Genomic DNA, 70441 nt, shown 5'->3' on the forward strand with positions numbered 1-70441 from the left:
CGAGCGGGGATAAGAGAGGCTCAGGGGAGGCTCTGGCAGGTTGGGAGGCGCCTGGCATCTGCACCTGGGGGGTGTCCGCCTCCTTCCCCACTTCCCTTCTGTCAGCTCTGGGGTCAGTAACTCCCTGGGGCTGCCCTGACCCACTCGCCTCCAGCAGGCCAGCAGCCAGCCACAGCGGGCTATTTGAAGCTTCCCATCCGGCCGCCCCTGGGCAGCCAGAGAGCAGGAGAAACCCCTGCACCCACCAAAGGGGCTCACTCGCCTCACTGGGGGTCCTGGCCCCCACCCGCCCCCAGGAACCGTGCCCAGTAGGTCGCCATGCTGCTTCGGCCCCGAGGCAGCAGCAGCGAGCACCCGGCAGCGGCGCTGCGCTGCGGCATTTTGCAGGCCGAGCACCCGCCGACACCACGCACATGGGGCGGAAACGGCGTTTTCTTACAGGGAGGCAGCACCGAGAGCTCACGCAGCACAAATTAGCATCGCTGTTACCAGCGCACGGCAGCGTGGATCACGGCGAGGCGCGCCATTGCGCATGCGCTCCTTCCCAGCTGCAGTACCGAATTCCGTTCGCCGGGCGGCAGCACAGAGCTCGGCAAAGCACGCTACTGCGCGTGCGCGGCGGCCGAGCTGCAGTACCACGTTTTGGTGGCCGGGAGGCAGCAGGGAGCACGCTAATGCCCGCTAGTGCGCATGCGCAGCACCCGAGCTGCACTACCAAATTTTGGTCGCCGGGCGGCAACAACGCGAATATTAAAGTCCGCTACTGCGCATGCGCAGCTTCTGAGCTGCAGCACCGCATTTTGGTCCCCGGGGTCAGCAGCGAGCGCGGGAAAGCGCGCCAGCGCGCATGCCTAATGCACGGGCTGCAGTACCGAAGTTTGGTCGCCTGGGGGCAGCAGCGAGTGCAGGGAAGTGCAGCATGGCGCATGCGCGGATTCCGAGCTGTAGTATTACATTTTAGTCGCCTGGAGGCAGCAGCGAGCACTGTGATGCATGCCACTACGCATGCGCCACTCCCGACTTGCAGTACTGCATATTGCTCGCCGGGCGGCAGCAGCAAGTGCGGCGACGAGCGGCACTGCGCATGCGCCCCTCCCAATCTGCATTACTGCAATTTGGTCGCCGGCAGCAGTAGCGAGGGCGGCACGGAGAGACAACGCGCATGTGCAACTCCCGAGCTGCAGTACCGCATTGTGGTCGCGGGGCGGCAGCAACGCCAGCCACTGCGCATGCGTGAGTCCCGAGCATCAGTACTAATTTTCGGTCGCCGGGCGGCAGCAGCGAGTAGGGCAAAGCCCGCCTACGCGCATGCGCCGCACCCGCCCTGCAGTACCGAATTGTGGTCGCCAAGCGGCAGCAGAGAGGGCAGAAAAGCGCGTCACTGCACTCGCGCCGTTTTCCAGCTGCAGTACCGAATTTCGGACGCCTGGCGGCAGCACCGAGCTCGGCAAACTCCGCCACCGCGCATGCATGGCTCCCGAGCTGCAGTACCGCATTTTGATCGCTGGGAGGCAGCACCGAGTCCGGCGTGGCGTGCAGCCGCGCAAGCGCCGATTCCGAACTGCAGTACCGAATTTTGGTCGGCAGATGGCAGCAGCGGGACTGGGGGCACGCGAGCTGCAAGACGCCACGCCGGGAGGTGCCGAATCGCGCATGCGCTTTCGAGGCAAGTCCCTAATGCTTTTCAGGCAGCAGCTGGAAGCCCACAGAAAACCACACGAAACCGGCAAAAAAACTACACCTCGTGCTGCGTCGCGGAGGCCGCGGCGGTAGCAAGGACTACGCCGCGTCGCCCGCGAGCAATGAGGCTGGCGGGCAGCCCAGTCCTTAAAAACTACACCTCCCAGCATGCACTACCAAATACAGCATGGCCGCCCGGAAGCCGACTGCCAGAAGACTACGCTTCCCGGCATTCCGCGGGGAACGAACGCCGCCGACCGCAAGCCCCCGTGCCTCAGGACTACAGCTCCCGGCATGCCGCGAGAGGCAGCCTGTCCTGCTGTCTCACCCTGCGGGGACACCGCCTCACCCCCGAGAAGTCCCGCCAAGACGCGAGCGTCAACCCGCCCTCCGCGGCGCGGCTCCGAGTAGCCCCCGCCGCCGGCTCCGACACGGCGCGGCACGCCCTCCGCTGCGTGTCTACGACGCGGACCCTGCACCGGCCTCCCTCGGGGCTTTCCCCGGAACACGCTTGTCGATCGGGCAGCACCACTCACCTTCTTCCTCGCTGCAGCTGCAGCGCGGTGACACCGGGCGACCACTCCACTCTGCCCTTGGCTCACCCCGGCCCCTTCACGGCCATCCGGGGCAGGGCAGCGGCAGCCCCTCCCCCGGCAGCCAACCCTGTGCAGGGAGGGGCCGTCCCCACAGGCCTCACCGCCCGCACCTGGGGCTCCTCCAGCCCCGGCCCACAGCTGGAGCGCGGCTGGAACAGGGAGGCAGCGCCCGACCCCCGCCCCGGGGTATCACCTCCTGACCCGGGGCTCCGGCACAGCCCTTCACCCGGGGCAAAGGGAGGGCAAACGCAGCCAGGAGGGCCAAAGAGACGGCGGTGAGCATTGATTCAGTGACACACGTAAAAAGTCCCGGGAGCGGGTCTGCCCCTGGGACACCTCAGCAGTCCTTTACAGGGCCACACTCCTCAGTCCACCAGGGAACAGACAGTCAGTCCTCTTTCAGAGGCAATGAAAGGCAAAGGAGGGCTCCTGGGGCAAACCAAAAACCACTGATCATGGCCATTAGCTTACTCTTTGCCCACCCAGCCCCTCACCTACAGCTCTCCTTCCCCCACAGGCACCACCAACCTCCTGCATGCCCCAGCTCAAAGGCAATAGCCTCGTCAGGAGGGCACGGAGGGCTCTGTGCAGGGCTTTCCACTGTACCTGCATCACAGGACACCAAGAACAGCAGCACCCCACTGCCAGCGCCAGGCGTGTCCCCAGAGATGGCAGCTGGCCCCAAGCCTGCAGTGTCCAGAGGGAGTGGCACGGGGAGGCACACGAGGGATGGGCACATGGACAGCACCCCAGATACTTGGCTGCCTTGAGGACATTGTGCTGCCAGCTGCCACTCGGTCGCAGACACTTTCTTAGGACAATAAAAGATGTCCATTTTCCCCCAGTCCTTGTCTGTGGCTGGTCCATCTCAGGAGAAAGAGAGGTGCTGGCAAGGCCCCATGCCAGCAGGCAGAGCTGGAGAGACACTTCTCCAGGCTGAGCAGAGCCCTTGCCCTTGGCTTCTGACCCTGCCTCCTGCACTCCAGCTCCTGACCAGCTGGAGCTTCCACTGGCCTCACTCCATGGTGCTCTCTCTACCTGCACCCAGAGCCCTGGCACAGACTCCCCTGAGACCAGCAGCACCAAGGAAGCCCTTCCCCATGGTGCTGCCCACACCCTTGCGAGCACAGTACAGGCTGCAGGACTGCCCTTGCTGCCTAGACACACTGCCCACCCCTGCCCGCCTTGGCCTCCAGGGCCTTCCCCACAGCCACTGCTGTGCTCCAGCCACCCGGCCCCCAGCCCCACCTCCTGTGGGGCACCAGCCCATTCCAGGGCTGGTGCTTAGCACTTGCCTTTGCTGAACTTCCTGGGGTCCCTAGCAGACCACTCCTCTGCCCTGGCCAAGTCCCTCCCAAGAGCTGCCCGGCCTCCAGTCACTGCTACTGCCACCCCCAGTCCAGGGCCCTCCCCTGTCCTGGCTGTCAGCATGATCCCTCACACGCTCTACCTCCCATGGAAAGTCACTTCTTCAAGAAAAGCAGCCTGTGAAGGACCTCCCCAGTAAGCAGCCGACAGCTAGGCTCAAGAGGCCAAGCGCCACCACCCTCAGAGTCCAACCAACCAGCCAATGCACCCCCCACCCCTGGTGCTGGTCACAGAGCCTCCCCTCTCTGTTCAGTCCCACAGCCAGGGGCAATCCCAGAGGGCCTCAAGCCTGTCTGGCACCATTGGCCCCAGGCAGAGCCCAGCTGCTGGCTCTTCCCAGTCCCCTGCTCCTCGAGTATGTCCCTGGGAATGATGTCCTGGAGCATCTGTGCCACCACCTTCCCGGGGAAGGACCAGCCTGGAGGTTCTCCCACCACTCCTCCTTGCCTTTCTGGAAGATGGCTCTGGCCATTTTTCAGATCACCAGGAGTGTCCCCAGGTCAGCAGGCCCTTCCAGAGAGCAGTGTGTGGCCTTGGACTGGCATGGCATGGCTGCCCCCAGCCCTCACATGCTCCCCAGCCAGTCACACAGCCATTGGGTAAATGGTTTAATTAATACACTGAAAGGACCGCTGCCAGCCCGAGCTGGAGTTCACCCGCTGCTCTGCTTGGCTGCCAGTCTCTTGTCTCTCTCTTCGGCAATGGTCAGGCGGATGCCCTTTCCACGGGGCAGGGAGATCCACGGCTTGTTGCCCTGAAGCAAGGGAGAAGAAGCCACCTCATATCACAAAACGCCAGCAGGGGCTGAGCTCTCCCTCTCAGGGGGGAAAAGCACCAGAAGCCAGCCCCTGCCCATGGTGGGCCATGTACACACAGCTGTGGCACTGGCCCAGCACAAGCCCCGCAGGAAGGTGCCAAAGATGCACAAGCCTACAAGTGCCTTTTTTGGTCACATCCATAAAAAATGCATTTTAGCTAAAAGCAAAACACCATCTCTTTCCAACCTGGACAAAAGAGTCCATCAGGGACAGTGAGACAGCAGATGCACTGGAGGCGGAGGGGCACTCTCAGTCAGAGCAGCTGCCCAGGTCACATCAAGATCCGAGTACTGCACAGCTCACAGCTCTCAGAAGATTTAAAATAAACACAGGGCTGCGTCTTGAAAACACACCCTTTCCTAAATTTACGAATGCTTCCCTTTCCCAGACCACTCAGAACCACAGGGAGCAGAGCCAGAACTGATGCCAGCGTTTCACTGTGGAGCTTCACTGTGCGGGAAGGCAGCTGCCTACAGAAGACACCAATGCCCCTTTGCTTCAGCCAGCAGCCCCCAACAACAGGAGAGAACCCACCCGCCTTGTGTCCGCGCAGGCTTACTTTGCCAATAACGAAGATGTTGGAGAGCCTAGTGGCAAAGCTATTGCCATTGGCATCCTTCACATGAACCACATCAAACGATCCAGGGTGTCTCTCTCGGTTGGTGATCACCCCAATACGGCCCAAGTTGGCACCACCGGTCACCATGCACAGGTTACCTGGGGTGAAGGAAGACGGGCGTGACAAGAGCTGGAACCAGATGCCACGTTGAAGCTCTTCCGCTTGGGCTCTTGAGCACCACTGGAGAAGGGCAGGGACAGAGCTGCACTGGCCCCCAGAGCAGCCACCAGAGTACCCGGTGACACCTACATCCCACAGGAACCCTGGCACACCTCGAGAAGCCAAAGAGCTCTCTGGCCCCAAGCATTCCCATAACAAGCATTCCCCACCACCTTCTCAGTTGTGTTAGCACTAAGGAGGCGTTCCTGTACCACTTGTTCTGACACTGCTCATGGCTCCGCAACCAAGATCTTCTCCCACAGCAAAAAGCCAGGAATCTCCCTATGGCTGCCCAGAGCTTTCCACTCGCAGCCCTGCGAGAGCTGGACTCAAGCAACTTCTCCACAAGCTTGCTGCTTCTACCTAGTACCTGCTTGCTCTTGGAATCGCTCCAAGTCCCTATGCCAAATGCCTCCCACTGCCAGCACATGGGAGGAATCCCTGCTCCAGCTCCAAGTGCAGAAGTCCCAGTCCCAAGGCTGCCACCACTGCCTCTCTAGAGCAAAGATGTCCAGCATCTGTATTTAACTTCCATACCGCTCTCCACGGTGGGGAACAGTACAGTGTTTTACATCGGATGCAAGACCTACCTGTGTCAAACTTTATGAAATCTGTGATCTTGCCTGTCTCCAGGTCAATCTGGACCGTATCATTCACCTTGATGAGGGGGTCCGGATACCGGATGGTGCGGGCATCATGGGTCACCAGATGAGGGATTCCTTTGGTACCCACAAATATCTTCCTCACCTTGCACAGCTTGTACTGCAAACAAAACCCAACACTCAGCTGAGGCAGCAAGCAGCACCATGGACCAGGGGATTCTTGTCCCCCAGAGGGCTGCCAGCCACAGCACGCCTCAGACCCCAAACAAAACACCAACACTCCAGAGTTCACAACAGGAGCCCAGGCAGCAACTTGCCCAGCTCACTGCTCCAGCAATGCCTCTTGTCGGTCTGCCACACAGCTATGCTACAGCCCCACCGGAAAACACCTGTGCTTCAGGAACAGCAGCCAACCCTGGGCTTCAGCCTCCCCAACAAACATGGCTGCATTTTCCCAGGAAAGCCTACACCACAGCAGTCCCCCCATTTTTCCCGGAAGGCCCTGGTCACACAGCAGAGCCCGTCTTTCTTCAGGACCCAAGAGAGATCTGTATGCCTCTTGAGGGCACCCTGGTTTCCCTCCTTTCACCCCTGACTCCTTCACAGACACTTTGGGACTCACAGGTCAACACAGAGTGGCAGCCAGATGTAAAAGCATATCACGGGAGGGGCAGAGAGGCCCCCAACACACCTGCCCTTAGGGAGGACATGCAAAGGAGACTCGCAGCTCAGGAACACCAACATGCTTAGGTTAAGGAAACATGTGTGGGAGTCGCTCCCTGACACCCAGGGCCAGAAGGCAGTTTTGTAAACACTTCCAGAACAGACCTGGGAAGGAGTTCAAGGATTTTGCACCACAGGCAGTCCCATGTTCCTGGTCACTCTTAGCTTGCAGAGCCCTACACTCAGGCTCACCACACTACAGCAGAGCCACCCCCACCCCAAAGCTCCCTATGAAGGTAACCCAGCCCATGCCAACAGTGGTCATTTCAAGCACCAGACAATGCACCTGCAGTCATGTGGGAGTTGCCCTCATGTCACAGAGAGATTTCCCCCCACCAAAGGCTTCATAGCCCAACCCTGAAGGCCCTGATCTTCTCAAAGGTAGCATGGACTCAGGTCTCGGGAAAAAGCCAACAGCTCCTGCTCAGGAGATGCCAAAGAGGAAACACTGCCCAACTAAACCCAGCTGGGCCCATGCTTCCACCAAGCGGAAGCCCCTCACCTTGGCCTCTTCAGGTGTGATGCGGTGAACAGCAAACCGGCCCTTGGTATCATACACCAAGCGGAAATGCTCGCCTGTCTTCTCGATGCTGATGACATCTGATTTCAGAGAGGGAAATAAAATAATAGCTGTTATCAGCCATGTTACCGAACACCGTTAACTCAGCACGTCTGAAAAGATCTAGGGACTACTGAACAACGCTTCAGGCATGAATGATGAGGCTGGTATCTCCTCTTGACCAGAGGCTCATCTTTTACTGTGATACAGTGCAAATTAGTAAAAACTGCCAAAGGCTGAAGTCTGAACAGCAATGTACGCCTATGCAAGCAGGCAGTTATAGGCTACAGATATCTGGCTTTGGTATTCATTGCAGTGCACAACTCCAAATTAGATAACTACTTATCTTTTCTTCAGCTCCACCAGGAAAGCACCTTTTGCTCCAAACCATGCCAGCCTCGCAAAACATCCCCCACCGCAGTGCAGCAGAGCTGCCAGAGGTGCCCCAGCCCTCCTAGCTCACCCATGAAGCCTGCAGGGTAGGTGATGTCTGTGCGGACTTTGCCATCTATCTTGATGAACCTCTGCATGCAGATCTTCTTGACCTCGTCTCCTGTCAGGGCATACTTCAGCCTGTTCCGCAGAAAGATGATGAGCGGAAGGCACTCCCTCAGCTTGTGAGGGCCTGTCGATGGACGGGGTGCCTGCAAACAGACGCTTTCTGCTGGGTGCTCAAGCAAAACAGCAGCATTGGCTGTCCCCAGGGAAAGAACACTACCACGCCGACAGCTCCCACAGCAGCACCCAAGGACAGCTGTGTGGAGCCTAACTGCTAAGCAGGCAGCAAGAGGCTGCAGATATCTTTCCTTGGCATTCACAGCGCTTTTGCCCCCAAAGTCTTACCAGCCTCAGAAAACATTGGCCCCAACACAGTACAACCATCTCCTGACCCACCCCACTGAAGGAAAAACACAACAACAAGCAGGTTAAAAGACAGTAGCCAACTACCCCACTGCCATATCCCTTGCAAACAGGGGAAACACGAAAGCTGCTCGCAAAGCCCCTAACAGCAAGCATCCCCTTCTCGCCTACACTGCCCAACAGACCCAGCTCACCACCACCCCCCGAGCAGCGTGCCTGAGCATGCCCGGCCGGGCGCGGGCACCCCCCTGGTGAGACTGCGGAGACTGCGAAGTCATCTGGGCCTGCAGACAGCGGGAAAAGCTGCTGCCGCGGGCAGCCCGGGCCCGTCCCCATCCCCCGTCCCGCACTCACGAAGACGCCCGTCAGCTTGTCCAGCATCCAGTGCTTGGGCGCAGCCACACGCTTCAGGTGCTTCTTGGGGCCGCGGGCCTACAGGACGGGACGTGTTATGGGCCGCCGCCAGGCCCGGCCTCCCTAGCCGTCCTTCCCCGGACCCCCCAGACTCCCACCCGCCCCCACCCTGGCGGCGGGCTCCCTCCCACGCCCCTCGACGCGGCGGGAGCGGCAGCAGCCCGCCGCGGCTGCTGGATGGCAGCGGATAGCAGCGGGGAGCGGCCGTGCCGCAACCTCACCATGGCTGCGCTCCACCTGGAAAAGGCCTCTGCTTCCGGTCCGCCGCTGATATCCGCGGGCGCGGCGGCTCCGCTGCCGGGCGCCCCCTGCCGGCCCGGACGTCCAGCACCGCCCCGTGCAAGGGCGGACGGGGTGTGTGTGCGCCCCCCATGCGGCACAAGCTCGGCCCTCCCCGCGGTGCCCTGCTGACGTGCTGCCCACAGGAGATGAGGGCCAGGGTCTGGGCAGCCCCCACCAGCGAGGTGGGGTGCACCCTCCCCTCCCCGCTGCAAGCGGCCTCTACGGGGACACCTCCGTCCCGTTAGCGGGCGGCTGTGTCCGTGGGGCACGGGGTGGGGGGTCGTGGGAAGGGTGACCGGATCCCTCCCGGCCCTCGCCGGTACCGTGGGACAGACCCTCACGTTGTGCCCCTGCGGTGTGGGAGAGCGTGTGACGGTAGCGGGGGTGGCACACGCCATTCCCCCTTCGGGGCGGGGGAGCTTGGAGACTCCGAGTACCCCGGCTGCCCCGGGAGTCGAGCCGGGGGGGCACCGGGTGCCGGGCCAGCGCCCCCCCCCGGTCCACTGCCCCTCCAGGGTGGAGCTGGGACTCCACACAACCGCTCGAACCCGACTCTGGGCCTGAGGACCAAATCCCGAAGGCAGCTCGGGGGCCAGCGGTCCCCGACTAGGCTCCCTGGGGAGGCTGGCGGGTCCCCCCGGGGTACGGGCGTCCCCGGGGCACGCCTAGCCCCTCGCGCCCCGCCAGGCAGCCGAATGGAGCCGCCCCGCAGCGGGCGAGCCCCGGTGGGTCCCCGCAGCATCGCTTCTGCAGAGGGGCGCGACAGAGGTCCCATCCTCGGGGGTGACACGATGGGGACCCCGCGCAGGTGGCACCCCTGGCGCCACCGTAAAGCCGGGAGGATGCACGGGTGCTGCGGGGGGCAGACCCTCCTCCCACGCCGGGCCGCTTCCCACGGCGTTTCCCGCGGAGATGGACCACCTTGTCGTCGTCATCCCCAGCCCCAGCGCTGAGCTGGACAGGGACAGGGGCAAAGCCGGGGAGACAAACGTGCTTCCAGATTTTATTAGACAGCAGCTTGAGACCTCCGCCTGCCCTTCCCAGCGAGGGCGGCTCCGCGTTGTGGGCGGGCAGCGCGGCCCCACCCCGGCTCCAGCCCCGAGGGTGGCCCCTTCCCACTCTCGGCCGGACTCCGAGCATTCCCTGAGCCCCCACCCCACCCGCAGCGCCAGCCCTCGCCCCCCGTGGGCCGGCTGGGGTGCACTCCGCGCCCAGCGGCACCGGATCGCGGGTCCCTGGAGGGGCGACGCGGGAGCCCCCCGCCGCCCGCCCCAGCCGCCCTCCAGCCTCAGCAGCCGGCTGGCAGGTCCGCGGGGAAGTCGAACTCGTGGTGGCCGAGCCAGAGCTCCGGCAGCTCGTCCGCCCTGTCGAGGCCAAGCTCCAGCACCAGCGCCCTGAGCACCTCCTCGTCCACCGGGTCCGAGTCGATGATGCCGGGGCCGGCGGCCGGCGGGGGCCAGCTCCCCGCTCCCCGCGGCTGCGTCCCCAAGCCCCAGCCGGGCTGCGACCCGGGCTCCGCGGGGCGCAGGACTCCCCCCGCGGCGCGGTGCTGGCTGTTGAGCTTTTGGAGGTGCATGCTGGCCAGGAGGTGGGGACCCGCCTGCAGGGCCAAGGAGGCGGCGGGGCCCGGCGGAGCCCCCCGCGCGGCGGCTGGCAGCTCCCCGGCCCCGGACGGGTAGCGCAGGGTCGCCGCCACCTCGCGGTCCTTCGTGCCCCGGGGCGGGGGGCGTAACGAGCTCATCTCCTCCGGGGCCTGCGAGGACACGGCGGCACTCAGGGGGCGCGGGCTGCCCGCCCCACCCCGGGCGGATGGGGGCCGGCGGGGTTCCCAGCCGTGGGAGGGAGGGGGAAAGGCTGGAGCGGGGCGGGGAGCGTCGCCCCGGCTCCCCCCCGCGCTTACCTGGGCGGCCCCGCTCCCCGCTCGGCTCCGCTCCCCGCACAGTCCGGGCAGCCGCCGCCGCCGGATTTATAGCGGCCCCGGTGCGACCGGGCCGCGGGAAAGGCGAAGCGTTAGCGGGGCCGGCGGGCGGGCGGATGGGGCGGGCTGGGAGGGATGGGACAGGGCGGGACAGCCCCCGGGGGCGGTGCCGGCACCGCCTGCCCCTCCGGTCCCCGGCTGGACCCCCTTGCCGCCTCCTTCTAGGCTGGGTCCTTCCGTGTCCTCCCTGTTCAGGCTGGGACCCACCATGTCACCCCATCCAGCCTGGGCAACCCCAACCCCGCCATGTTCTCCCACCTGCCTCCCAACCTCTTGGGTGGGAACTCCCAGATCCCCCCCATCCAGGCTGGGATACACTTGTTACATCTATCCAGGGTGGGGTGCACGAAGGGGGTCCAGTTGGTGCCAGGGCTGGTGAGGGTGATGTGGGCCAGTGCCCTCGGCTGGCTGGAAGGGGATTTGGGTGTGAGTAGGTCTGTTGACGGGGCACTGGGTGTACCCCACGAGCCTTAGTTCCACTTTTTGCACTTTTCTTGCTTTGCACTAAGCCGAGCTCCAATTGACTCTCCGCATTCAGGGATGTGGATGAAGACAGTGGAGGGAATGCTTTACCCCATGCCTCAGTTTCCCCAGCTGTCTGTGGGTGGGCAACCTGCCTGGTTTAGGGCACCATATCCCTACAGTCCCATCCCCAGCTGCAGCTCTCCCTGCACCTCACCTAAACCCTGTTGAAAGCCACAATGTTTGACACTTGTGCGGGGGGTCCTTTTGTTTATTTGTTTTCCCAGGTGTGTTCCTGAAGCAGCTCCGGCATTTCACAAAGCCATCTGTGCCTGGTGCAGGGACGGAGCATGTGGGGCCCTGATGTGGGTCGCAGGGGGCTGGCAGCCAGCTTCTCTGCTCTCTCATATCCCACTTTTCTCCTGGCTGAATGTTCTCCAGGGCTGACATCTCCCCTGGGCACTCAGAGCCTTTGCCAGCCTCCTGCCAGTGGTCACTGCACAAGGCCAGTCTCCCCCACCCCATCGCAGCAGGCGCCAGGAGCACACGGGGGAAGCAGTGAGGGGGTCAGGAGTCACTCCACAGGGACATGGGAGCCACGTCCAGCTGAACTCCCTCCACACTGGATTTCCTGTTTTTTGGATCAACAGTGAAAAACAAGATCAAAACAAAGCCAGGCCAGGCTGGGAGTCCCTTCATCTTGCTATTTATTCCAGTGTAATCTAATTAAAGCAACAGGAAATATGCTTTCCCACAGCGACTGGATGTCTTTAAAAGAAACAGCACAAATAAAAGCTCCGCAGATCAGGTGAAGGAGGGGACAAGGGCAGCAGAGGCCAGGCTCCATGGCCCGAAGCACCAAGAGGGATCTGCACCAGGTATCGGTGTACCTGTCCCCTTGCTGAGACGCCTCACTGAGATGCCAAGTGGCAGCTCTCATGGGGCACTGAGGCATCTGGAGGTTCATCTGAGATCTCCCAGGACAGGAGCTGCCACCCTGCCCTGCATCTCCCTCAACACTCTGGAGAGCATCCCCAGTGTCTGGACCCTCCACACAGAATTTCAGGAGCCCACCCATCACTCTGGGGTGCATCTCTGTGCTGCCTAACCTGATGGGGCTGGAAGGGATGGTCACAAATGCAACTGCAGATCCTTGCTTTCCAGCACTGGCTGCACCTCTGCCGAATGCATGAAGTGCTGTTGAAAAGAGCACTGGCAAGGCAGGGTGGGCGCAGGAAGAAAGGAGAGGGCTGGAGGAATCTTTCAAATACTTTATTTAAAAAAAAAATTCCCAGATAAAAACATAATGGCCATGCCTTTTCTGTGGGTAAGAGGCACAGCCTGTGCCCTGGGCCCCAGCTGACCCTCGGCACTGCTCCCCAGGTGGGCAGCTCAGAGGCCTTGCTCCTGCCGGAAGGCAATGTGGTGCTGGGCTCCAGCTGTGGAGGGTTCACAGCTCTGAGCACCCCCTCTCTTAAAAAACATTTAAAACCAGTTGTGAGAATAAACTCTGTGGTGTTAAAAAAGGAAAGAGGAGCAAGGGAGGCTCTGGTGGCACTGGAAGGCTGTGGCTGGAGAGCCCACACTCCTGCCTGGGAAGAGTCACGGTGCTCGTGGTGCGCAGCAGCTTTTCTTCTTTAAAGAGAAAAAAAATCAACCAACCAACAGTAATTTCTTCCAAATTTCCCCCACAGCCACAAATTTCACCAGCTGCTCACATAAACACGCTGTCTTCCCCATGGGAAATGCTCTTGCAGAAACCTGAGCCTTCCTTCTCTGCTAAACAACATGTTTCAGATTCCCTGCAAATAAAAGGAGGCAGAAAAGGATATTTCCACTGGTATTTCAGCCCGACGGAGTGGCCCAGCCAGGGGCAGGGGTGCCACCCCTATGCCTGACGGACTGGGCAGAGACACAGGAATCCCAGCCTCAGCACAGACCTGTCCCCCCGGCCCTTCGCTCCCTTTGCAGAAGCTGCTTCCCTCCTATGAGCCAGGCTTGGGGAACTACCAATGGGAGACCCTGCCACCACTTCTGCTATGAGTCTCTCCTGCAGGCTGGTCACTGGTTTGGGATTCATGGGCCAGCACCGGCGGGGCACATGCTCACTCCCTGCTGCCTTGTCCCTCCTCCGAGCTGGATGCGCTGCCAGGAATGTGCAGCATAGATACCTCCCTTCCAGCTCTGGAGTGAGATGCTGTTCATCCCCTGTCTTGGCCAGGCCAGGGAGATGTTCCCCCCATAGGATTGGCCTGTGCTTGGGAATGGACACCCCAGGGCATCCACAGCCATTGTGGGTGGCTTCTAACACCAACACATCACAACATGCACAGAGAGTGCAAAGGGTAGCCAAGCCCTGTCTTGCTGCCCCCAGCCCCTCCTGGGTACAGGGACAAGACAGATGGGCAAGGGTATTGAACAAGGCTGGCAGGAGCTCACAGGGCTCACCCAGCTGCCCGCCCTGGACTCCAACAGCTTTCAGTCTCCTGCGTGGCTAGAGGACTGTCCCAGCTCCTGAGGAAATGCATGGAGATCAGGTGGGGAACCATCTTCCTTTGCCTTCAGGCAAGGCCCAGCCATGCATGAGGCTCTGAGAAGAGCAAGGTGGCTCTGGCTCTGCCCCAAGGGCTGACGGAGGGATGCCAGTGCTGCAGAAGCCGTCCCCAGGGATGCTACACACACTCCTGTGAAAGGCAGACCAGGGTCTCTCATTAGGCCTGAAATAAAAAAGGGTAGCCGAGGCTTTGCAGGACCTCGGGCAAAGCACTTGGCAGCCGACCCTCAATTCTGGAGTAGCTAAGTGTGCTAAAGAGCGCCTGCAGGCTGGGCTGGCAGTCCCTGTCCTCTCCCTGCTGCCTCCCCACCCACAATTTCCCTTTAAGACATAATGGTTTACATCCCAAGCAGATGATAAAGACTTTTCCTGCGTGCCAGGCGACTGGACGGTCTGCACTCACACTAACTGCTCCACATGGCAGCTGGGGCTGCAGTTGCTGGAGCAGGAAGGGATGGAAAACCCAGCAGCTGCCAGCATAGTCAAATAGGCAGCAAAGCAATGCTGGGAGTCATGAGTTAAGAGCAGGAGTCATGGCTCTGCTGCTGTCAGTCTGTCCAGCACCCTGCTCCATGCCCAGCAGGCCTGTTCTCCCAGCGCTGGCAGTGCCACATCCCCCTGTGCAGCTTCGGGTAGGGGCTGCAGTTCTGCATTGCTCCATCTGTCACCGTTTCACCGCTGAGGGGGATGGACCCTCCTTGCCCCACTCACTCCTGCTGCCTCTGTCACTGCCACTGCAAGCACAGTAGAAAACTCACTGCAAGGGAAAACCAGTCCTGGAAGGCACTGGGCTCTTGGACCAGCCTCCTCGTGGTGACTGGGGAGGGAGGATCAGGGTTTCTGTGCTCTACCCTCTGCCTTAGGCATGACTTCTCCTCTCAGCAGGTGGCATGACAGAGGGAATCCTGCTATCCAGCACCTGAGCTTCCTGCTCCACTTCAGCCACGTGACACTGGCTGGGAAGCCTTTGGGTGCTCACCTGCAGGGTCTGGATCTGCATGGGAGGCATCCTGGCCACTGCAGGGGAAAACGCAGCATAGCCTGGAACTAGTTGAGCACAGAGCAGAGGGCTGACCAAGCTTGGGGTCTCAGACCCCTTCCCGAGCAGACAAGCAGCCCACCTGGGGCACAGACCACACTCACGCCAGCTGGTCCCCAAGCACACATCCAGCACCTTTGAAAGGTACTATCAGGGAAGACAAAAATGTCTGGGATCCACCTGTCTCCCTTCCTCCCCTACAAAGCCATGGCTACTAAATCCATTTCGTTCCACAAGCACAGAAGCCTTCCTAGGCACAAAACACACATTGCCATCAGATCCAGCACTTGCAGTGGCTGTGGCATTGCACCTCCTTCAGGAATGCACTCAGGTTCCAAGGGAAGTGGCTGTGAGCTGAGCTGGAAGTGTCACTTGAGGGTGCAAAGGTGCCATTCAGGCAGAGCACTGCACACAGTGCCCTGCTCCCTCTCCCCTCCCTGCTCCCAGTGCTCGGGGGCCTTGGTCCTTCTCCTAGGTGTGATGCTGAAGAAGGGACACCGAGGAGGGCATGAATTTCCAAGCCTTCCTGCTCCTGAGATGGTCTGATGGGGTCTGACAGCAGAAGAGAGGGGTTCTAGTTAAGCTGCAATTGCCTTGGGAGCCCGTAAGTCAAGCATACGTAGAGACGTATAAACCGTAGGGTTTATAACTGCCTCAGGCCCCAGGTAGCACTTTGACAGGTGACAGTAAAGAGAAGGACTGGTCTTTTGCAATATGACAAAGCAGGAAACAAAAATCATCATGTGTAGGAGAGAAAAGGAGTGGGGGAGCTGTATGTAACAAAGCGCAGCAGCTGTGATCAGGCAGTGGACCAAATGTTCCCAAAGAAGCATTTCAACAGACCCACACTGAAGTTACCCATCTCCAAAGGACGGGCACAGACCAGTCCTGCAGGTTTGCACCTTCTTCCAGGCAGCGGTCCATCACATGGGCTTGGGGACCACTGCCTGAATATGATCCAGGTGAGGCTGGTAGTGTGCCATGTTACAAGCCCACTTCACCAAGCATGGAGTCTAACCACTTGCCTTGTATTAACCTGTGTAAGTCACTAGAAGACATGGCTGTTTTCTGAGTTGCTTCTACCGAGTTGGAGCACCTGCGCTCTCCTGGGAGCAAAGGATGGAAGCTTTGCTCCAGGGTAAAGGGCTGCCTCAGAGAAAAGACTTGTGCCAGGGCTGACTGTGTGCCATGTAACTGACAAGCTCCAACCAAACTTGCATGCAGGAGGAGGACATGAGCTCAGGGCATAAACATGCAGAACTTGGACTTTTGATGAAACAAATGGTGATTTAAACCAAAGAGGCACAGGAATGTAAAATACTCTATGTCAGGCTTGTAACAGGTGATGAGGGTACATGTGGGAAGTGGTATCTCACCAAGCTGTGGTAACCGGACCAACAGCAACAGGCAAGCATGTCTAGCAGTCAAACTCGGCCAGGGACTGGAGAGGCTGGGGAACTGATAAGTTAGCCATGGTGCAGGGGAAAGGCTAAATATGTGAGCTCTCCTCTCCTGAACTCGGTCACTGTGGTACAAAAGGGAACAAAAACCATGCATCAGAAACAGATGGAACATATTCCCCTGAAAGCATCTGCTTCTCATTTAGCCCTACACAGCCTCCAGGTCCTCCTGCATCCAAACGTTAACCCCCAGCTCCAGGCAGTCCACTAAGATATTTCTCTCTTATTGACAGGGTAACCCCAGCCATGGTACTGTCCCTGCATCCAGGCTGAGACCTGGGCTCACACCCCCAGCTTTTTCTGCCTAGCTGTAAGTAGCTGCCCTCCTCTGTAGGAAGCCTCTGTGTGGACACATGTGTCTGAGGCTGATGACACCCACAGCCACGTCCAGCATGCATTTCATCTCAGTCCAACCCTCCTGCCATGGGCAGGGACATCATTCAATAGATGAGGTTGCCCAAAGACTTGTCCAACCTGACTTTGAACACTTCCAGGGATGGGGCATCCACAGCTTCTCTGGGCAACCTGCTCCGGTGTCTCACCACCCTCATCGTAAATCATTTCTTCCTTATGTCCAACGTAAACCTACCCTTGTTCAGTTTAAAATCATTGCCCCTTGTCCTGTCACTACAGACCCTGGTAAAAAGCCTCTCTCCAACTTTCTTAGAAGCCCTCTTTATATATTGAAATGCCACAATAAGGTGTCCCCACAGAGCCTTCTCTTCTCCAGGCTGAACAACTCCCAACTCTCTCAGCCTTTCCTTCTAGCAGAAAGGTTCCAGCCCTTGGACCATTTCCATGGCCTCCTCTGGAACAGCTCCAATAGGTCCATAGTGCTGTTCTGTGCTGGGGGCCTCAGAGTTGGATGCAGTGTTTGGCGGGGGGGGTGTGTGTGTGCGTGTCTCACCAGTGTGGAGTAAAGGGGCAGAATCCCCTCCCTCGCCCTGCTGGCCACACTGCTTTGGATGCAGCCCAGAACACGGTTGTCTTTGTGTGCTGCAAGCGCACATTGCCAGCTCATGTCCAGCTTTTCATCCCCCTTCTCAGCAGGGCTGCTCTCGATCCCTTCATCCCCCAGCCTGTATTGATACTGGGGTTGCCCCAACCCAGGTGCAGACCCCAACCCTGCACTTGGCCTTGTTGAACCTCATGAAGCTCACATGGGCCCACTCCTTCAGCCTGTCAAGGTCCCCCTGGATGGCATCCCATCCCTCAAGTGTATCAACGACACCACTTAGCTTGGTGTCATCTGCAAACTTGCTGAGGGTGCACTCAATCCCACTGTTGTGTCATTATTAAAGATACTGAACAGTACTGGTCCCAGTGCAGACCTTTGAGGGACACCACTTGTTACTGATTTCCACTTGGATATTGAGCCATTGACTGTAACTCTCTGGGTGCACCCATCCAGCCGATTCCTTATGCAACACTCCATCCATCAAATTCATATCTCTCCAGTTTAGAGACAAGGATGTTGTGTGGGACCATGTCAAATGCCTTATGGAAATACAGGTAGATGACATCAGTTGCTCTTCCCTTATCCAGTCACTCCATTGTAGAAGACAACCAGATGAGTCAGGCATGATTTGCCTTTTGTGAAGCCATGCTGACTGTCTCTATCTCCCTGTCATCCATATGCCTTGACATAGCTTCCAGGAGGATCAGCTCTATGATCTTACTGGGCACAGAGGTGAGGCTGACTGGTTGGTAATTCTCAGGGTCCTCCTTTTATACCATTTGTAAAAATAGGCATGATGTTTCCCTTTTTCCAGTCACTGGGGACTTCACCTGACTGTCATGACTTTTCAAATATGATGATGATCGTATTTTTCAAGTATGACCTCTCATCACGACTGGCTGTTTATTTGCAGTGTCACCAATTCTTTACAAACCTGACCTTACTTTTAAAAAAAACTCCTCTTAACAAGGTAATAGAAGCATAACCCAAGCCACTACCAGGCATGTTGCGGCCATCCATCTGTCAGGAAGATTTCAACAAAAACGGACTTTAATTTAGGCTGTCTGTGATGTAAGGTTTAAAGAGTTTGGGCATATGGCTCCTATTAAACTGGTCCATTCCCAAGGACTCATCTTGTGCAGTGCCATGCATGTGCTACAGGCCAGACCAGGCTAGCCAGAACAGTCCATCTCATCCAAGACCCACTCACTGCCTGCTGCTTTCCTGTGAAGCTTCCAGATGTGGCCAAGGAGATGGTGGGGGCCTCCCAGCCTCGCCTGACATCCTTCCTATAAGCCCCTGCCTTCCTCAGCAGGCTTCACAAGCTGGTACTGGCAGAAGGGATGGACAGAAGTGCCATGGCAGCCTGAGGTCCCCTTCCTTCCCCCACACTGCCTCCAAGGAGTTGCAATTTCAAAGCACTGACTACAGGCCAAGAACTGAAATCCCAGAGCACCAAGCCATTCCTCATTTTCAGTGCTGCATGATGGGATATGACAGAGGAGATGATCATCTGCTCCTCAAGCTTCTGTAATGAACCAGACCCTCAGCAAATCCTTGTGCCCCACACAATGGATTTCCAGAACAGTAGCTGTCCCCAGGACCAGTGCTCTGCTGGGCTGGCAGCAATATCCTCTTGACTTTGCAGAAGCCCCTTTCTCACAAAATGCTTTCAGCCCTACCAAGACAGTGCACCCTGCAATCTTTCCTCAATGCCCAGTGCAGATGCGTGCCTGCTGCTTTGTACCCATGTGTGCTTGCCAGGCACTACTGTCATGCCAACCTGTTCCACCATCTCTTGTGGGTGAGATGCTGAATATCGGTCCCCTGTAATGATCCAGCTGACTTCAACTGATTTTTTAAATCCTTTGCTCTTTGCTTCCTTTATCCAAATCAGTGGATGTGAAAGTCTCAGTTGTACAAGGACTTGAGACATTTCCAGCTTGGCCAACTTGGAGTCTCAGTTCTTGGTGTAATGCTATTATAAGCTAGGTACTTTGGCACTTAAAAAATAATGGAATAGAAACTCCTATTTTTTTCCTAAAAAGAGCTGGGACATCCTTCTCACTTCAACTTTGGGAACTGTAGCAAGTTCTGAGGGTTTATAAAACTGCTGCTGGGTCCAGTTAATCCCAGATGAAGATGTGCTGCTTGTAGAGATGGAGCAGACTAAGGTCCTTCAGCTTGGGAAAGAGATGGTGGTGGAAGTGTGACACAGGTCTGTGAAACCACAACTGGCACTGGGAAGGTGAATAGAACTAGTTATTTGCTGTTTCTCATTTACAAGAACAAGACAGCACTCAGTGAAATTACCCAAGACCAAGTTTTACACAAAGGAAAGTAGTTTTACACATGCCAACCATGACACTCACTGCTGTGGACACCCAAAGTCTGAATAAGTCTGGAAAAGGAATAGAGGAATTAACGGGACAGGTTCCTTGGTGGATCTCTAATGTACATCCAGCAACAATGCCTGGCTTGAGAAGCCCCAGAACCACTGAATCCAAGAAACTGGGTAAAGATACCAGGAGACGGATATGTAAAACCAACTGCCATGCTTCTTTTAGAAATGCAGATTTACAGACACATTTACTGTACATTTACAGATATATCTATTGAGCCTACCTTCCCATAGTGAGCTACATACCCTCCTGGCTTTAGTAACCACTCTTGTGTTCAGTGACATTTTTATTAAATACCAAGAAGTTAACACAAGAAGAGTAGGTTCTTCAGGTACTTGAGCAGTAAGCAGAAGCCCAGCAAAGACACAGGCCCACTGCTAACAAGGGCAGGGAAACCAATAACTAATAATACTGACAAAGGTTCTCAATACCTTCTCTCCCTCTGTCTTTACTGGCATATCTGCAATCCAGCAGATCACAAGAACACGGACCTATGACAATGCATGTGTCCACTCACCAGCCAGGATGGGTGGTCTGTGACCTCTTCCAAAGGTTCAACCCACATAAATCTATAAGAGAAGGGGCTGACATTGTTGCAAGGCCACTGTCTGTAATATTTGAAAAGTCATGGAGATCAGGGGATATCCCTGATTACTTTAAGAGGGGAACTGTCACACCTGTTTGCAAGGAGGGCCCAAAAGAGGACCCAGGAAACTACAAGCACATTAGTCTTACTTCAATCCCTGGGAAAGTCATGGAATGAGTCCTCCTAGAAACTACCACAAACCAAATGAAGCAGATGACTCTGAAGCGCCAGCATGAATTTACGAAGGGCAAATCATGCCAGGCAGATCATCTACAACAAAATGACATCTTCTGTTGACATGGGGAGAGCAGTGGATGTTGTTTACCTCACTTTCAGCAAAGTGTTTGACAATGTTTCTCACAGCCGCCTCCTGGACAAACTGGCAAGATACAGATTGGATGGGTGGTATGCAAAGTGGATAGGGAGGGAATAGGCTCCCAGGCAGCACACAGAGGGTGATGACCAATGGCTTTTACTCAGTCTGGCAGCCTGTTACAAGTAGGGTCCCCCAGGCATCAATGCTGGGCCCCACACTGTTCAGCATCTTCATAAACGATCTAGATGATGGGATTGAAAGCAACCTCACTGAGTTTGCTGATGACACCTGTGTGCTGAGGTGGACACATCAGAAGGGAAAGCCATCTTACAGAGACCTGGACAAGGTAGAAGAGTGGGCTAACAAGAACAGTATGAAGTTTAACAAAGACAAGTGCAAGGTCCCACACCTGGGAGAGAATAACCAAAGAGCCCAGTTCAGGCTAGGATCTGTGTGGCTGGGGAGCCACCTTGCTGAAAGGGACCTGAGGGTCCTCATGGAGAGCAAGCTGAACATGATCCAGTCCGCTGCTGCAGCAGCAAAGGCAAACTGGATCCTGGGCAGCATCTGTAGGGGCATTACTACCAGAGATAGAGACAAGATCATCCCACTCTACTCAGCGCTTGTGAGCTGCACCTGGAGTACTGTGTCCAGTTCTGGTCCCCACAAATCAAGAGAGACATGGACAGACAGGAAAGCATCAAAAGGAGGGCCACAAAGATGATCAAAAGGCTGGAGAACCTGCTCTATGAGGAAAGGCTGATGGAGTTGGTTCTCTTCTCCCTGGAGAAGGCTTGGGGGGACTTCATCACAGTATTCCAGTACTTGAAGGGCAGCTACAGAGAGGACAGAGGCTCTCTCTTCACATGGAGGGGACAAGGGGCAATGGGTATGAGTTGCACCAGGAGAGGTTTCACCTCATTATAAGAAAGAAATTTTTTTACTGTGAGAACAATCAATCACTGGAACAACCTCCCCAGGGACATGGTGGAGTCCCCATTTGCTAGAGGTTTTCAAAATGCAACTGGACAAGGTGCTAAATAATCTCATCTAAGCTTCCCTTCCCATGAAAGGTTGGACCAGATGATCTTTGAAGTCCCTTACAAACTGGGCTGTTCCATGATTCTAATAAGGATGAGGTCCCATGCTTCTCTGCCCAGCCAGAGGAAAGGCAATAGCAACCTTTGCTAACAGGGACCCACAGCTCTGAGCTGATGTGCTGTTAACACTTGAGAATCTGAAGCAGGAGACAGACATTGTACACGATGAGTAGTCAAGTGAAAGTGGCTCATCCTTCTAGTCAGTGAGAAAGATTCCAATGGACTTTCCTGAAGTCCTCTCTAAAAAGACCTGTAAGCTTGAAGCAGGAGCATTGGCTTGGACAACTCACCTTTGATAGAGCTAAGAATTTCTTGAATTCTTTGTGGCTCATTGCGGTCTGGTCTGCAGCTCGGTGTGATCTCCAGCACGTAATCAGGACCATACTCTGTGAAGAACTGCAGGGAAGAGGAGAGGAGCGTCAGCAGAGAGGCCTCTGGATGGCTCAGGCTGGAGAGAGGGCTTCCCATGGGTACATATTTGTAAAAAGGCAAAAACATATCTTCTGGCTGAGGTGTAGGCACACCTAGTTTAACTATGTCAAAGAGGTGCTTCTGCAGCCTCTGTACCCACCTGAAATTTGCAACCGCTCCTAATTCAAAGGCTTGGGAAACAGAGCTCAGTGGTGCAGCCAAAAGCAGTCTCATATCTATCCCAATGCTTTTTTTGGGAAAGCTGTTGACACTCATTTTACACATGGTTACTGCAAACCTGATTTTTTAATGAACAAAATTCAAGTGCTGCCTATCAGGTATCCTTCTTTTTGGCTCCCTGCCCCACCTTAGAGAGTGCTGCATTGACATGACTGTGAAACACCTGGAAGGAGAAAAATCCCTGTGCTTCAAGGTTAATAATGTGTCTGTCCTGGCTGAGTGCTCCAACAGTGTGCAGCTGAGCCTGAATGAGAAAATCTGCAGCACATGGGCGCTACAGAATAACACAGAATCACAAATCATTGCCAGCAGTTTTATTTCACAAGCATGCAGCACTGAGCAAAGCAGCAGACACACCAGGGTTAAGAAATTCAGTGGTAAAGTTGCAGTCAGTCCTGTTGCTACCCCTGGAGAGCTCCACCCCATGGAGAGCTAGTCCAGACTTAAAGCTGTTGACCAAAGATAGGGAAATGCACAGCATTATAGTCTCCCAAGTGATTAATGATGCACAGATCTGGGGTTTTCTTTAAGGGTGAAACTGGAGATGGCAGATTTGGCAACACAAGATCAACATCTCTGCGCTAACAGGGTCAACGAGGGCTTCTCCAAGCAGGCCTCAACATGCCAGTACTGATGAGGAAAATGAAGTGGCTCCTGAATGCTGCAGGTCACAGTCCAGCATTTGAAAACGAACCTGAAATCACATTGGGTTTACCAACCTGTGAATCGCAGTGTTAAGGTGCTGCCCATTCTGTAAGCACATCAGCTATTCACACATAATGGGCAAGGCAGCTGGGTCAGGGCAGGCAATATGCTGCCTGCCCTGCTGCCTGCCAGATTTTTTTGTGGGCCAACACAAGATCCCACTGAAAAGGGAGTAAAAGGCCAGATTTTGACAGCTGCACCAGCTCATTTGTGTGGTGTTCAGTTACTGCAGGCCCAGCCAGCTGATTTAAAAAATAGAAAAATCTTTCCTTTTGAGTCAGGGTTTTGATCTATGCTTTGAATGCTGTGAGAATAAGATCCCATCTGTTCCCCAAGCCAACGTGGGGCAGGAGGAAGCCGCAGTACATTGCGGCTGCTCTTAGCTCATTAAAAAATTACCATGACTATTCAGATCAGAGATGGACCCAGGGCCAGCCTGAGTGGGAGCCCTACCCAGGTGTATCATGCAGCATGGGAGCACATGCTTAGCTAATTAGCAGGCTAGCCCTCTTTCTTCGAAGGTGCTCCGTGGTCTGGATGTATATTTTTCAAGCAGACTATTTTCACAGTTTTCTTAAGTAATCTCCTTTAAAGCTAAACATTTTCCTTCCTTCACCTCTGCATGGAGATTGCTTTGGAAAGCCCCTGCTGAAACACTAATACAAGAGAAGAACACTGACATTTTTCCTGCTTAGAAAGACTGAAAATGGCTACAGCAGAAGAAGCCAACTTTGTTTTGGGAAGTCCCCACTGAGCACTGGTGCCTCTAGTCTGGTTTGATTTTGCTCATGTAGTGTGAACAGGAGACAGCTACTCCCAGAGGATACAGGCTCCGCTGGCAAAGCTCACTGACTTCACAAACTAAGCAAGCAAGCTGGCTTATTTGCAGGAAAAAAGGAAATACACATAAAATCTTGACTGCAGCATCCGTGAAAGCGCACATGGAAAAAGCACACCTCTCAGTAACTGGTCTTGGCTGTACAACCCACTGGTTACACAGGCAGTGGCACAGCAGACTTTGTACCGTGGGTCTAGCACAGCCAACCTGGGAAACAACGAGGCACAGTCAATTCTGATGAAGGCACCATTTTGCACTTCCTCATCCTCCGATTTCTGTGGCATCAGGTGAAACAGAGCCCTGATACAGTTTCATGCAACTGTTTTTCAAAGTCTATGTTAAAGGGCAAAAATACCTGGACTTTTGCACTGACGTGGTTTAGGGCAGTTGAGAAGGTTTTGGTATTAAATAATTAATGACCTGTAGAGCAGCTCCATGTGTTGAGCCACCCAGTATGGGTTGCAGAGCGCAGTCACGCAGAAGAGGTTGGGGCCGGCTGGGTTTTACACCACCCATCAGAAAGCAGGTGAGCAGGGCAAGCCTGGTAAATCTTGAACTGGCTTATCCAAGAGTTTTGATGCATGTGCTCAGAAGCAAACAGCCCCAGCTGTTCAATACGTTCCTACCCCTCCACCACAGGTTCCTGTGCAGGTGGCAGGAGAAAATACATGTCCAGTCAGCCCAGGTCACAGACTGAGATGCAAGGCTAAGACACAAATCAGCAGGGCACAGAGGCAGCAGCAGGAGCCCCTGACCATTTCTGCTGCCTTGCACTGGCAGCAGGACAGCCAGGCAGGTAAGCAAGTAAGGACAGGACCACCTCTCATTGCCACAGCTAGAGGTGCTTCTTGTCTCTGAGGATGCACTAACAAAAGAAATTCTTTCAACCTCTCATGAAATGACACAAGCAAGAAGCAGCACCTGGGAATTGGCTGAGTTTTGACCCACACAGGGACCCAGAGAGTCATGTCCACCATGGGAGGCTTAAGCCTTAATACTTCCGAAGAGAGCCCAAAAGAGCCATTTGTACAAGCACCTTGTATCCGCTCTCTTGCAGCCTGGAGGATATTCAAGAGGTGGTTTTCAGTGCTGCAGAAAAGACTCCTTCTGTTTTTTCATCTTTCAGAACAAGGAGGATGTTACAAGCAGGCAAGCTCATGCTTCAGCAACAACAAAATGCCTGCACTACTCACTCATCCACTTATTTGTAGCAGAGGAAAATAGAAGATCTTTTTCATCCCTGGAAAAAAACTGTCATTTTCAGGGATGAAAAAAACAGTGTTGAGAAGCAAGACTCACAGAGAAAGCTAAAAATCCTCTCCTTAATCAGCAGCTCACCTGGAAACTCACAACCACTCCCTTTTACAACTCAGGCATGCCAAAACTGAGGGAATCACAAATATCTAATGTGCAATCCTAAAGCCCTAAGGAGGCCAAAAGGAGCTGAAGTTTAAACCAGAAGGAGGCATACCTGGGACTGAAAATGTCTTCTCTCCAATCAGTGGGGTGTCCCAGAGAAAAGAGCAGTGTGCAGTGTAGTAGCACGACTGCCAAGTGCTTTGGTGGTCTGAAAGAGGGTGAGAGTAATGGTTGAGGAGATGGGAATGTGAAACAACTGCAGGGAAAGAAGTGTTGGAGGAAGAAAAGAGTAGGCATCAAGGCCACGAAAAAGGGTGACATAGAGAAAGGAAAAGACAAAGAGGAGGGGGAAAAAAGGCTAAAACAATAATGTTCTTAAAGAGGAAGGGTATTTTCCACTAAATAATGCCAGATCTTACACCAAGTACTACACCAATAGCAAAAAATTAGGCATCTTATAAAAGTCTAAATTCTATCCCTGATTTTAGTACAAACAGTTCATTGGTGGACACTGCTGCAGGGGGACCATGGCCCACCACACCATCAGCGCTGGATATTTGAAGAAATTCTATGTTGGTCCTTCCAGGCATCCTAAGACTATTTAAACACTGTTCCACTGCTGATCAGTCAAATGCTCTCTGGATCTCAAGACCACAGCGATCTTGTTTTCAAGCCCCTCTCTACAAAGTCATGAACAAAAAAGAACCGCCAAAAGACCTCCATGTTTCTGAATATTGACTTTCTTTCATACTAACTTGATTCCAAGACCTGGAGCTGTAAAGAACATCCCCAAACCCCTCAATGGTGGAAAAGCAGCAAAGTGCTGAATATAACTTGAGTAGAATTTGGCCTGTCATCACCAAAAAAGAATGCCAAACCTGGCTGACAGAGAAATACATTGAGAGCAGCCCAACCTAGCCACTTCACAGTGAGGTGCATCAGCAATGACCTGTCCCAGGCTGCGCATGCTCATGAGTTTCCTTCAGGAGGTGAGCAGAGCCCTGGAGTTGTACAGCAGGAAAGCAGTGCCTGGACTACCTTCAAGCTACTCACAGTCAGGAATTCTGCACTGAACACAAAAAGCTGACTGGTCTGACAGCTCAGTTTCCAGGTTTCATGTTAATCAGAATGGGAATTCCTACTTACGGCAAAGAAAACATGAAGTCAGGAAGCACCAACCTTTGCTTCTGTGCACAGATGCTGATGAGCTATCAAACCATTAGTTGTTCTTTGCCAGAAGCAGCAGAAAAAACCCCCAGGAATCTGACAAAAGGACATCAGCCCTGTGTGCGCACAAATACATACGTACACACACACAGAAAGCATATGCTGTTTCCCCTTCAGATTATCTCATAATGTGTAAATATTTCATACCCACTAGCCTCCAAACCAATTCTCCTCCTTTATGACTTTCTCCTGCCAAATATTCCACCAGTTTACCTTAAATATGCCAACCCATTCCAACAGCACAATGCAGGCATCCTGAAGCACCTCATGGAAAGATTACACAGGGATATATGTTGAGAAGGACTCTAAAAATACACAAAAACAGTCAGCTGTAGCTTCTCTGGGAGTTTCTGTTAGGAAGCTCTGCAGGATTAATGCAAGATGAGCATGTCTCACGCTTAATCAAAGAGAAACAGGCTGCCCCAAAAAGTGCTAGCCTGGAACTTGCACTAGCAGCAAGCTGACAAACTACGTTCTCTTTGACTAGTTCCATCTAAGGGCAAAACATCCCTTCTCTAAATGCAATGATGCATGGAGTGAGAGAAGGAAACAGAAGAATTCCCATCAAAGTGAAGAGCCACATACTGAATACATAGTAAGACACTCCTTCCCCTGAAAATCTGAGATCTGTAAGGTTTAAACTTCTCAAGTCAAAAATCCAGGTGCAAACATCACATGGGAATGTGCCTCATTCAGCCTCTGGAATAAGGCAATGGCAAAGCACTGCCTGGCATCTGACTGCTCTCTGTCATACTCTGAAGCAAGATGAGCCTCCTAGAAAAGACAGAAAGTGTATTTCAAGTTCAGTAAATGGCAGAGCAAGATGGGCTATGGCTCCCAAGGATGGTGTACAAGTATTATTCCAAACCTTGTCCTCCAAAAATCATATTAGCCATCAACCATCTTACTGTCTTCTGCTGTGACAACTGTGACCTGCAAAGACAGGTCTTCCAGATAGCTTTGTTGTAAAGCAGAGCCATGAAGAGAAGCCAGCCTCAATGACTTTGGATGTCAACTCCCAAGCTGTCCCACGCCTTCTACGGGCAGCTTGGAGAGACATTTGAATTTAACAGACTGAGGTCCCCTCATAGAATGCGCAGGAGTGCAAGAGGAGCAAGTTGCTTCCCAGAGAACTCAGTGGGCCGGTATGTGTATTCATATCTGTGCCCAAGGCCTCTGGCAGAGACGCTGCACTGAACTGCATACCCTGCCTGCATCCATCAGCAAACCTGCCTGGTGGCTCGGAGCCTTTTCCCTTGGCAAAGGTGAAGAATGGAAGCTTCATCCTAACTTTGTCCAAGCCCTCCACAAGACAACAGCCCATCTTATGGACGTGGAGCAGGATAAAGCTTGCTTTTGTTTGCATAAGGCTTTCCTGGTTCACTCTGTGGCTTTTTAAACAGAGCCAAGTCTTGATGTGCCCCTCTCCATGCTTCAGAAGAAGCCAGAGGACACACAGCCATCCCCATGTACAAGCTGAAATGCAGCGGGGCAGGAAGAGTGCCCCAGACACACTGCACAAGACATGGACACCCTCGAGGGAAGGTGGAGGACACCTGCATCCTGGGCACTGAATTGCTTGATGGTGTTTGCCTTCTCCACATAGCCACCCACCAAACACCCAGACAAGCACTCCCATGGCATTTCAGAGTTAAAAGCCCCAAGCCAAACCTCTCCTATTCTCACCTGGATGTTAAGTGTGCAGGCCCATATGCTGCCATGCTCAGAAACAAGAAATCAGGCTTTTATGCCCTTAAAGACACAGAGGTCTCGGGAAGCCAGGCCTGAGATTTTTCTCCCCAACAGCATCTGCACAGGGAGCTGCATCAGCACACTCTCACTGTGCTCTCCAGAGTGACCTATCCCCAGACCTCAAGCACCAGCATTTTGCGTAGTTGCCTTACTACAGAGGCACCTCCCTCCGATAGGGACCTGTGCGTGCACGCCATTGGACATGGGTATTTCTGATTGTGCTGTGACCCAAAGGCACGGTTCAGCAGCAGGCTTCCAGGAGACACTGGTACCTAGAACGTACCTCACACATTTCCTCAGAAATTAGACTTGTTTCAGTGTTCCTGGAAAGCAGAAGGTTCCCAGGCCTGGAAGAACACTCTTTCCTGGGGGAGAAGCACAACATGATCCAGTACAGGCTGTCCCACTCTGGCCTTAGACAGGGTTTGCACATCAACTCAAGGTTGAGAGCCTAGCAGATCTCAAACTCTGATGCCCGCCAAAGCCCGTGCCATCCCTCACCAGAAGACAGAGCAATGTGCTGAACAGCTGAACAGGAAGCCCCAGTGTGGGGGATATGCAGGTACCTGGCAGGGACTCTCTCATGATTTTTGTCAACCAACTGGGATTCCCATGTCAAGGGGAACAGATTCACCAGGCATAGATTCATACACACAAAGGCTGTGACATAACAGAGGTGGAGATTGGAGTTGCTAAGACAAGACTGGGGACGAAGACACACACTGGCCCTCACAGGCTCAGGCTGCATGTGCCCTCTGCAAATGAGCAAGTAACAACATTTTCCCAGCTGGCCCCTCCTGGTCCCAGGCTCTAACCATCACATCCAACACAAAGACCAGCCTTTTCAGAGCTTCACTGGTTTATCAGCCTCGGCTATTCATTTCCCACTGATAAGTAAGCAGATCCATCTGGCAATGCTTCCAGTTGACTGTTCTTCCTCTATGAGTGACAAGACCTTGGAGGACCATGGACACAAGAAAGAGTTACCGGTTTGAGTACAGCAGCCACCAGGCTGCAGCCTCAGTTGAAAGCCCACAAGAGCAGGATCAGGCAGTTTGGTCTGTGTGGACAGGAGCCAGCTGGGGAAAGCATCCAAATTAAAAGGCAACATTAGCTGCAGCGAAGACAAGTCTACAACTGCTCAGGATCTGCCATGGCTTCTGATCTCATGGAAAACAGGACAAACAATAACAAGGATGGCAGCTTCAATGCAGACAGCCTGCAGCTGTCCGGCTGCAGCAAGGTTCCTGCCTCCTGCCCATGGCAGTGTTGCCATGTTAAAAGGAACTTACGTTTACTTAAATACCCAAATCTAGACTGGATCAAGAGGGGGTTTTGCAGCTGAGCTTCAATAGAGCTTTCCACTCTTGGAAAAGAATTTTGCTCCTCTCCAGGCTGGGGTGGTCTTTCAGAAACCATGTCAAAGAAGGTGTTTATTGCTGCTGTAATCTTATTACAGAGCCATTCTGTCAGACATCCTCAGACAAACATGGGACCAACTAACCAGAAATTGTTGCATTTGTCTCTAGTTCAGAGACAGCATAACAGCAATCCCAAACCCAACCTTCTTCTCTTCTAAGAGACATTCAGGCAAGGACCCAAACCACTGTCAATCAACCAAGTGCAAATCAGCTGGAGAAATCACTCCCAGGTTTGCTGCATATCTGCACTGCTTCCCATTTTATTTCAAAGTATGAAAAAGACTTAAGCTATAAACCCAAAGGTGCAGTTTCCAATGAGGATGAAAGTCAGCCAGAAAGGCTTTACAAAGAAGACAGGATAGGAAGAACCAAATTTTTACACTGCAAGAGGAGCTGCTGGAGTCTCCAGCTGGGAGGTCTAAGACCTAAGATTTGGGCAAGAACAGCCTGGTGGCACTGGGGATACTGAGACAAAACCTAACTGAGGGAACCCACCAGAAAAACTGAGCATTTCCTGCAACGGAAATCTTTTTGACAGTGGAAATTTTCCTAAAGGAAGTGGAGGAAGCCCAACTGCTTCCATTATCTCAAACCCCCTTGAGCATAAACAAAAGGGAATGTTCCTGTACTGGGTGCCAGTTTACTTTGAAAGGGGAGTTTTGATATCTAAAAGTAATTATTTTTTTTCATGAGCCAGGCAATTTTTTCATTTTTTTATTTTTTAAAAGGGAAGTCCTGGTAACTGCTACTAGCCCAATATATCCTCTCATAGGTATCTTTTAGGAACCCTCTCACACAGAAAAACCCCACTACATTTTCTCCACACAGTAAGACTTAGACACTGTAATACACAGGCTAGGGGGCAACGGGCAGGGATAACCTATCCATGATTCCCCGACTGTTGAAGAGTATCCAGAAGACAGAAAACTCAGATGATGCAGACAGAGACTGCTGCACACACATGAATTCTATCCATTACAGGGGTACAGACCTTTGCATCATGTGAAACCTTGGTGCTACAGACACTGGACCTGTCATACTCATTCAACGAGCTGGATGAACTTGCTCCAGGTAACTCAAACTGAGGTGGCAGAACACGCTCTCAGGTGTAATGCCGCTGCCTCGTTTTTGGTAGGTAGGACCTTAAGGAAGACCAGTGGGATTAAAGCCCCTACCTTTAGTGTTACCCCATGCAAGGTGCATATTGGATCACATCTCGGCATACAACCAGGCATCCCCACCTCACTCCAAACCAGAGGCTCAGCCAATTCAGCCCTGTCAAGGACCGGATGGAGAGCAAGGAATTACAGAATCCAAAAGGATGGCTCCAAATGTGCCACCTTGGAGCAGCAGCTATCTCCTTTTCTGCATGCACTCAGCAAGTCCCGTAAAGCACACTACGCACAGCCAGTCACTAGCCTTGTGCTGTTCTTTTTGCCCAGGGTCTTGCTTGACTAGGATAGGTCTGGAGAAGTGCTGAACACCTACAGCTGTCCCCAGGACTAGCTTAAACATCTAAGTACTGTAATAATGCTGAATCCTCTAACAAACCAAGCTTTATATGTTACCAGTGGGACAAACACAGAGACAGCAGAATGTTTCTTGGCCATACATCACAAAAGACTGGAGGAGCACCCAGAGAAACTCTGTGTTTGCACTATTCTTTATACTCGTCCCCCTGCATCTACTATTGTCTACTGTGGCAGAGAGGAGACAGACTGACAACTTTCTGAACAATATTGCTCACTTGACATGGTGGAAGTACCATCCTCCAGATTGCACATCCCCATGATATTTAAGACCATCGCAACACGTCAAGTGAGCAAAGACCAGTGCCCAGGCCAAGGGAGAAAGAGAAACATTTGCAGCGGAAATAACCATGACACAACTGTTTCTTGCAGTGCATGGGGAAAAAAAATCTCAGCTGCATGGCTTGGGAAAAAAGATCTTGTGGGCCAGGAAGGGGAAACAGCTTTTGCTACAGAGGGCTCAACTCCACTTCCCAATTCTCTTCAGCTCTGTGGAATAGCTGTCACCTTTTGGGAATCACCGTCTATGGGGCCAGCTCAACACCAACTGAGCAGCCAGCAGACACTGGAACGTGCCCCAGTGCAGAGGGAAGAAACAACACAAGGGTTTCACTCACAGTCAGGGTTTTGTGATAGCAGCCCCCTCCCTGGCCCCTCCAAATGCAAAGTGTCCCATTCCCTGCCCCAAGCCCCTCACATCCCCTCAGAAAGGCCTGGCCTCCTGTTCACTCACTTCTGGGAGCAGCAGCAGCAGTTGGTAGAGTGGGGAGTTGAGTGGAGGTTGTTCAGTGGGTACAAAGTGCTTTTTGTTCCCTCAACAAGGCTGAGCTGCCCCTTCTCCTGCTTCTAACCCTCCTGGGATCCCCAGGAGAAAGGGCAGGGGCAGTTCTGGAACATGACTATGTTCAGTTTGCGGTATCTTAGCAGGGCTACAGCTTGCCTCTTTGATCCCTGGCCATGAAAAGCACATAAAAGATTGAATTCAAGAATGAAGACCCTTACAAACTGGCCTACGGGGACTCTGTCTGCCCCAGGACCTCCTCCCACAGTAGCAGTGCCCTGTATCATCACCACCCGCTGTGCTGGTCACTGGCTGGTAGTCCCTTTCATTTAGGTGCCAACACCTCCCCCCACAACACACCACACTCAAAAAGCACCGTGCAAGCACCACTCTGAAGCCCCAACACCGAATGTGCTGCAGGCTCACTGCTGCCTGGATATAGGCAGTTGGTGTCTCACACAAAACACTTGATTCCTTCAGGCACAGCCAGAGCACATGATCACACAGAGGCAAAGTCTCCCCAGCTGGGTGCAAAACAGTGACACTTAACTCCTCCCCTGTAAATAACCTTCAGGAGGGCAGCAGACAGCAGCCAGAAGGCTGGGACTGAGAACACACATCTCTGCCTGATGAGCTGAGGCCCATCAGACCACCTCACCCACACTGCACGTGAGGATGCTCTGCTCCTTCTGCCTTCCTCATTTTGTAAATCCCACAAAAATCAATCACACCATACACTAAACGATCTCAGCATTGTTTATGAAAGTGTTTCATGCTAGTTTACTGATGCTTCATTCCATTTCCTTGCATCCTATCACTGGTCACCAGAGAGAGATCAACACCTCCCCCTCCACTGCCCTCCTTGAGGAAATTGTAGACTGTGATGAGGGCATTCCTCAGCCTTCTCTTCTCCAAGCTGAACAAACCAAGTGACCCTAGCCGCTTCTTATAAGTCTTATGGATGCCCAAAGTCCATTAAGATGCCCAGGGACATCAGTCTCATGCTCTGGGTTTCTTCCCTCCCTGCTCTCCTTCCTCCATTCCTGCTAAAAGCCTGTTAATGTTACAGTCTCTGGTTTGTGAGTGTTTTTTTGGGGACTAAACAAGACTAATGAGAATTCATAGACATCTCATTTAGCACACCCGAGAAGACAGAGCACGACTGCACACAAGTACCATGGATCAGCAAAACCATTCAAAGCAAACATGTTCCATGGGTGGACTGTTGGGTAGATGAGGAATTGGTTGGATGGTCGCATCCAGAGAATGGTGGTCAATGCCTCAATGTCCAGATGGAGATCAGTGACGAGTGGTGTCCCTCAGGGGTCCGTACTGGGACTTAATATCTTCATCAAGGACAGAGACAGTGGGATTGAGTGCACCCTCAGCAAGTTTGCAGATGACGCCAAGCTGAGTGGTGCGGCTGACGTGCCTGAGGGACAGGATGCCATCCAGAGGGACCTGGACAAGCTCAAGAAGTGGGCCATGCTGAACCCCTCTGGAGGTTCAACAAGGCCAAGTGCAAGGTCCTGCACCTGGGTCGGGGCAACCCCTGGTATCAGTAGAGGCTGGGGGATGAAGGGATCAAGAGCAGCCTGCCGAGGAGGACTTCGAGGTACTGGGGGATGAAAAGCCGGATATGAGCCAGCAACGTGTGCTCGCAGCCCAGAAAGACAACTGTATCCTGGGCTGCATCCAAAGAAGCGGGGCCAGCAGGTCAAGGGAGATGATTCTGCCCCGCTACTCTGCTCTGGTGAGACTCCACTTGGAGAATGCATCCAGCTCTGGAGCCCTCAGCACCGGAAAGACATGGATCTGTTGGAGAGGGTCCAGAGGAGGGCCACAAAAATGATCAGAGGGACTAAACACCTCTCCTATGAGGACAGGCTGAGAGAGTTGGGGTCCTTCAGCCTGGAGAAGAGAAGGCTCTGCAGGGAGATGTTATTGCAGTCTTTCGGTACTTAAAGGGGACTTTTTAGCAGGGCCTGTTGCAATAGGAGAAGGGGTAATGGTTTTAAACTAAAAGAGGGTAGATTTAGACTAGGCAGAAGGAAGAAATTTTTTACAGTGATGGTGGAGAAACACTGGCACAGGTTGCCCTGAGAGGTGGTAGATGCCCCATTCCTGGAAACGTTCAAGGTCAGGTTGGACAGGGCTCTGAGCAACCTGATCTAGTTTGGAGATGTCCCTGCTTATTGCAGGGGGGCTGGACTAGATGACATTAAAAGGTCCCTTTCAACCCAAAGATTCTATGATTCTATGATCTGATTTGATTGTCAGACATTCAGATGCCAGTTCAACACTGCATGCTGCGCTGCGACGTCTTTAGTGTTACACTGTGTGTAGTAGCATGACAGCAAACGTGAGCCGATGTACCTCATGGGTGCTGGGTACAGCTTCCCAGGCTCAGGACGAGCTGCTATCCTATTCCCTCAGTGGGCAAAGGTTGGACACCTCTGTTTCAATGCAAATGGCCTCGCTGCATCCAATATGAAAACACGAGAGGGACCCTTACTCCTGGGCAAGCAAACACTATGCTCAGCATTATTAAATAATCCAGTTTAGGAGGAGGGAGAGGGCAGGAAACTGCATCAGTTATACTAAAGAAAGCAAAGATGATCCTTCAATGTTCTTGTCAAGACAACTGGTTTCCGAAACCTTTGTTGTGATTCAAGCACTAAAACCACAAAACAATGCTGATAGGACGAAGCAAGAAAATATTTAAAACTGATAAAGGAAATCCTTTGAAAAACTGTAAGCATCGGCCTGTGGCTCTGGCTTTCAGGGTACTTGTTGATACAAACTGCTTAATGCATTTCAGAACAAGATTATAAATGTAAATGAAAAATATCATCTGGTGCCATTAGTGAGGCTAGAAATGAAGCTCTTGATCTCCTGACAGAGGACATGAGCTAGCACCCCTCTAGGAGAGGCAAAAACTTCACACCCGACCGGGGACACACACCTTCCTGACTTCCACCACAGTGGCCACTTGTAGGCAAAAATACAAGCATGGCAGCCAGCTCATGCCTTGGTTCAGTGCAAACCCTACATGGCTGCAGGGCATTGCATGCACATCAGTAACACACTACAGCCCAAAAATCTCACCTTCAGCCGCAAGGCAGTCCCAACCACAAGCAGGCTCTGTAGCAAATGATAATGGGCTAAGCCTGTTAACAGGCAACACTCCTCCCAATGCCTTTTAAATAGCAGTTCATCGATGCCTCAAAGCCAGAGAGCATATATCCATTTGTTCTACTACTTAGGAGCAGAGCTGTAAGAAGAGGTATGCCAACCTAAGGGACGTGCCTCAGGATACTTCACCTTGTGCTGTTTAAATACAACTTCGCCGCTTCTACCTGGTAATTGAGGGGCCTCATCCCTGGGGATCTGAACACTGCTGCAGTTTGCTTACCCACTTCTTCCAGGTCCCAAAAGAGATGCAGCTTCCCTGAAGACAGGCTACTGCTATCTCTTACTGACATGAGTATCACCATCTTTTAGCTAGTATCTGATCCAGAATCATTCAATTCATGTACCAAGGCTATTTTTTATTACCAAGGTCACTTCATCACCAAGTCTACTTTATTACCTTTGATGAAGCACGTGGGAACAGGCTTTAAAATAATCAGACAACTTATCATATGCCAGTGGCCCCACACATTCTTTGTGGACCTGATATATATTTCAGCAGAGCACTATTGGTTTCTGACCCATTCCTGATTCAGCTCCAGCAAACTCCATTCACCCAAGAGCTTTCCGGCTATGATGAACCACTGCTCCAGCCACTTCACCTGGCATTCAATAAGCACTGCAGCTATGCTCCTGATCCTCAGCAGCTGCTTTGCTGGCTAACATCACCACCCAAGATGATTCTTACTAAACTCTCTCTGTGGTGCAGAAGTCAAGAAGCTCTTGCTCATGGCAGGCACCTGGTTTTATGAGCCTGTCATAAAAATTCTCCCATAGGTGCCTAAGTGGGACCAACAGCACTTGGTGACTATTCCATCCAAGGCAGCCCACACTTCCCCTCCCTCCGGCTCATTCCTCTTCAAGTGCTGCACCACTGCTCCAAGAGACAGGCTGGGCTGATCTCTGGGAACTTGTTCCTCCAGGGTGAACCCTGAGCAGTTCATCTCATCTCTGTAAACAAGCACCATTTTGCTGCGAGGGGAACCCAAACAGACCAGCCACCAACAGCACCACAGCTTGAAGCCAGCTCAGCTCTGCAGCCCAAGCACCAGCCAGCCCAGGAGGGGATACAAATTCCTTTGAGAAAGAGCAGCCAGAGCACGCAGGGCCCCACTGTACACCTTGTAACATCCTGCAATCATCTCATTCCCACACTGCTCTTATCCTTCAGGGCACTCGGGAATCATTAACACAACAAGTAAACTGTTCAGAACAACAACAAACGGGCAAAACTTAACCACCTTCAGCAGTTCATTCCTGCAGAGGGACCTACCCTCTTCACTTCCCACATATACAAAAGATCTAAAAAAAAAAAATAACCTGTTTAAAACCTGTTTCTGCAGAAACCTGATTAAAGGATCATATTTAAGCACAACACCTCTCAAAAAGCATCTTGCATCTGTAATTGCTAGTTTCTGTAACGATGAATTTCCAGTTTCAATCCACAGAAATGCTTTACTTCCTCATGCACACTGGTCCATGAGATCCTTAGACAAAGGCAAAACCATAATTCTCCTCTGTAGTCACTGTAGGTTTGAACTGCTTTGCACATGCAGGTTTGTTTCTGTAGGGTCAATAACATTGATCTGTGGTCTGAGACCTATTATGAACCTATAGTTATTCCACCCAAATTCAGTCTAGATTGTGTCCCTCCAACCAGCTGTCCAGGGCCCCGCTCAAGACTTCAAAAGCGCCAGCACTGGAACTGAGACAGCTCATATGCGATTGTAAACAGCACCTGGCCCCACAGCCCACCGCAAGACTGCTGGTCAGAAAAGCTTCGAAGTTGCACCTGGTACTTTCTGTAAGTCAATGAAATCAGAGTTAAAATCTAAAGCCTTGAGAAAGGCCTGGCTCTTTCCTGGCAAAAGTACATGCACATCCTAAAGAGCTCTTTGAGCAAACGGGTGACGACTCCTCCCCATCCTCTCTGTAATTATCTGAGACTGGAGTTTATTGGTACCTGAGATCCCTTGCAAAAAGATGCGGACAGCCTCGGGTTTTGAGAACAAGCACCCACTATGCTGCTAGGACAGTGCGTTATTGTTACAGGAGTGCCTCAACAAAACAGTATTGAGTGGCAGGGATGCCGTTTGGATTAGGTAGAGCAACTCAGCTCTCGCGCAAGGAGAAGGGTGGGTTTGTCAAAGCTTTACCTCATGATCGGGGATCTCAGAGGACAGTGTTCTCCCAAGGATGACCCCAGTCAAGTATGTCCAGCAGCGAGCTGTGTTGGCAAGGTTGTAGCCTCCTGTCTCCAGCAAGAATTGTGATTTTGGCGGGGGGAAGAGTGGGGAAAGGGAAGACAGAGGCAGAGATTTTAGCGTAAGGAACAAATTGTGGAGACAACACACAGCTTACATGAGTTCAGCTTATTTCACCCACTCAAGCTGTGTCCAAAAACTGCATTTTGCACCTGCTGCCTACACGAGGACAGGTCCGAATGACACTGCATACAAGGGCCGACCTCCCAAATTGAACTCAGCGTGGCACAGGCCAGGCTCCTCCAGCCACCATCTTAGACCCAGCACAAGCCCCTGGCCCCATGGGCTGGGCCCTCTCCTGGCAACAAGGAGGGGTATTCAAAAATAACAGGGGGAGAAGTGCAAGGGCAGCAGTGGAGAGTCCTGCTTTTTAATGCCAGCCTTCGACCCATAAAGCGTAATACACATGCCCAGACATTTGCTGGTGAGCTCCTCAGCACTGTCATGTTTGAGGACAAATATGAAGGTCATTAGTACAACTTGTGACTGCTTTACAAGTAAGTGAAGGTTCACAGTCAGTATGGTAATGGTCACGTCCGTGGTAATGGTACATGAGCCCAGAAGGAGAAACCTCAGCTGAAAGCAATCCTGCAAGACATTCAGAAGAAGCTTTTTTCCAGCAAAGATGACTAAAAGAGTAAGAGAGAAAACCACTTTGAAAAGAGATGAACACCTTGTTTTGTTTTGTTTTGTTTCAAGTATTGACTCCTCCCGCAATTTCCACTTCAAATGCTTCCACAGGCTGCAGTAGTGGGACGCTTTTGGTATTTTCATGAGTGACAAATAGTTGTCCCTCATTTTTTGACAAAAGTTTTGAGGCTTCCTTTTGCCTGAAAGGTGCCATCCCCAACATACCCACAGCAGCACTGAACACTCATGACCCTTCCGAAAGAAAGTGCATTAGGCATATAAAATTTTAGGCTTAACATGCTATACCTGATCTCTTCCATCGCAAAAAGGACAACAGCTAGAGCTGATATAGCTCCAGGCACAGAGCTGGAGGGCTCTCCCTGGCACATGGTGGCTTTTGTTGTTCTGAAACGCTCTGTTGCATAAAGCCTGTCCTGTGCTCTCCCCAATGGACAAGCAGCTGGTTATACAGCATGGAACAGCTAAGTCAACCTTAGCTTTCACTGGCTACCAGAGCCCTGCTGTACCATGCAGGCAGCCAGTCCTTTTCCCAAGCCCCTGCTTGAATCCAAACAAAATCATTCATTGCCAGATGCCCAAGGCAGGTTTGGGAACACAGCGCTCACTTTTAAAGAGATGTGCTGAAGGGCTGATTTGCAGAGATGGGAATCAGAGGTGCCATTGAGAAGCCAGGGTCATTTCATTGGGGTTAACAGTCTCTGCTCTTCTCCAGAGACGCCAAGCAGCCTTTAACTCAAGATCTTAGGGTCAGGACTGACTTACACCTGTTGGTATCAAGGATTTAAAGGCTGTGTGAAAACAGTACTGTGCCACAGACTACCCCCCCCGTCATGCAGCAGTCACCCAGCTAAAACTCCAGTCAGTGCCGAGCCCAAGGACACACACTCAAGGAAGGGTCAAAGGAGGACAAATCCATTTCCTTGTGAGCAGCAAGACATGCATGTACTCACCTCCTCCCAGGATAAGAGTTGCTAGCTGCCACTGCAGGACATACTTCAGGCACTTGCCCACTCCCTCGGGCGTCATGTTGAAAGAGCACATGGGATCTCCAGCAATGGTGTCTGCCCCCAGCTGCAGCACAACCGCATCTGGGTTGAACGCAGCGTACACCGCCTTCAGCACGCTGTGGAGAGAAGCAGCAGTGGGGGTTACCACAAACACAGCTCAGAATGATGCTGGTGGCATGGCCCTAGTCCCTCAGATCCACCTCAAGATCAAGCCTCTCAAGGTTTCTGCATTCTCTGCTCCCACCCTGCTCATACCAGTTACGCTCCCTCTACTCCCAGTTAGCTTCTGTCTCCACCACTCTTCGGCAGTAAGTATAGCTCTCAAAGTGCTCATCACAAGGCTGATGAAGGCAAAAGCATCACTGAGAACACAGGAAAGGGGGATCTAGTCCTGATCAACTTAGTGGTAGCATCAAATCACACGTTTACACTGGCCACCCAGAGCAGAAGGGCTGCCAGCCAAATCCAGGGGCTCTTCTCCCCTACAAAAGTCACAGTGAAGAGCAGGGTCTGGCAAAACAACAATCCTAAACTCTCAGACACCTCTCACCAGGACAAGACAGGACAAACAGGAAGGGTCTGTCTAGGGTCTCATTCTCCTCTCTCCCATATGGTTCTTGATGCAGAAATACATTTCCCCTGGCTCTAGCAGATGCTGGGGTGCAGCAGGACCAATGTCCTGGAAATAGTTTATTAGGAGTATTCTCTCTTGCAGAAGGCAATTGGGCATGTCAGACATTTGGCTTTGCTCCAGGAGATTTTTAGTATTACAAACACCACAAAGGGAATAATCCTGTTCCCAGCACTGTGCTCCAAAGCCCAAAACACAAGGCAAATAATGAAGAAAAACATGTTCCTTTCACAACAATGTTTTTATTTTGCCAAAGTAGAAACAGATGTGATCCCTGGAATAAATGCTTTTGCCTTGGTTAAGAGAACTTAAGCATCACCAGTTCTTATTGGATATGCAATTAGAAACCACTGTGGTGCCAAACGAGAGAGCTGCTTCCCTGTGACAAAGAGCTTGCGTTTACCAGCACTCACCCCAAGAAACTTAGCCAGTCACCGCACCCAGCCGAGGAACCCCACTGAGCTCGGTGCAGTCTGCCAAGGCAGATGCCTGCAGGGCTGAGGCCATCAGCTCTACAAGCACCACAAATTCACTACTGAATACAGGCACTGCTGGGAGAAAACTCAACTGGTGATGAGAAAAACTCACGGAAAAAACTCAGCCCCTTGAGACCAAATATGTGAGCCTGCAGGAAAACAGGATTTCCATTCAGTATGCGTATTCACCACAGGTATGGCAGCACAGCCTGAACATGCTGAGAGCCTGGCCCCAGCACCCCAAGTACCATGGCAGGGCCAGGCAGCCAACAGTTACTCACATCACTCATGTTTTGACAGCTACCAGGCCATGTTGTCCACACAGTCCCACCAGCCTAAGCAAACTGAGGCAGATGGTGAAAAGCACAGCGCCAAGGAAAGAGCAGTCAAATCGGAATAAGCTTCCTTCTTGAAGTGGACACAGAAGTCAGCCTCTCTTCTGCAGATTCACGGGCAGGATGGATGAGAGGGGCTTCCACCTCTGCCTAAGGCCCACATTGTACTACCCCTCCCTGGACTAAGTAGGACTGAACCATCTTTCTTCAAACGCTGTAGGGCTTCTTGACACTGTCCGCTGCCAGTAAGGGCTGTCGCTGCCTACACTCAGACCTCTGCAAGCACTTCTAGCTCCTGTGAGCTGTCTCTGTGTCCCTCCTCCCTCATCTCCCTCGGACACACTTCTCCACTTTTCCTAGACAGGCAGCCGACACTGGCCAGTTTAAACAGCTCACTTTTTCCCTAGGAAGCTTTACATTCCTCATGGATCCACCAGAAATAGGCAGACGCATGAGAAGTAAGACGGACAGAGGATGGTTTGCCTCTTGCTAGCAAAGACTGGGAGTCCCCTGCCCCCTCATCGATCCCACTGTGCAAGGACAGCCACTTCCACTAAAACGCAATCACTATCACGAGTCCTTCTCGTATCTCCCCAGTGAAACTCACTTCAGGCCAAAGCTTCCTACTATTTCTCAGTGAGGTCTCCCAGTGAGGATGGAGAAGAGTCTTTTAGTCCATCCCTGCCGGTTTTTGCTGGCTGCATGAGGAGTTCTAAACAAAAGTTCACTCTGTCCCAGAGCTTTTCATTTTCAAAGCACATTGCAGACATTACCTCAATGATAAACATCTCCTTGACACGACAGCATTTGTCTGTAGCTGCTGGGATCTCTGTTAATACATAAGGGTAGCTTAGCCCCCTTCTTGCCCCACTCTGTGCTCAGGAGCAGAGTAATTCTGGTCTTTCAGGAAATCTGCTCTGCAGTCTCAGACCTATCCAGATGTTGACAGACCCTTGCACCGATGCAGGCTACAAGCTTGAGCTGACAATAAAGCTGAACTGTCTACATAGCAGCAGGTAGTCCCTTCCACCCATCCTTTTGCTTATAATGGAACTGCTCTGATCCCACAATGTGCACTTTCGGAGTGCTGAACTAGTAGAAAGTTGCTTAGCAGGCTTAGTTTTCTGCTAGGTTAACTCCCATAACTGGTTCACAGCAAGGCAAAGAGAGGAAAGGAGTGGGCAGCCAAGGATAAAGCAGTGGGAACGGGATTCTTCTCCCCCTCTGGCAGCATCTCTCTGGGAGACCAGCTCAGTCATGCTGTCAGAGCTCCAAGCCTCTCTGGGAACTGCCAATACACCTCCCTGCAACAGCAGACTAATTCCAGCTAGAAAACCGACTTTGGATCGAGATGCATCATGAGCATAGCAAAGATCTCTCAATGCCTCACAGCTGCGGGTGCAGGAACCTCTGACCTGTGACAGCTGACTCCAGTGGGATGGTACCCTCATCACTGCGGCCAGGGCACAGCATGGCCAGCGAGGACCATGTGGTCGGGACTGTGCGCTCATTTGGCACGTGCAAAGGGGATGTTCTGCCCCCTTTCTGTTCCTAACAAACAAGTTCAGGGAAGTCTCTTGGTCAACGTAGGGCCATGAAGACAAGGTGACCCCAGCAGTTCCCTTCTGGCCCTGGCACAGCAGTGCGCCAAGCCAGGGCTGCACTGCCTGTCCTTGCAGCAGAGATGAACAGATGTTGCCAGTTTTCAGACTTCTCCAAGCTCACTCTTTCAGCAGCAACCAATTCACTGCCCCCTCTGCCAGCCTCTGAAGGAAGAGGCTGACAGAGAAGCTGCCTTTTGTAACCCCCAGAGAGGTCATAACAACAGCTAAAAAAGCCAGCGCCTGACAGGGAGGACAGAAGAGAACAGACTTCTGCAACTGCTCAAGCAAACCCAGAGCGGCAGACAAAATTTCACAGCTCCAGTGAGATTGCCACTGGAAAAGGACCAGTGCCACATGATGTTTCCTCCCATTGGTGCCAGGAGACAGCCAGCAGCACAGGAAAGAGCTCCCCTAACTGGAGGACTTTCCTTTACCTGGATATACAGGCAAGATTGTGACTTACACCTCCAACCTCCAAAAAGCTGCATGCAAAACCCACCAAGCAATCAAGCCACATCTGCTGTCACCTTAGCAGCAACACATGGGCCTGCCTGCTCTTCCTTCCCTCCACACTGCAGGCGGACCAAGACGCAGAGCTGCCCAGGGCCCTGCTGCTCGCAGAGCCAGCAAACACTTCCCACGCCAGCTCGCCTCCTGGCTCCCGTGGGTCTGCCACCCTGCTGCTCTGTACACGTCCCGGCAAGACCTATGATATGCCAAGGCGACAGCTGCACCAGCAACATCACGAGCCCTGTCTGTAAGCTAAAGAAAGCAGCCAGACTAATTTTGTCAGCTGGAAAGTAGGTTTGAGCTGGGGGTTGTGCCCAAATGCAGCGCGCATGTAATGCCTGCCAGCACAGGCACTCAGAAACCTCCATGGGGCCTTTTCCCCAGGTTAAAACTTGGGACGCTTCAAAAGCAAGCAGGGGTCTGGAATTTCAGACCAAGTTTCCAAATTTCATCCCAAACCATGAAAAACTCAGAACATTAAATTTCTGCAAAGTTTGTGGGACTGTGGACGTATTTTAAAGTTTTAAAGAGTCTGGAAGAACATCTAGGATTTGTGCTCTGCTGCATGATGAAAAACAACCCATGAAGTCCAGATGGTGGGCTGGGTCTCCCACATTCACTGCCTGCTGAATTCAACTCTTAGAGCGATAGGAAGACCAAACCCTTCCAAGCAGATACCAAATCTAGCTGTCAATCACATCCCTAATCTCCAGAGCCTCCAAACAACACAGTCACTATGGGGTCTGTACTGTTCAGTGCCTATGCCCAAGCACCAGATTCAGAACCGGACTCGTATTACTGCAGCATTTCATGGCCACATGGTGCTTTTCATTGCCACACACACTCAACACCTGAGGGAGCACGCACCCTCTCCCCAGAAGTCTCCATTTATACCTGCACAACATGAAAAAGACCCACTAGATGCTGACAGTCATGCAGGCATTGCTTTTTATCATTCACTCCATTTTTTTACCTCATTTTCCCCCACCGCTGTCTTCTTTAGACTGGTACTCCACTAGGAAGAGGCCGCTCACCTCTCTGCTGGCCTCCTCCCTAACACTGAAACAGGGGGGAAGGATGCGGCAGTAGACACCCTTGACCCAACGTAGCTAGGAACAGACACAGCTGGATGCACTGTGAAAGCAATACTGCAGCCTCCCAAGAAACAGCAGTCTCTGCTTTTAGTCTTATTGTTGCAAGTGGGAAACTTTTGCTTCAAAAAAAAAAAGAAGAGTCTGGTCTGGGTTTTCCCACATGGGCCTTGTCCAAGCGCTTCACAAGAGGCACCAAAAGGAAGACAGCCAACCATCAGGAGGCTGAAATCGGATCTACAGAGAGCTATGCTGCCACCTGGGACGCTGTAGGTGCCCACATATTGACAGCGGCTGAAAGCCCTCGCTTGGAAGGATTAAAAGAAAAAGCATTATTTTTTATTGCGCCAAAAGCCTGCAGACTAGGAAAAAGTAGATCAGAGAAGGAGGAACTGGCCTTTCTCCTCCTATATCATGCCCCAAGAACAACCAACCTCAGTCTGTGCCACTGCGGGCAGCACAAGACCCCAGCCCGTGGTCCCACCACCAGGCAGTGCCACACAAGGTACATCACCAATGGCAGCTGAGCCCAAAGGAGCCAAGAGAGCTGGCTGCTGGGATGCAATACATCCAACACAGTCATCCTGTTTTCCTTTACTAAGACACTGTAAATAAAGAAATAGTAACTTCTTTCTAAATAGCAGACAAGCCTTTGGTGCCTCAAAGGTTCCACATGCTTTCTTTGCAAGTGACCCATGTTACTAACCAATTTCTCCATCAACATAATGGAGACATCAACTTCCACCTGAGCAGATCTGTGTCATACAGTCCTGCCTGCACCAGCTAAAGCAGAATTTTGCTAGATCCATGCCTACACACAGGTAACACAGCTCCCCTGCATCACATATATTGACAGGCCAAACAGCATTCAGATTTTGGGGTGGGTTTGTTTGTTAATTTTTTGGGGTTTTTTAACATTCTGGACAGTATTAAGAGGACAAACAGTTGATCAATTATATCTTTCAGCTATAATTAATTGCAAGTTTATCAAGCAAACTACTACAGCCATTTAAAATAACTCAGATTTCTCTTTGTCTTTGGAGCAAAGATAATGCTTTTGAATGTCTCTAGATTACTTCACAGTTTACTTTTCTGCACTTGCAATGTTTCTCACATATTGCATTTTTTTTAGTCTTCACAAGGTTAATATTTAAACTCCAGGTAAAGTTACCGACATCTTTTCAGAAACAATTTCATTCGCTAATTTGGGCAGTTTGGAAGGTGATCAAGCAAATCAGCTATTATGGATGCTTACAGTTAGCCAGACCCATCCTAGCTTTCTCTTTTGATAGAGAGACTACATGAGCAGGTAGGGTCCCAGAGGGCTCTTAGTGGGAACATGCCTTGGGCACATCTCTGGATGAGCAGAGCATACCACAGAAACTCAGCATCCAGCTCTGGTGCTGTCATTGTCATGGCAGCTCTGAAAATTTTCATCCTTGTCTGCCTTTGTCTTCAAAATTTTAAAGACACCAGACTTTCCAGAAAATAAATAAATACATAAAGTCACACTTTGGCCCCCTTTCCATGCAGCAGCTATTAGTAACAATGTACTTTAATTAGAGCCCATATCATTCAACTTCCAGAAACAATAGGCAATTACCCATGTGCCACACCACCTCAAAAGCAGGACAGGATTGTATCTACTAAAACAAAAGCAATCAAACACAAGCACTGTAACTTACAGGGAGGCAAGTTCAAAGTGCATATGCTCCGAGATGCCAAGAGCAAACTTCCTCCCTGTTTATTTATATCACTGTGCTGCAGCAGATGAGCGTTCACCAAGACTGGGGAGGCAATTGTTGCCGGCATCACGGGAGGCCAGACTATTTTGCACAGCGTCTCCCTGGCTTTTTTCTGCAGGAATGCCTGACCTGGCAGTGCCTCGGCAAGGAGCAGAGGGCTGCCAAGGAGCAGGTCTCCTCTCACCAGCAGGGGACACAGAAGAAGAATACCAGGAAATGTTCTGCACAGGGTGTAGTTTGCCTGCAGAAACCTGTGTCAGAAGGAGTCACACACTCCAATCCCACCACGGGCTTGGGAGGCAATCATCCTCAGACATCAGCTGGATGAGACACCCACAGTCATGCACATGACTGTCTCCCAGCCAGGACAGAACTCTTTCATCTTTGCCCATGAGATCCCAAAATTTCTTCATAGGTACTTTGATTATATGCAGTTTGGAACCTATGGTAGGTTTTGAAGTCCTTCAACTGGGAATGCATGCAACAAGCTACTCCTGACTGGGCTTCTAACCCCTACTCAGCCCCTAAAGCTGCCCTGTCTTTTGGAAACACATCCCCTGGCAGGAAGAGGATTGCTCTACCACCAGCAGTGACAAGCAACAACAAGTTAGCAGGAGGCATAGCCACAGGATGACTGCCCTAACGGGCTACAAGTCCAGAGACATTTCAGCTCTCAAGTGTTGGAGATGAGATGTGGATGTCCTACTGTGTCCTGCAGCCCTGTGCTGAGGTGCCTCTCCCCTTGAAAAGAACAAGCCCTGCAGCCCAGTTTTGACACAGGCAAAGGCTTGTGAGATCCATCACCAACTGAGTGATCAAGGGTCCTGCCAGGAGGCAGCTCAATCACTGGCAGACGTTCAGCCTTTCGTTCTTCCAGCATAGACAAAACATGCTTGGGAAAACGCTTTTAGCTCAACCCCAAGCATATCTCCTACAGATGGTCAGGCTCCAGAGCATTTATCTGATGAAAAAGCATCTAGCCCTAAGTCCACAGCTAAAAAGTACTTGTCCCTTCTTAGTTTCTCCTTAAACACACAAGGCTGACCCATGGCAAAGAGACCCTCCATCCATTCACAAATGCCTCTGTGTATTCAGTTGGCCTAAGGATTTGGACAAGACCTCTGGGACCGCTTAAGATTGTGTTCATTGTAATCAAAAACTGTAACAGGGGAAGGGGCAAGCCTTAGGGAAGGACTGTAATTTAAAAGAGTAAATAAACAAAATCTGTGGAGTGTCTGCTCTCTAAAATCCCATTCAAGTAAACTGTATCACAGCAAGAGGGTTTACGTTTCACAGATCTGGTAATATTTCTCATCCTGAATGCCATCTTGAATAGGTACATTCACGCTGTAATAGCGACCTTTCCCCAAGCCAACATCTGTCACATCACCGGTGCCTGAAAAACAGAAACACCCCATGGTTAATCACGAGGGAAAGGGGATCAGCAGCAAGAGAAATATGTGGAATGTCTCAGAAAAGAGCAGAGAGTCGGGGCCTTTGGCATGCTTATGGAGAAGTCCACTTGCCACCACCAATAAAGGAGGGCTTGGATAGACCTGGTTCTCACCCTCTGCCCAGTTCTGCCATGCAGCTTTCAAGGGCTGCAGGTAGCCGGCCAGCAGTGGTTCTGTCCAGAGCTTAGCCACAACCAGAGAAAGGGAAATGCCAAACTTGTAGTTCCCCCACTCTTTCCTTCTCCTGGGTCAACAAGGAAGGCAATGAGACATCTCTGCTGGACAGAAGGGATGGGATTTGCCTTTGCTGGGGCCTCGTGAGTGATGCATGAACCGAATTAGCAAAAACCTCACAAGTTCAACTTGCCTGGGAAAAATCCTGGTGAAAACTTGTGCAGAGAAACAGTCATGACTTTCGAGGTGAAACTAAAGGCATCTTCAACTCCTACCAGAGAAGGGAAGAGGAAAAAAGCTTTCATTCATCATTCACATAAATGACAGAGTGTAAACACACAAACGAGCCACTCGATAAACAACGAGGCAGCAAGCAGAGAAGGAACAGAATGAACAAAGCAGAAAACCAGATTTAGCTCAAGAAATCCATCCTTAATCAAGAGAGACCCAAATTCAACTGCAGCAAAGGTCACAACTGGAATTAATTTGGTGGGTCTCATGATAATCAGTACTGAACAGATCTCAATACCTCAGGTACATGCCCATGTTAGCAGTGCTTGCCTGCGCTGCTTGGCTGCAAGGCTGGGAGAGGGAGCTGAGCAGGGGTGCCTTGGCAAGAGCTTGGCTCTGATTAGAACCAGAGCCACTGGTCTCTCTCAGTTTTTCTCAGCGCTGCTGTGGCTCAACACACCTTTTCTTTTCCTTAAAGACATATTAAAATAGTGGGGGTGGGGAGGGAAAAGAAGTAACAGGAAACTTAACAGAAACCAAATGTGCAGGGAAAACGGAGCAAAATGAAACACACCATAAAATTAAGAAGTGCAGGAAATGTTAAATGGTGTTGAAATAATGTCCCTGAAGGAGACAGCAGTTTCAGCAAGGCCAGCTCTGGCTTTAGTTTTACAGCATCAAGCCTTCTTTTAAAAGCACCGTTTACTACTGACTGCTTCCCTCTTTCACTGGTGGCATTAAACAATTAAACACTGTCAGCAGCTGTTCTGCTGGGATGGGAGACAAGGGACTGGGGGAAGTCCTTGGTGGAGAGCCACCAGCAGAGGGAATTACTGGAATGGGAACATGCTGTTTGTTGCATTAGGGAGAAGACTGCTGCCCAGACCCTCAAGAGAGGTCTCATGAGCAGCACAGGCCCAATTCATGAAGGAGGACAAGGCAGAAATGGATTGAGGGAACTTGACTGCACTGAAAGGATGCAAAGCCATGGCTGTTGCAGCAGGTAAAGCCCTACTGCCCCGACAGGCCTTGACCTCTCCCATTCCTCCCCCTGAGCCTGTGCAGCTGTGTTGTTTGCAGCTGTGCTGGGCCTTACCATCCCCATGATGCAAATCCAAATCGATATAAAGGACACGGTCAAATTTCTGGCGCAGTCGCAAGATCCCCAATACAGCATCATTCAGGTAACAGAAGCCAGAAGCTTCATCTCTGTGAAAACAATGTCCATGAGGTTGAACATCGCCAATGCAATTGCCACTGATCTTGGTGTTGTCACTTTTATTTTGCAAGTCTCTACCTTGCAGGGGGCACAGAGGAGGATGAAGAGCCTGGTCAAGGCCCAGCAGCGACCAAGGGATGGGTCAGGAGCAGCTCAAAGCATGGCTGGGAAGCACAAAGAACATGATTGCTTGTGCCAACTGCTTCTCAACCCTGGGCTTGCTGGCAACTGGTAAAGCACCAGTTGGCTCTGCTGCAGAGAGGCCCTGACCCATGGAGGGCTTGGCAGGGTACCTCTGACCATTTCACTGTTGCACAAATAAAACATTAGCTTTCTTCACCTGAGATATTTTAAAGAAGTTCAGAGCCACTCAACTCAAACCCACTCGCCACTGTACCTCCTCTCCCTCTGCGGCAAGAGGACGGGCCCCTGGCCATTTTCCTGCAAGTGCTGGACAGGCACAGGCAGGCAGCCACTCCATCGCTGCTGGCCAGGTCACAGCTGCCGCCAAGGTCCTGGCAACGAAAGGCACATCCAAAGCAGTTGCAACACTCTGCTGCTCCATTCCCAAGTCTCAGGGTATGAAGGTTAAGCCTGTCCCCAAAGCAACACTCTCCCTTCCTTCCCAGGAAAATGCAAACAGGATGTTCCTCATGCAGTCCCTCACAATACAGCTCTTGGGCTCAGCCAGAAGAGAGCCCCAGCAGCTAAACAGAGGACAAATGTTGCATGGAAAGATTTATCCCTGACATACATCAGGGGGCAGCTTCCATATTGCTGGCATCAAAGGAACAAGAAAGTTTCTTAATCTGTACTCCAGACTTGCTTCAAAGTCAACTTCCCACCACCACTTGGTACTAAGCCATATGCACGCTTAGGTCAGCCCTGGACAGCTGATTTAAACCAAAGCTTTATACTTTGCAACAGGAGTGTCCAAACCCCTCTTCCCCAGGCTCAAATGGCTCCAGGATCTAAAATGTGCGTCTTGGAAATGCTTCTTGAATTTCAGCCGCAGCACTTGGCTCATTTCCCCCGACACTCCCCTGCTCAGTAAACAGCTGGAAACAGTGAGGAGCAAGCACAAGGTGGCAGAATTGCACTTGCTCTCATTCCCTGCAAATGTCATGGAGCACAGATGCTTCCCAGTGACTCTGTTCATTTATAGTGATGCTGAGAACTGGGATGTTAGCAGGTATCCTGGGAATCTTCCTTAACTGTGATTACACACTGTACTCCTCCCCTCCTTCCCAGCCTGCAAGGAAGCAAAGTGAGCTATGTCATGTCTCGGGCACTTTCTCCATGTTGAAACACATAATCTCTTTCAAACTCAAGGCCAAGCAAAGCAGGACGCTAGCTTGGACAGAGGCTGACCATTGTCAGAGCCACAGCTCAGGGCCAGCACTTGGGATTCCCCATCCCACTCCCCAGATCCACACAGCAGAGCTCAGTCTGTCACTGCTGGAAGGGAGGGCAGGGATGGGTCGACAAAAGGCACCAGCTCAGCATCTCACCCTCTGCCCCAAAGGCATACCAGTGAACTGGGAGCTTCAAAAGCCCCAGGTGACAGTGGTTACCATTCCTACCTTTACGACCTTGGAAAGTAACTAAGCCACCAGACAGCAGGTCTTTTTTTGACAAAAGGACATGTATTTTGCTAGGACACAGGTCCTAGCACCAGGCACCTGCAGTTGGGTGTCAGTCTGGCTGCACCTTCACACCAGACTGGCCCCTACCCTGAAACATCCCATGTCACCTCACTGGGCTGACTGGGAAGGCTCCTGTAGGATCAGTAAGTATTAAATGCCTTTTTTAAACAGACTGTTTGCTTCCCAGAACTGTGCTAACAGCACAGCTCAGTATTTCTGCTGTTACAGGCATTTTATAAACCATGCAATCAAGATAAAGGACAACAGAAGATTTTTAAAAAGCCATTCCTCCTGTGAAAAGCCAGAGGGCTAAGCTCAGCCAAGTTAAACTCCCTCCTTTCTCAGCAAGCTGTAGCTGAACCCATATTCAGCAAAGTGCTGACCAGGAAAAGGGTCCTGATGAGACATTGCTATCGCTGGACATTGCACATCACAGTTACACCTTCAGAGTTTCTCTGTCAGGTCAGAAAAGTCACTCAGAGCAAGAAGGGAGACCTGTGCACTGATGTACGAGTTGTTAGGGTTAGACACGTGGTTCATGCTAATTTCTAGGACTCGCCAGGCAAACAGAACAGCACTGCAAAAGCCAGTTAGCTGGGGACAAGGAAGGGTGCATCTTGTCTGCATTTGCAGAGAGGCCTCATGTTTTGGGAGATGTGGGACAGAAATTTAAAATAAAACATACATCCATGGAAAACAGGGAAGCCATGGAAACAAATGATTTTACCACTACAGAATCACAGGATTCAGAGACGAAATTTTTACTTCCTCTCCTGTTGTTCTGGAAGATCGTTAATGACATTACAGCTCAGAGCAAACAGCCACCCACAGAGCATGGGGAAAACCAAGGGTCAGTCCTGCACTGTTTCAAACCTCTTATGAAGAAACCAAAAAAAGCCACACAAAACAATTCGGCCATGTTGCTACATTCCCATTCTCTTCCAAGTTAGGAGCAACACCAATTGCTTGCCTCTCCACAGTCCTTCTCTAGGGACTTCAAATATAAAATTCAAATTTATTTATTTTTTTAGCAAAATCAATTCTCACTTGAACTCCCAGAGATAACCAAGTAGAACAAGAGGAAATGGCCTCAAGTTGCGCCAGAGAAGATTTAGATTGGATATTAGGAAAAATTTCTTTACTGAAAGAGTGGTCAAGCATTGGAACAAGCTGCGCGTGGAAGTGGTGGAGTCACCATCACTGGAGGTGCTCAAAAAATGTGTAGACGTAGCACTTTGGGACATGGTTTAGTGGGCATGGTGGTGTTGGGCTGACGGTTGGACTTGATGATCTTAGAGGTCTTTTCCAACCTTAAAGATTCTATGATTCCATCAACGGATGGCAGGACACCTCTGAACATACCTGCCCCAAACCCACACCCTAGTCCACAACAGCACCAGGACTGGACAGTAACCAGCCTACTCTCAGGCCTCTGCCCTACACTCTGCTTCTTTCCTATCTACCTCCCACCTTCCCTCATCCCTCTCACACCTTGCTTTCTCCAGATCACCACACCCTGAGGGTTCACAGGGAAGCTGGGAGCTAGGAGGCAGGGTTCAGACACTAGGTGAGAAAACACAAGGGAAGAGATTGTTTTCTTACTTCTTTGCATGATGCCACCCTCCAGGCCAGTTAATCGCTACCTTGCACTTGCCATCCAGCAGGCACTGGGCTGCGGTGATGGTGGCTCCTCCCACAGCTGCCGCATACTCAAAGATCCCTTCGGTAGCTGGACAGTCGTAACCTGTGGGTAAGAGTCTGTGTGTCAAGACACAATAGGCCTTCTCCTCTGGGGGAAGCACATTCTCTTTATTTTGAGCTATCTCTCTTTAACCGCTGCTCTAACTTTCTGTTCCAGGCGCAATGAAAAAGACACGGCACAAAACCTTCACAACAGGTATCATATTGGGACTCACACAGAAGGTTTAGGGGGTGTAAGTAGGAAAAAAAATTGTATTGAGTTTCCATGGCAAGGTTTTCATAGAGGGGAGGGCTGCAGGGGTGGCTTCTGTGAGAAGACACCAGGAGCTGCACTCATGTTGGACAGAGACAGCTCCAAGACAGCTCCACTGCTGGCCAAGGCTGAGCCCATCAGCAATGCTGGGTGGCACCTCTGGGATAACATATTGAAGAAAGGGTAAAAAACCACTGTGCAGCAGCTAGGACAGAGAAGTGAGAATATGGGAGAGAAACAGCCCTGCAGACACCAAGGTCAGTGAAGGAGAGGGAGGAGGTGCTCCAGATGCCGGAGCAGAGATTCCCCTGCAGCCCGTGGTGGAGACCATGGTGAGGCTGGCTAGAATATGATCTTCACTTATTCCTACAGCAGCCTCCTTGGAGCCATTCCCCAGCAAGGCATGACCCCAGGGCTGCTCCTCTGCCTGCAGACAGATCAGCTTCAGAAATGTAAAGGGTGGATCTAGGGGAGACTCATGAGATCAGCACAGAATCTGCACCACTGCCTCAGTGCTAGGTCACTCCTCCTGTTCCTGAGACTAAGACAGTAGCCACAGCCACCTCACCTGCTTTAACTACTGCATTGCTCCGGCTGTCTTAAGTCCAGGCAGGCAAGAGCTCTCTGCTCAAGACATAAGCAAAGTCACCAGGCAAACAGTAGCCGCTCTGGTCCTTGGCTGTAGCTTCAGGCCGTTGTCCACATGCACCCTCCACCACAGCAGGCTTGCGGCAGCCATTCTCAGCTGTGTTCCAACGGCAGCATGTCAGGGCCTTCTGTCCTACCTGAGATCCTCAAAGCAGCAGCAAAAGACACTGAGTCCCGGTATGCAAGGGACAGGCTGAGCTGCATGGAGCAGAAGCGTGAGGATGACAGTACCCTCTGCTGGCAACAGTGAAAATGCCAGCTTGACAGGGGACCGCTGGCTGATGGGGTTCAGCAACACCCTATCAAAGAGTTTCCCTCTGCAAACAGCTCAGCAGCCCACCTGAACTCTCCCTTCTGTTCAACCTCAGCGCCAACAAAAAGCATCCTGGACCTGATATTCTCTCGCTGAAGATACACATACTTACCCAGTCCATACTCCACGGACTCCGGATGGTCATCATCCCCCTCCTCACTGACCTTCTGCAGGTGCTGCAGATAGGCATCCGTGTGGAAGCTCGCCATCTCCTCCATGGAGGCAACTTTCGGCTTGACTATCCTAGGGAGAGAAGAGGAAGGCAGCACATCAGGACAAGAGGCTCCAGGGTCTGGCTGAAATGCCCAGCTTTAACCTCCTCAGGCTAGGACCCTTCTTTTGGCAGTTACTATTGAAAAAGCAAACAAAACTCCCTCATCCTCTCACACCAGACAGTCTCTTTGTGTGAGAAAGCTGCTTAGCTGAGCTGGGTAGGCCTTTTGCCCAGTTTGGCACTGTCTGCTTCCAGCAAGGAATATCTGCAGGTGCTGCCTGCATTAACCTTTCCACTTTGCTTCAAGGTGGTTTTTTTTCCCCTTTTCTGCATATTCTGACAGCTTGAGCAATCTCCAGAGGAAATGAGAGTGAAAACATCCAGGCCCAGCCCTGTGCTGTGACAGGACACCAGCCCGCTGGGTCACAAGCTGAGCAGCATCTCTTACATGCTCTTAACTCTGTCTGCATTCAAAGGAGAGACCACCTCTGTCCTCAGCAACTCTCATATTACCTTTCCCAGCCTGGTCACTTTCCAATCTGCCTAAATAAATCTGGTAACATGCTGAAGCCTGCCCTAAACCTCAGGCTATGGGGGTGTACGCCAGCAACACAGTACAGCTCCATTGCTACTGAAAGAATGCAAGAAGCTCCCAGCTCCAGGCTAGACCAGGTACCAGGCAATTCTCACCCCATGCCAGAGCAAACAGCCCTTTAGGTTCGCCTATGTAATGGCACCTACAGCCATCTCCCAAGCACACTCTACCAAAATGACCAGAAAGAAAAAAATCCTTTCAAAGAAAAAGTCCAAGTAGGACTTCATGGCCTTGCTGAACTGGACCATGGGATTTTTTTAAAGATTTTATGAGATACTTCATAAGAGAGGCTGAGCTAAGCCTTTTCCTTCCCTTCATATCCCCAATGTCAAGAGCTTAATGGGGCAGGAGGTTTCTCTCTTCTGCATCAGACCTCATCTTGTCTTCTCTCCTGAACAGCACCAAACCTCAGAGAAAGCCTCCCAAATCAATCACACACAGCAAAACAACATGCCCCCTCTCAGCATCAGCACTAGCCAGTGGATTCAGAGTAGTGTCAAAAAGGATGGTTTCTATGCCATCACTTCTACTCGGAGCCACAAGAGCTGCAGGTGACAGTGTATTCTACAGGGAAAGCACAAGGCAATTTGTACTCCATCGGACCAGGAAGGGTAACCATGAATTACACCTGCCATAATTACCATAATCTTGTCCGTTTAGCAAAACAAGCAAACTTTCCTTAGATCCTAGAAATACACGCTGCGTGGGCTCCTATAATCATGCTACCAGCAGGGACAGTATAAGACCTGCAGTTACTCAGTATCTTCCAAACCTCAGCAGAAAAGAAAACATTCTCTTCAGAGAAAATGGGAGCACTTACTTCATCTCGTCAAGTAAGGAATATGCTTCAATCAATGAATGTACCATACTGGCCTAAAAAGAGAAGACAACCATGAAAGCAGCTCTAGCGTAGGTGACAGAAGCACAGCAACTGGGGGCTAAATGATCTGCAGCAAAGGTGTAACTGTGACTTCTCCCAGTAGCACAGCTAAACTGGCACCAGGGTCCCTGGACAGGGTCTCCCCCACGGAGGGTGTGCAGCACAGCAGGGTGTGTGTGGGGACACTTCCCCGGTGTGTCAGGAAAAGGCACAGCAGCGCTCTGCTTCTCGGGGCGCAGGGGGGTGCCTGGGAAGTGTCACTTCCGCCTCCCAGCGACCCGCTCCCGCGCTGCCAGCGGCGGCGTAAGGGGAAAAACAGGCTCTCCCTCTGACCCCACACTCCTCCTGCCCAGGGCCGGGGGTGCCCCCCCCCCCCCCGCTGCCCCTTCCCCCAAACTCCCGCTATCCCAGGTGTCGGCAGTTTCCCCAAAGCCTACGAACTTCTCGGCAGCCTCCCTGGGGTCCCCTCCAACCCCAGGCCTCACCAGTGCGCTCCCTACGGCCCCACGTCGCGGTCCCACAGGGACCATTAACATCCTCCCTCCCTCCCCCCGCAGGTCCCGCCAGCCCCCCGGCGCGACGCTGACCCGCTTGGGCACTTTGCAGAGGGAGTCGCAGAGGGCCACGTACTCCGGACTGTACACGTAGACAGGCGGCGGCGCCGCCGCCATCAGGACCGCCACGCCGGGACACCCAGCACTGCCGCCCACCCGAGGCACGCCGGGACGGGCGCTGCTCCCCGGGACTGCTAGTTCCGGCCCCGGGGCACACCGGGAGGAGATGCTTCGCCCCAAGGCATGCTGGGAGCTGTAGTCCCAACTCTCACCTGCAATGGCAGGCAGCACTGGCTGCCTGCGGGCCCGCTCCAGCCCCCCCCCCCCCCCCCCCCGCAGTGCCGGCCACCCTCCCCTCCTGCCCAACCCGGCGGGTGAGTAGAACAGGCCGTACACTCGCGTTAGAGACATTTTATTGCAGGCTCCCACCTCACGCAGCTCGGGTTAGTGTTTTTTCTTTAAAAACGTTGTAACTGTCATTAAAAAAGGTCCGAGACCTGCAGGCACCCACCACCCACATGGCCCCGCCAGGAGAGGCCTCCTGCCAGAGAGAACGCAGCCCTGCGCCCCACTCCCCAAAGGAGCACCAGAAAGTGCCCAATGCTTTCTTGCTGGGGCTCCCCACACCCAGCCAGAGCCCTCCCAAATACAGCTTCCTCCTGCTTTTCTTGTGACAGAGAGAGAAGTCAGGCTGGTGCTTACAGTCTCTTCAAGCCTCCTCTGCCTGGGGCAGGGTTTACCACATGTAGAAGGATCGGTGTGCAACAATTACAGAATAGCTGCTACCCTCAGGAAGTGGCCCTGAGCGACACCCAGGAACTACTCTCAACCCCAGCTTTAAGGCCAAACAAGCCTGGAGATCAGAAAACACACAGGAAAACATCAGTGGCTGAGGGGAGCCGTTCCGGAGCTGGCCCAATCTGCAGCAGAGCAGCAGATCTTGACACACGGGGCTGTGGCCACCCCCACACCTATAAAAAGCAGCCTAGGGAGTGCTCTGACCACGAGCACTGTGGACAGAGCTGGCAAACAGAGCATGGTGTGGCAGGTCACGCAGAAGGGCAAGCAGGAAGGGCATCGTCACCCTACCAGCTCAAGATAACACATGGCTCCGTGGCTGGTACCACTGCCACAATTCTGGGTTTTTTGATAATGGGATGGCCTACACAGCACCAGGCCTGCTGGCATCAGATGGGATTTACCTTTTTCAAAGTGGGAAGAGGTTCTCTGCTCATGAGCTAGCAGGGCTCACTGACAGAGCTTTAAAATAGACTTCAAAGGGGAAAGGAATAATACTGTGACCAGCTGTGGTATGACACGCCAAGGTTAGAGGGACAGGGTGCTAGCAAGGCCCCTGAGCCTGTTGCTCTGAGATGTGCTGGGTACACAGGAGCACACCTGCAATCTTACATAGGTGAGCCACTGGCTCCTGAGGTAGTAGGAGCCATGAAGGAAACACCAGTGAAATACCTCAAAGGAGCTAAGGTGTGTTCCGCTAAGAAGGTGACACGGCCGACAGTCCAGGTGAAGTGCCTCTACACTGATGCACGCAGCATGGGTGCCCTGGTTTTGCTGGGATAAGAATCATAAAATCAGGTTTCTGTTAATTTCTGAGAAGACCACAGCACCCATTACTGTGAGAATAGAGTTGATAAGACACTTTTAGTTCATGGCCAGCCATGGTATGCAGGTTTCCATAGTGTTCAAGGCCTCTAGCAGTCTTGAGATAGTCAGGTACTAAAGCTAGGAGTAGCGGCGGCCAAGACACCTGACCCAGGCTGTCCAACAGAAGTATTCCATACCATAAACGTCACACTCACCATAAACTGGAGAGTCTGCTGGGAACGGCTCTTTCAATGGCTGCCATCCCTGGAGCATCTTGCCCATCACTCTGCTCCTCGTGCCTACCCTCCCTTCGCTGGAGCTGTGCTGCTCACAGTCTCTGCCAACCAGTGTCAGCTCACGACCACTATATGGGCTGAGTATAACTCTGTGTACTTTATATTGCTTTAATATTAACATTAGTTTTATTGTTTTATTAAATCTATTTCTATTTCAACCCATTTGAACCCATGAGTTTACTTTTTTTTTTTTCCGCCAATTTCCCTTTCTCAGCTGAGAGTGGGTTTTTGGGCGATAGAGGAAGGGCTTGTGTTTGGTCTGGAGGTGGGCTAAACCAAGACAATGGGCAACAAACAGGAGGAGTTGGAACCCTCCATGCTGTTAGAAGGCTATGACCTAGTTGCCATTACTGAAACCTGGTGAGACAAATCCCATGACTGGAGTGCGGCTATTGACGGTTAGAGGCTTTTCAGAAGGGACAAGCGAGGAAGGAGGCGTGGAAGAGTTGCCCTCCACATCAAGAAATGGATAGAGTAGGAAGAGCTGTCTCTGAAGAATAGCCACGAGCAGGTCAAAAGCTTACGGGTAAGAATCAGAGACAGAGGCAAAAAAGGGAAACTTGTGCTTGGTGTCTACCACAGGCCGCTCGATCCAGGGGAGCCTATTGACTAAGCCTTCTCACTCCAGCTACAGGAGGCATCACACTCGCAGGCTCTCATCCTGCTGGGGGACTTCTGCCACCCCGACGTCTGCTGGAAAAGTAGCATGGCAAGCTGTAGGCAATTCAGGAGACTCCTGGAATGTGTTGAGGATAACTTCTTAATCCAGGTAATTAGCCCTGCTAGAGGGGATGCAATACTGGGCCTGTTGGTCACCAATACATGTGAGCTAATTGGTGACATCAAGATTGGAGGCAGCCTGGGCTGCAGTTATCATGCACTGGTGGAGCTCACAGTCCTGAGGGATAGGGAGGCAAGCAAAGAGTAAAGTCAGGACCCTGAATTTTAGGAAAGCAAACTTCCAACTCTTCAGGGAGTTGGTCAATAGGACCCCCTAGGAAACTGCCCTCAGGGACAAGGGAGCAGAACAGAGCTAGCAGATCTTTAAGGCTTTCCATAGAGCGCAAGAGCTCTCGACCCCTATGTGTTAAAAATTCAGGAAAGGAAGGCAAGAGGCCAGCATGGATGAGTCAAGACCTGATGGCCAAACTAAAGGGCAAGAAGGAAATACACAGGCAGTGGAAGCAGGGACAGGTATCCTGGGATGAGTACAGAGACGCTGCCTGGTTGCGTAGGGATGAAGTCAGGAAGGTGAAGGCACGGCTGGAGCTGAACTTGGCAAGGGATGCAAAAAATAATAAGAAGGGCTTCTATAGGTATGTCAGCCAGAAAAGGAAGGTCAAAGAAAGTGTACCCCCACCGATAAACATGACTGGCAAACTGGTAACAACGGACGAGGAGAAGGCTGACGTACCCAACAACATTTTGCCTCAGTCTTCACTGGCAATCTCTCTTCCCACACCTCTCAAGTGGATGGAATGCAAGGTGGGGACTGGAGGAGCAAAATCCCTCCCACTATAAGAAAAGATCAGGTTCGAGACCACCTGAGGAACCTGAACATGCACAAGTCTATGGGACCTGATGAGATGCATCCCAGAGCCCTGAGGGAATTGGCTGAGGTAGCTGCCAAGCCACTCTCCATGATATTTGAAAAGTCCATGCAGTCAGGTTGAGTCGCTGGGAACTGGAAAAAAGGGAACATTGCACCTATTTTTAAAAAAGGGTAGCAAGGAGGACCCCGGGAGCTACCGAGCTGTCAGCCTCACCTCTGTGCCTGGGAAGACCATGGAACAGATCCTCCTAGATGCTATGCTAAGGCACATGGAGGACAGGGAGGTGATTCGAGAGTGCGAGCATGGCTTCACCAAGGCCAAGTCCTGCCTGACCAACCTAGTGGCCTTCTGTGATGGACGGACCATGTCAGCAGACAAGCGAAGAGCTAACTATGTCATCCATCAGGACTTCTCTAAGGCCTCTGACATAGTCCCCCACAGCATCCTTCTGTCTAAATTGGAGAGGTATGGATCTGATGCGTGGACTGTCGGGTGGATGAGGAATTGGTTGGACAGTTGCATCCAGAGGGTAGTGGTCAATGCCTCAATGTCCAGATGGAGATCAGTAATGAGCGGTGTCCCTCAGGGGTCTGTACTGGGACCAGTACTCTTTAATATCTTCATCAAGGACAGAGACAGTGGGATTGAGTGCTCCCTCAGCAAGTTTGCAGATGACACCAAGCTCAGTGGTGCGGCTGACGTGCCTGAGGGATGGGATGCCATCCAGAGGGACCTGGACAAGCTCAAGAAGTGGGCCATGCTGAACCCCTCTTGAGGTTTAGCAAGGCCAAGTGCAAGGTCCTGCACCTGGGTCGGAGCAACCCCTGGTATCAATAGAGGCTGGGGGATGAAGGGATGAAGAGCAGCTTGCCGAGGAGGACTTCAGGGTACTGGGGGATAAAAAGCTGGGCATGAGCCGGCAATGTGCACTCGCAGCCCAGAAAGACAACTGTATCCTGGGCTGCGTCCAAAGCAGCGTGGCCAGCAGGTCGAGGGAGATGATTCTGCCCCTCTACTCAGCCCTGGTGAGACCCCACCTGCAGTGCTGTGTCCAGCTCTGGAGCCCTCAGCACAGGAAAGACATGGATCTGTTGGAGTGGATCCAGAGGAGGGCCACAAAAATGATCAGAGGGATGGAATAACTCCATTCAGCCTGGAGAAGAGAAGGCTCCAGGGAGATCTTATTACAGCCTTTCAATACTTCAAGGGGGCTTATAAGAAAGATGGGGACAGACTTTATAGCCAGGACCTGTTGTGACAGGACAAGGGGTAATGGTTTTAAACTAAAAGAGGGCAGATTTTGACTAGATAGAGGGAAGAAATTTTTCATGTTGAGGGTGGTGAGACATGGGCACAGGCTGCCCAGACAGGTGGTAGATGCCCCATCCCTGGAAACATTCAACGTCAGGTTGGATGGGGCTCTGAGCAACCTGATCCAGCTAAAGATGTCCCTACTTATTGCAGGGCGGTTGGACTAGATGACCTTAAAAAGGTCCCTCCCAACCCAAACTATTCTATGATTCTATGACCTTACTCCCCCCACCACCTTGTGGTGTGTGTGCATGATCCCCATCAGTCCAACTACATTATCCTATGTGGGGTTTGACCTGCAGGGTAGAGCGGAGCTGGGACTCACTCTGAAGTCACCACCCCTCTCCTGTGCAAGGCTGTGGGAGCTGGGGCAGAGGCCAGAGCTGAGCATTAAGATCACATCTCTGATGGCACAACTAATGCCAAGGCAAGCAGCCAGCTCAGAACTGCTTCACAGGTCGTGTATGAAGTCAGGAACCTGTGACTTAGGCATTATCAACACTGCCAGGGACAGAACAGACAGCATGGAGGGGCTGCCATCAGCATCCCCCAGCCAGCCAGAAGCCCCGACCTCACCGCTAGGTGGTAACAGGGACCTATTACCACTTTGGGATGCTCCTGTCTCCCACAGCCTCCCCAGCTCTGCACACAGGACCCCTGACAGGGGTATGATGGGCTGCCTACTTCCAAGCGGCACAGCTGTGGCTGGGCTGGATTGTTTTGATTTTGGGTGTGCTGGGAGAGAGGCTCAGGCAGCATCCCCTATTCCTCTAACAAAGCTTTTCCATCAGCAGCAGGAAGAGCAAGAGCTCCAGCCTACGCTAGTATAAACTCTGCAGATTTGGAATAAAAAGCAGCACAGAACAGGTTAAAAACCTCAAATCTGCTGGATGCAGGGAGAGTGTGAGCTGGCCAGGGAGCACTGCAATGCCAAGCACACTCGCCTGGTGAGGTGGGCCCTTTCTGTCTCCCTCAAACACAGGGCCCTCTGGGGCTGATGGCCCAGGAGAGGCTGTGCAGGCAGACACTTCTAACACAAGCAGGATTCAAAGCTCACCCTTTCCCTGCCAGCCCTTGCTCCACAGGCTGCACGCAGGCACAGGTCAACTTAGCACGTGTGCCTCCTGCAGAGCTCCTTGGGAGAGCCACTCACCCACCAAGAGGCCAGGACTGGAAAGATAGGTGGCCACACAGGCTGCCTGCAAACTAGCCTAATGCCCATCTTTAAAAGCTGTATGAAACAACCCTCCCACGGCACCTGCAACCTAGGGAGAGGAGCTGCAAGAGCTACTGCATGGAGCAGCCATCAGTGGGCAGGAAGTCGTACACGTACATGGCCACTGACTTGGACAGGTAGGTCATGGTGCCAAACCGACCACTCGGTGCACTGTCGTACAGCAGGCTGCAAATGCCTGTGGTGGGATCCCTCTCCAGCATGTGGTCATCAGCGCCCAGGGCTTTCTGGATTTTGGACAGGGAAGGAGAAAGGCAGCATTAGGAATAAGGGTAGCCCCCTCACCAGCTTCCACCCCAAGCATCCTCCGTTACACTTGCAGTGTGACATATCAACGGTAAGCAGTGGGAGGAGGACACTACATCTTTGCTGTGCCCCGTGAACACAATGGGGACAACAAGCAGGACCCCTCCAGGTGGGTGAACCCTGTGCAGCTGTGGGGAACACAGCCAGCAGCCCTGGTTGCAGGCTGTAGCCCCTGCGTGAGGCCTGGCCCCTACCTGCTCCTCATAGAAGAGGTCATTGGCAGTCTGCAAAATCTTTTCTACAGCTATGATGCCGCCGATGGTGTGCACCTCCATGTCCACCAGCATGGTGAGCACTAAGATAGCCTCCACCAGCAGCTGCCTGTACTCTGGCTGGGGCACACGGTTGAGGACCGATTCCACATGCACAGCAAACTTCATTTCCCCTGGGGTCATCTGTGAGGGGGGAAGAGAGAAAGGCACCTAGAGCACGGTATCACCAGCACAAGTCCTGAGCTATGCTGGGCACTCACCCAGGGCAACCTAGCACTCAACACCAACCCATCTGCCCTGTTCCCCCTTCACATAAACCTCCTACCTCTCTGGTTGTTGAAGAGGGGAGAACAAAGCCCTCCACGGAGAGGCCATGGCACTGCAGAACAAGAAGGAAAGACCATAGTTATGGCCTGGAGAAGCACTGTGCTAAGACACATAGGTCTAGCCCACCAACTTGCTTCCAGTTGAGCGTTGGTGCGTGCTGCCCACAGACCCCAGCTCCATCTCCTGACTCTTTGCACAGCATCACTCCTTTCCCATCAGTTCGGCATCAGCCAGAGCCCTCCTGCACACAGCATGGGGCTCTGCTCCCTGGCTTACCACGCCAAGGATGAGCTGTGCCTGGAGCTGTTTCAGCTGTGGCTCCAGCCCTGCCCCTGCCTGGCTAATGTATAAAGCACCTGAGCAGACCTAGCTCCCCTCTGCAAGGCGCAGCACAGTATGAGGTAGGTCCTGCATGCCTACAAAACAGCTCCAGCTCTTCCACGGCTTTCCAGGGCCAGCTACAGGCCTTGTCCATGAAGCACATATCTACACCACATCGGGGACCATCCCCAAGTGCCTAAGTCCCCCGGCAAGGCTGGTGCCTGGGACCACGGGCTCACATGCATGGAGAGGAGCCAGCTGGATGTCCAGCTCACCTTCTGCAGGACCTTCCAGACCTTCTGGTAGAAGCCCACAGGGACACGGTTGAGGGCCCCATCCAGCCGCCGTCTCCGCTGCCACTGGCCCTGGCGGCTGTCCTTACTGCCCTGGTCTTCCAGCATGCTTGAAAAGGAGCCCTGGCCCAGCAGCTCTGAGTGCCCAGCAGACTGGGCAGACAAAACAAAGACCACAGAGACTGCTGCAAAGTTAAATACCCCACAATAACACAGCCCACTGCTGCCCAAGTGTTTGTGCTCACTCAGCCTGGTTCCCAGGGCAGAGCTGCCAGCCCCTGCCACCAGCAAAGCCCATCCAGCAGCCCTGGCTCCCTGCAACACCCCCTAGAGCACAGCTCCTTTCTGCAGACACAAACAGGACAGACCCCATGCATGCAGCCAACAAATGCAGGTTACCAGAGACGACTTCAGGTCGGCATCCTTAGACTGCAAACTGAGGGGCTGAAGAAGAAAGTGAGGCAAAAAAAAAAAAAAAAAAAAAAAAAAAAAAAATCAGACTGTGCCAAAGCAGGGCAGCCATCACAGCAAGCACAGCAGCAGCATGGACCAAGCTCAGGTCATGGGGCAGTTATCCCAGAGGCTGCAGTTAGCTGGAGATCGAGAGGTAGTTTGGAAAGGCAAACTGCAGAAAGTCTCACATTAGCATCAGACGGCAGGGACTGCACCCAGGGCACAGAGCGGCTGCGGGGCCCCCACGCGCTGGTGCTGTGGCAGCAGCGGGCTCGTGCCAGCCAGCACACAGGAGCAGGGCTGCTACTCCTCTCTTGGCTGCTGGCACAGGCAGGGATTTAGTCTCAGGCAGACTGGAGGGCCAGCAGCCAGGTCACTGCCTGTGGACAACCCCCCTCAGCACACACGTGGTCCTTCTGCAATGCCAGGTTTCACACTACAGCAGGTTGGCCATAAACCTGCTGCATCAGCCTGGTCCTTGCAGGCCCTGTCTCTTTGAGGATGGGACCTCTTCTAGAGCTCAGGAGTCCTCCTGGACACACACCAGGCACCAGAGGAGGTCCTTGTCATTTGTAGCTGGGAAGGTGCCTCTCCCCCCAGAGAAGAAACAGCTGGGGAGGCTACAGGCAGGATCCAGCGATCACCAGTGAATGGCCTGGCAGGGCCACTGCAAGTCATGGCACTGGAAACATGCCATCCCGCTCAGCAAGTTTTTGTAGGTATAATGGGATCTATTTGGCCATAGCAGCTGTGGAGCACAGCTCCCAGCTGGTTGTAACGCCAATATACCCAAGGCTTAGAGAAACCTTCCTCCCCACCAGTCTGAACACAGCTGGTCCCACTCAAAGGGGAGCTCCCAAAAAGTTGTGGGGCAGTACCAGCCCTAGGTCCCCACAGCACGTTAAGCCATGCCCACCTCTTCCCAAGGAGCCAGCCTCTTTCCCCTGCCCTGAACAGAGCGACCCTGAGCCTGCTGAGAGGGAAAGCCAGCTCATTGCTGCAGCAGCTTGCTCAGCAGGTTTGTTTAGGAAAGCTCATTAACTCATGCACGCTTGGAAGCTGTGCTGGTGTGTGGCATGAGGGATAAAAGCTGAGGCTGCAGGAGGACCAGAATGGCTTCACCTTATTCCCAGTCAGAGACTGCCTACGTTTATCCAATTGCTGCAAGAGAAGAAGGAAATGGAAGTTTCTGCTGCTGGAAGAGGCCTATCAGGACACCAGCCACACCTGAGACAGCACATGGTCCTCCCCATCCCTGCACCTTCTCAATCATGCCTGTGCTTCCCCTGTATAGCACTGCCAGAGCAACCCCCACCCCCAATAACAGATTTACCCCAATTCTCCCCTCAGGGCAGGACTGGAGCCAAAAGGAGCTCCTGGAAGCAGCTGTAAGCTCTCTGAAGCCCAGGAGCAAGCTCCCTCCTGCTCTCCCATCAATCCTGCCTGTCCTGTAGCTGCTTGTCACCCACAAAACCTGGCAGGAGCAAGCCTGCACCACCTGCCCTCACCTGTTTGATCTCACTTTTCAGCCTGACGATGCCGGCACGCTCAGGCTTGGTGGCCCCAACAGCCCCCACCTCACAGATGGAGATAGCAGTGGTGAGTGACGAGTCGACCGATCGCACTGGAGGGGAAGAGAGGTCTACAGTGGGTACCATGGCTCGGCACAGACGTCCCTCATCACTGCTCGGGCACTGGACCTCTGCACACCCTTGCCCTCTATCCCAACCAACACCAGAGATCCATGAACACAGCACAGAACTGACCAGGCCAAGTACTGAACTAAGGAAAGCCCTAATAGCCACAGGACTTGGATTCGATCCCCAGAAATGAGCTCAGCATCACCCTGCTAAGAGCACAGCTTCTCGCTGAACCACTGCAGTGCAGAAGCAGCTGTGCTAACATGCAGGATGACAGGGACGTCCCCCACAGGTGGAAACACCTGGAGCTGGCCATGCTCCGCACCAGGAGCCAGCTTTTCCCAGAATTGCTCTTGCAACACTGCTGAGAGACTCACCACTCCTTTCCACCCCAAACTCCTTGCCGGAGAGGATGTGGTAGAGGAGGCTCTTCATGTCCGATGGGCTGAGATTCATCAGGTTCTCGGTGGCTTCTCCAGCTGGACAGACAGAGTTGGGATGTTGCAACCCACTTCACAGCCCTCCTGGGACATTTCTATCCAGCACCCCATTCTGTTAGCAGGGGAAGCAGTACAGGAGCTCATCCTCCAAAGACGTACACTAAGTCCAGGCGTTGCCTACAATAGGGACTCTTCCCCACGCTAGCTCAACCCAGGCCTGCATAAAGACTGCACTGAAATCACCTGCTCGTGCTGCCTGGTAACACTCCCAGCTGCAGACCCTGGCACATTCATGCAGGGTCTTGTCCTGGTGCTGAGCTGCCCATTTTTAACAGCACTTCCTCCTGGCCTGGCAGAGCACCGCAGCACCCACCTCAGTCAGGGTTCCATCCTCATTGCACGTACCCGAGCAGCGTAGGGAGTGCGCCAGCTCTGTTGCCATCACCTGGATGATGAGCCCAATGCGGATGCGGAACATCTCAGCAAAGAGTGCAGGCTGTGTGCGCATGTACATGGCCAAGTACACCATGATCTCCTGGAGGGGAAGAGGCAAATCACCCCACGGCTGCTCACCAGGGCAGACACCCAGCTGTGGCGTTCCCCCACTGCCCCGGCCCCTCACCTGGGTGAGGATGGACACACTGAGGTTCTTCTCGCTGGCTTCATCAATGAGGTGAACAAGCTCCTCATAGGGGATTGGTCTGGGGAGGGAATGAATGGCAGAACAGGTGAGAGGCAGCAGAGCGAGCCTTGCATCCCTCCTGGTCTGTACAGCCCAAAGAAGAGAGGGAGATACAGGCTGGGGACAGCCTCTCAGAGCCACTCCTGCACACAGACTCCAGAGCAGCAGGCTCACATCCAGCCCCAGCCCAGCACGCATGGGGAGGGAGAGGTGCCACACTCACGCAGAGATTGTCTTCTCACGTGGCTCCGGGGGCAGCCCCACTGTCAAGTGTTTCTGGTGAGACAGGAGGTCAGTACAGGCCTGGGGACAGAAAGGGTCACCCCAGCTGTCACCAACAGCTCCGGGTTTGGGGCCTCAGCACAAGACAGAGGGAGACAGAGCTGACGCAGCCACAGTTTGCCTGCCCACTCTGCTGGACCTCCGCCCACTAGAGGCTGGCTGCATGGTTGTTACCTCATCCAGAGCTTCCACCTTCTTCTTGAGGATGCCAGAGATGTAGCGGATCAGGGCCCACTGGCGTGTGTCCCCCACCCGCACGTACAGCTCAGTGAGAAGCTCCTTGACGGTGGGGCCAGGTTCGCTATCAAGTCCCGTGTGCCACTCGGGCCCCCTGCAGTAAAAGAGATGCTGGGTTATAGCCAGCAATTCGCCCTGCAGCAGCACTCTGGCAGCCCCTAGGCTGCACTGTCTCTCTCTCTGTTCAGTGAGCCAGCAGGACTTGGAGCTCATCATACCTGAAGATGTGAAGCATGTAGAGGATGTCTGCTTGCTCCTGCAGCGTGGGGCAGATGCGCAGCTGGTCCACCAGTGCCCTGCAGTCCACATTGCCATCCTCATCACGGGGCAGGTTCATCTCTGCATAGAGTGCATGACTCTGGGGGAAGGCAGACCCATGCTCCTCGTTAGCACCACCAGCACCTCGCACTAAGTGCGGTCTGATTACGGAGCCAAGGCCATTCACCCATAGTCACCAAGACTTCCCCATGCAGCCCTGCAAGGACCCTCTGGCTCCAGCTGAAAGGATGGCACTGCTCAGCTAGTCCAGGAGGGACAGGGCTCACCTTGCTGTCCATGTCATGCTGGTGGGGTGAACTCAGCAGCTTGACTGACTGCTGGGATGCCTGGAAGATCTTGCTGGGGACATACATCCCAACATCTAAAAGAAAGCCAAGGTTGGTACAGACACTTCTCAACCCCAACTACCACTGCTGTGCCCCAAACCACCTCACATCTGACACTGCTCACCCAGCAGTCCCTGCAGAGAAGCTGTCTGTGGGAGAAGCAGCCCCTGCCATCCCTTATCACTCAGCAGTTTCCACAAGGACTGCACTGCCACCAACTCCAGGATACTCCATGGCCAGGACTAACATGATGGACATCATGTGCTTTTGCCCAGGCAAAGGCTGGGTTGCTCTGCAGTCCATGGCACGCTCCCAGCATCACACAGCTGGGAAAGCTCCCAAAGCACTTCTGCCTCACCCCTGGGCTTGAGCAAAGACTTGAGGGTACTGGAGTTAACTCACTCTGGACATGAAGGTCCTTGGCCTTGGATGCCAGGGACATGAGGTCACGGGTGGTGTGGACAGCAGCCCGGAAGCGGCTCAGCCCTCCCCGTTGGGCAGTGGGAGGGAGGTTTGACTGGGGAACCGTGCGCTGCAGCAGGTGGTCCAAGTACTGAGCAACCTCGTCGTATGTGTCCGCTGGAAGGGGAGGCAGAAGATGGGGGGTTCAGCGCTTTGCGTCGGGGCACCCCCAGACGCCGGAGAGCTCCCCAGCTGTGCCTCAGCGAGGGCTAAGCTTTGCTGCCTGCACAACATAGGGTTAGCGCCAGCAGCCAGATGGACAGATAGACAGTGCCAGCAGCTGGGCTCACAAAGCACAACAGCCATGGCACCCCTGTTCCTGCACTACTCCACTGCCTGGGACACAGCTACCAGCTGGGGCCAAACTGGGGCTCTCTCCGAGTCCCACCTGGACAAAGGAAGCAATGGGGTTGCAGTGTGTGTTTGGTCCAAGCCTGCACAAGGACAGTAGGGTCTGCTCAAACCCCTCATGCTCTGACCCTCTGGGGAAGAAGGGGAGGCATAGCCAGAGGCAGCTTGTCCCAAGCAGAGACCACTCAGGAGCACCCCAGTACAACAAGGGCCTCATCCAAGCAGGACTCCAGCATGGAAGCAAGGCAGGGTGGGCTTTGCAACAATTATGTCTAATTAGAAATTACCAGTTATTTCTAATTAGGAGTTCGAGGAGAAGTTACGGCTCCTGCCTTGCTCTTTGCCCAGCCTCCAGCGGTTCCCATTGCTCCCAATGCCGCCATCAGGAGCGCCAGAGCCACCACTCACTAACTGTGGCATGGAGGAGGGTACTCAAGGGCCACATCTCTGCTCAGCCAGGAGATAACAGTGCTGCCCAGCAGTGATGGGTATGCCCTGGGCAGGGGAGATGCCCCAGGCCAAGGCAATGCAATTCAATGCAGAGCTGTTGATGCATTTCCAGCCAGTGGGCCAGGGCAAAGCAAGGCTGCTCTCCCCCTGGCAGACAAGCTCCATGGTGTGTCTGCCCCAGGAGGTGAGCTGCAGACTGCATCTGAGGCCAACAGCACAGCACCCCCTTTCCACACCTGTCTGGGGATGCCTCGTGCTAGTGCCTGAAAGCTTGCTGGAGAAGTCCCCCAGACATCAGGCTTGAGAACATCATCCTGCCTGGCTGCAGCATCTGAGTACAGGAAAAAAACTGAGCATCTTTTAGCTGCTGTAGAAGCCAGGCAGGCCCTGTCTCCCACTGGGGCTGGGGGGAAGCGACACCTTGGAGGGGCCCATGCAGCCTGCAAGGAAACCACAGGAGAGCGAGAGGAGGGCAAGAGAAATAAGTAATCAGAGTCACAGCAGTGCAAACATTGGCTACAGGAGCAGCAGAGGCAGAGCAGACTGATGGGAAGGCTGGGAAGATGACCAGCACTGTCATGTAGGAGAAGGACGTACCCAGGCCTGCTTGCAAGGAGAACAGCAAAACTTGCACCCCACCATGGTCTCAGGACAAGGTGGGTCCATCACTCTGTGATGGGCCAAGGCCCTCTCAGGCACCCTATCCACAGCAGCGAGGCCTCAATTCAGCACCCACTGGAGCAGCTCTGCCCAGGGAGGGTCAAAGGCTTTGGGAAAACAACACTCAGAGATTGCTTGGGGACATGGTGGCTCTTCCCCGCCATCTCCAGCACTGTATCATCATCTTCTGCACTGTCGCCTGTGCACTAAAGATACTTAGCCAAAACTTGCGAGTGGAGGCACGTTGCCGAGCCTTCATCTTTTCCCCATGCAACAGCCTATGAAGGTCAGAGTGGCTCATTCCAGAGCGTCCTCTGTGTTCTCCACAGCCATGGCCACCAGCCTCAGCCCCATCTGGCTGGGAAACCCCTCCAGCAAGGGGTCTACAACAGCTGCATCAATTCACCCAGTCCCACCCCACTGGTGTCACCATGAGCGTCACCCAGACAAGGTTAATTGATGGAGGGTCAGATGGGAACAGAAATATGGTAAAAACGCAAGTGTATGACGAACAGTGGCAGATGCTGGCAGGGATGTTGGGTGTTACGGGTTTACGGATGAGTTCAGCATTTGCCACACCACAGCAGCGACTGGCCTGTTCCCCCTTACCATCCTCTGCTATCTGCAAGCCATGCAGCCACTCCTCGGCGTCTGGCTCCTCAAAGCTGTCAATGCTGAGATTGTAACTCTTGGAAAAGACCTTACCCTCTGGCTCAGGGTCCATAAAGCTGAGGTGTGTTCGGCATGACGTTGTCAGGAACTCCGACAACTTACCCGTCTGGATCCTGAGCGAGAGGAGGGGAGGTCACACAGAGAGGAAGGGGGAGGCAATACCCTTGGCTTTGCCTCCTGGATCCAGGGCAGGCCCTTCAGCAGGGAGAGATGCACTTGCCCAGGAGTACACACACACCCCAGTGCCTGCTTTTCTTCCAGCCACAGGCGGGCATGGAAGGGCTGCCCAAAAGCTATTAGAGGGATCCTGCAGCCATGGGTTTCATGGCATGAAAAGATACATCCTCTCTTGCATCTCCTCTGTTGGGATTGTAGCCCCAGGGTGCATTTACAGCCTAGCACACCCCAATGTATCCTACACAGCTTGTTCCCCAACAGCTGATGCTCAGGTCCAGCAGATACCCTCATAACCAGGCTCTGAGAGGCCACCAGCCCCGTCCCCTCCTGCATCCCAGGAAGATGCACTCACCTTGCGCCACCAAAATACCCATCCTGCAGCTTCCGCAGCGTTGCCAGCACTGTGGGGTGCACGCTGCTGCCAGTTTCATCTGTTGGGGACAGAAACACAGGTAGTCAGGCTCTCCCGCTCAAACAGGCTCCCAGAAGGCAACACAAGGGCCAGGCCCTTGCTTTGGGGTACACAGCCAGGCTGTGGCACCAAAAACACCACCCAAAAAAGGAAATTCAGGACTGTCCAAGCTGGATTCTAGCAAAGCCAGGTCAAGACACACTCCAGGCTCCTGGGATTTCACCTTGGGCTTAAGCCAACAGTACCAGACAGAAGCACCCAAACAGTCCCCTG

General features: G+C 52.7%; 3 protein-coding genes across 3 annotated transcripts in view; all 3 read right to left on the reverse strand.

Moving 5' to 3' along the window:
• Positions 1-4245: 4245 nt before the first annotated feature.
• On the reverse strand, positions 4246-9079 carry RPS4X (ribosomal protein S4 X-linked; the record flags this gene model as incomplete). Its single annotated transcript, XM_082004381.1, has 7 exons — positions 4246-4398; positions 5022-5179; positions 5831-6002; positions 7068-7165; positions 7588-7749; positions 8336-8417; positions 9005-9079. The coding sequence occupies 7 exons, from the start codon at positions 9077-9079 to the stop codon at positions 4297-4299; spliced, it is 849 nt and encodes a 282-aa protein (XP_081860507.1). The 3' UTR covers positions 4246-4296.
• An 890-nt stretch (positions 9080-9969) lies between these two features.
• HDAC8 (histone deacetylase 8) lies at positions 9970-55304 on the reverse strand (the record flags this gene model as incomplete). The annotated part of the gene is given in 12 exon segments (XM_082004154.1): positions 9970-10377; positions 10379-10725; positions 21827-21932; positions 37148-37242; positions 38857-39029; positions 46593-46701; positions 47127-47204; positions 48261-48373; positions 51632-51773; positions 53057-53187; positions 54574-54626; positions 55221-55304. Coding segments are annotated over 12 exon segments (1839 nt in total).
• Positions 55305-61239: 5935 nt separating this feature from the next.
• Positions 61240-70441, reverse strand: part of PHKA1 (phosphorylase kinase regulatory subunit alpha 1) — a gene marked incomplete at both ends in the record, with an annotated part of 19010 nt that continues 9808 nt past the window's right edge. Inside the window, 15 exons of the mRNA XM_082004253.1 lie at positions 61240-61413; positions 61687-61887; positions 62030-62083; positions 62628-62798; positions 64607-64722; positions 65116-65217; positions 65584-65713; positions 65801-65879; positions 66084-66163; positions 66317-66473; positions 66598-66737; positions 66925-67019; positions 67387-67563; positions 69517-69692; positions 70109-70187. Coding sequence (XP_081860379.1) covers positions 61240-61413; positions 61687-61887; positions 62030-62083; positions 62628-62798; positions 64607-64722; positions 65116-65217; positions 65584-65713; positions 65801-65879; positions 66084-66163; positions 66317-66473; positions 66598-66737; positions 66925-67019; positions 67387-67563; positions 69517-69692; positions 70109-70187 — 1931 coding nt within the window. The remainder of the gene's footprint in view (positions 61414-61686; positions 61888-62029; positions 62084-62627; positions 62799-64606; positions 64723-65115; positions 65218-65583; positions 65714-65800; positions 65880-66083; positions 66164-66316; positions 66474-66597; positions 66738-66924; positions 67020-67386; positions 67564-69516; positions 69693-70108; positions 70188-70441) is intronic.

The sequence above is a fragment of the Phaethon aethereus genome, assembly GCF_964289735.1.
Source record: "Phaethon aethereus genome assembly, chromosome: 10".
NCBI lineage: Eukaryota > Metazoa > Chordata > Aves > Phaethontiformes > Phaethontidae > Phaethon > Phaethon aethereus.